Here is a 69,642-nt window from a genome sequence, read left to right as displayed (position 1 = left end):
AGGAGCGCTCTTCTACTCTGAGTGGGACCACCGATGTTGGCCATGATTCTTGACAGTGCTGCCGTCACCATGGCTGCCTTTCCGCATGCTTTTTTAATTACACCCATTACACCCAAATATCGTAGTGCCGCTTGTGTTGTGACGTTAAACCCATCAATGTTTAGTGTGGTCGTTTCTAACTTTTTTCTACTCGTAATGAGAACTGCTTCTGTTTTTTGCCCTGCTAGCTGTAGTTTAACCGCCGTTAGCCATTGTTTGACCTTCGTTGTGGCCTCGCTGCAGATACTCTGAATCTGAGGGATTGTTTTGGCAACTATGGTTAACGCAATGTCGTCTGCGTATCCTATTATTTGCACTTCCCTCGGCATTGGGAGTTGCAGTACCCCATCATATAGTACATTCCATAGGATCGGGCCCAGCACAGATCCCTGCGGTACTCCGCCCGTCACTGCATATCTCTTAGGGCCTTCATCTGTATTGTACAGAAGTACTCTTTCCGACAGGTAACTGTTTATAACCCGTACTAAGTATGCTGGGGTTTTTTTTCCTTCAAGGGCCTTTATAATATGTGGCCAGTATGCCGAGTTGAAGGCGTTCTTGACATCCAGAGTGACAACTGCACAGTATTCTTTATCGCCATGCATCCACCTGTCACCCTCAATAGCCTTACTTGCAATGTTTGTCACCCTCCTGACGGCATCGATGGTTGAACGACCTTTTCGGAAACCAAACTGATGTTCGGATAGTTCAGCCGGCGCTTTCTCCAGGTGCTGTTCCAGGCGTGTGCAGATTAGTTTCTCCAAGATTTTACCCATGGTATCTATCATGCAGAGTGGCCGATAAGAACTTGGGTCACCCGCTGGCTTATTTGGTTTCTGTAGTAGGACTAGTTGTTGTTTCTTCCATACTTTCGGAAACGTGCCTTCATTTATACACTTGGTGAAGTGTTCTGCAAATGGCTTTGTGTTGCGCCTGATAGCGATCTTCAGCGCCTTGTTCGGAATTCCGTCAGGTCCTGGAGCCTTAGCATTGCCGAAACTTTCCGTTGCCAAAATCACCTCTGCTTCACTGATTGTGACACTGTTTTCTGCTGCGTGGCACTGGGACCGGCTTGGTTGCATGTCTTGTTTTGGAAAGAGTGTCTGTACAATCTTTTCCAAAAGAATGGGGCAAGTTGGCGCCTGTCCTCTACCTCCTTTGACCTTGGCCATAACGAGTTTGTAGCCATCACCCCACGGGTTTTCGTCCACATTCTGGCACAGTTCTTTAAAGCTAGCTGCCTTGCTGCTTTTAATGGCTTTCTTTAATTGCTTCCGCTTCTTTTTATAGTTCTCGCGGAGCCTGTAGTGTTCTGCCAACCCATAGCTCCTTTGGGAAAGGCGCCTTGCTTTTTTGCATTCGCTTCTTAGGGTGCTGATCTCCTCGTTCCACCAGTATACAGGCTTTCTGGGAGCGCTCTGTATTTTCCTGCTCATAGCGGCATCGCAAGCTCTGCTAACATATTTTACTAGCAGTTCCGCCTGTAGTTCCACATCGTTGGTGCTAGTTGGGTTCTTTTCTAGCATGATTTGGAACATTTCTTCATCAAGTGTCTCCACCCTCCAACCCTTATTCTGTTTTTTCTGTACGGTTTCTTTTCCATGCGAAAAGTCCACCGTAATGGCAAGGTGGTCACTGCCTGTGTAAAAATCATTCACTTTCCAGCTTGCTGATCGTATTAGAGCCCTGCTGGCGTAGGTGATGTCGATTATTGATGCACGACCATTCACTTCGAAGGTGTTTTTTCCCCCAGTGTTTAGCAGAACCGCATCAAGCAGTGAGAATGCCTTAATCAAGGCATCTCCCCTTTTATTGGTATATCTGCTACCCCATTCCAGGGCCCACGCATTGAAATCACCCGCGATCACGTTTGGTGTGGTACCACGAGCGTTTTGCACAAGTTCATCCAGTAAGTTTTCGAACTCTGCTTGCGTCAGTTTCGGTGGCGCGTAGCAACTGTAGAAATATATGCCACGTATTTTTGCTCGGGTATAGTAATCACTGTGGGTGTGCGGTTTGTCCTGCAGGGTATTTCCTCCACAGGCCCAAATAGCAGCTTTACTTTTCCTGTCCGAGACCCACGTTCCGGCGTTTAGATTTTTATGCTGGTCACTGACTAGCACAACATCCACCTTATTTTCATATACCCTTTGCTTTAAGAGCTCTTGTGCAGCCTCGCAATGGTTTAGATTGATCTGCTCAATCCTCATTTTTTGGTTTTAATATACGCCGCTTGATACAGGGGGCATTTTCTGCTTCCAATCTGATGGCTTGTGTCTTCTCGTCCATTTCTTTTACAAGCTCCGCAGAAGGGCTTTTTCTCGCATACTTTCGCTTGGTGTCCCTTTTCTCCACATTTGAGACAGTTCTGGCTTCTGTCGTCTTCGTTTTTGCATGCCCTCGCTAGGTGTCCATACTCCAGGCATCTGTAGCATCTCCTCAAGTCAGGCTTTTCTCTTATTCGGCATACTGCCCAGCCGATTTTCAATTTTTGCTTCTCAAGCAGTCGCCTTGCGTCCAGTGCTGGTAGGCTTATCACTGCTGTTTGCGTGCCTGCATACGCCGTTCTAACGCTTTTTATTGCGTTTTCACTAAATAGGTTAAGCTCATTTACTTGCGTTCGTATAGCCTCACCTATGTCCTCTTTGGTTATGATTTCATCTAGGTCACGGATCTCAACCAACATCTCGTGGGTTAGGACCTTGATTTGCGCCTGGTCACCTAGCACCTTGCCAATCTTCTTCTGATATACTCCTGTATTGGCCATCTGCTCTTTTTTCAGTTGAAGCAGGATTTCGCCTTTGGCCGTCTTTCTGATGCGCGTAACGTTTTCGCCGAGTTCTTGCAGGGCATCATCTTTTTTAACCACCCTGAGAATGTCACTGTATGTCATTGTTCCGGCACGCGCAATGACAATCGCATCCGGCCTCGGGGGTGGTTTATTTGTCACTTTTTTCTTGGCTGGTTTGCGCTTGACACTAATCCAGCCATTTTCCACAACCCCGTTTGTCCTCTTAGCATTTCCCTCTCCTTTGCCTTTCTTGTCTGCACTTGCTGACGCTTTGTGTTCTTCTTCGCGTGTGGTTTTACTTTTCTTAGGTGGCGTTTTTCTGCCCGGCTGTTTATCGTCGCGTGGTCTTTTTGGTGTTCCTTCCGCCATTACACTTCCAAGAACGTTTCGCTTGGCTTCCCTGCTTTTTGCTTCTTCCTGAGCTTTCGAGTGCAGCTTGGTGATCGTTTCAAGGAGTTCCCTTATGTTGTTGTTAATTGAGCGTTGCGGTAGACGCATTGCTTCAGTCAGCTTCCCAATCATCTCACCAAGAAGCGTTAAGGTATCATTACCCGGTTGTGCTGCTTTTTCATTGCTTTCTTGCAACGCAGGTGGCGACGATTTTGCTCTCTCAGGCCTTTCTACACTGAGCGTCTTGATAGGACTCCGTCTCAGCTTTGGTGCGCGCTTAAACGGATCAGCCCCCGTGATTATACGGCCTTTGGGGGTCTTGTACTCCTCGGTTAGGTCCACTAGTAGATCACTCGATCCACTTGCTCCTGGTACCTTTCTGTTAGCCTCTTCCAGGCTTTCCTTTTCACTGCCCATAATGGCTCCATATATGTTACTGCTGTTGTTGGTTGTAATTATATTTCTCATTTTGTTTTCCATTCTTTTTTTTTTGTTTACCAGCGCATCGTGTGTAGGGGGGCGGGCCGAAATAAACAGGAACGGGTATACCCTTGGGGACAGTGCCCCTACCCCAGTTCCCTGAGGCCTGTTCTTCGCTTTACCGGTCCCGGAAAACACGGACGGACCGGAGCTCACCCGGGGCAACGCATACTACTACCTCTGCGTCCAATACACACTCCCTGACTAGGGCCCGAAGGGGCTGGTCACTGATACACCCCGCAGCTAACACCTCGGCAGAGCAAGCTCACATCACTCCCTTCACTTCAACAACAGAGATGGTTCTTGAAGTGATGAGAGACTCCCAGTGCGCCACGGCATATACCGGTCAGTTAGCAGCCGCACCTGACATGGTGAACAGACGCTGACCAGGAAGCCGTCCACTATGGAAACCGCTGCGCCTGGATTTTTTGTTTTGTTTTGCTCCCCATGGCCCAGGGCTCTTGGGGGAACTATTTCTCAGAGGCATTGATTTTCGGCCTCTGTCACCGGAAGCCTCATCGGATGGGCTGTCATTTAGCCACATCCTCCGCTTCTGGCCGCTCATTGTCGGGGATTGCTTATTCGCTTAAACTTATTTCGCAACTAACCTGCTACTACAGGCCTTCCGGCTATCCGCAACCTGCCGACCCCCACGGTAGCTTAGAGCCCAGCTTAGTCGTTCAACACGGTGGAGTGAACAACCAACACTCAGGTGGTGTCTACGTGTATGTATGTATGTATATGCGCATATGTACATATATAAATTCACGTATTTGTATTGGCATATGCCTTCTTATTGATTATTATTATTTTGATTTACTTGAAGAATTTCAAATAAAACCAAGTTTGTTGATAATACCTATTGTTTTAATGTTATTATTATTATTTTTATTATATCTGAAGGAAAAAATGTATGGTAATATTTACCATATCTATACTAATATTATAAAGAGGAAAACTTTGTTTGTTTGGTTAATATATAATGAATAGGTTCAAAAACTACTGGACCGATTTTAAAAATTCTTTCACCATTCGAAAGCTACATCACGAGTAACATGGATTATATTCTATTTTGGAAATAGGGCTCGAGATATAGGTCAAAACGTGGACCCGGGTAACCTTCGGATGTGTATGTACAATATGGGTATAAAATGAAAGCTGTTGATAAGTGCTTTAATACGGGGTAATTTTCATACCTATTGATGACTAGGGTCTGGAAATATATGCCAAAACGTGGACCCGCCGTGTCTTTGCACCGAATTAAACCAAACTTACACACATTGTTAAGTAGGTATTGAAGATGATTTCCGTATAGTTTGAATACCTATTGGTAGATAGGGTCTCGAGATATAGGTCAAAACGTTGACCCGGGTAACCTTCGGATGTGTATGTACAATATGGGTATCAAATGGAAGCTGTTGGTGAATGCTTTAGTTCAGAGTATTTCCATCCGCTCCGTGACTAGGGTCTCGAGATAGAGACCAAAACGTGGACCCTAGAATGTGTTTGTACAATATGGATATCAAATGAAAGCTGTTGATAAGTGCTTTAATACGGGGTAATTTTCATACCTATTGATGACTAGGGTCTGGAAATATATGCCAAAACGTGGACCCGCCGTGTCTTTGCACCGAATTAAACCAAACTTACACACATTGTTAAGTAGGTATTGAAGATGATTTCCGTATAGTTTGAATACCTATTGGTAGATAGGGTCTCGAGATATAGGTCAAAACGTTGACCCGGGTAACCTTCGGATGTGTATGTACGATATGGGTATCAAATGGAAGCTGTTGGTGAATGCTTTAGTTCAGAGTATTTCCATCCGCTCCCTGACTAGGATCTCGAGATAGAGACCAAAACGTGAACCCTAGAATGTGTTTGTACAATATGGATATCAAATGAAAGCTGTTGATAAGTGCTTTAATAGGGGGTAATTTTCATACCTATTGATGACTAGGGTCTGGAAATATATGCCAAAACGTGGACTCGCCGTGTCTTTGCACCGAATTAAACCAAACTTACACACATTGTTAAGGAGGTATTGAAGATGGTTTCCGTATTGTTTGGGTACATATTGGTAGATATGGTCTCGAGATATAGGTCAAAACGTGGACCCGGGTAACCTTCGGATGTGTATGTACAGTATGGGTATCAAATGGAAGCTGTTGGTGAATGCTTTAGTTCAGAGTATTTCCATCCGTTCGTGACTAGGGTCTCGAGATAGAGACCAAAACGTGGACCCTAGAATGTGTTTATACAATATGGATATCAAATGAAAGCTGTTGATAAGTGCTTTAATACGGGGTAATTTTCATACCTATTGATGACTAGGGTCTCGAAATATATGCCAAAACGTGGACCCGCCGTGTCTTTGAACCGAATTAAACCAAACTTACGCACATTGTTAAGTAGGTATTGAAGATGATTTCCGTATAGTTTGAATACCTATTGGTAGATAGGGTCTCGAGATATAGGTCAAAACGATGACCCGGGTAACCTTCGGATGTGTATGTACAATATGGGTATCAAATGGAAGCTGTTGGTGAATGCTTTAGTACAGAGTATTTTTCATGCCGCTCCGTGACTGGGGTCTCGAGATATAGGTCAAAACGTGGACCCGGGTAACCTTTGGTTGTGTATGTACAATATGGGTATCAAATGAAAGCTGTTGATAAGTGCTTTAATACGGGGTAATTTGTTATGTTATGTTATGTTATGTTATGTTATGTTATGTTATGTTATGTTATGTTATGTTATGTTATGTTATGTTATGTTATGTTATGTTATGTTATGTTATGTTATGTTATGTTATGTTATATTATGTTATGTTATGTTATGTTATGTTATGTTATGTTATGTTATGTTATGTTATGTTATGTTATGTTATGTTATGTTATGTTATGTTATGTTATGTTATGTTATGTTATGTTATGTTATGTTATGTTATGTTATGTTATGTTATGTTATGTTATGTTATGTTATGTTATGTTATGTTATGTTATGTTATGTTATGTTATGTTATGTTATGTTATGTTATGTTATGTTATGTTATGTTATGTTGTGTTGTGTTGTGTTGTGTTGTGTTGTGTTGTGTTGTGTTGTGTTGTGTTATGTCATGTTATGTTATGTTATGTTATGTTATGTTGAAGTATATGTTATGTTAATGTTAACTCATTCTCTATATCCATACAAAATATGTATCAAACAAATAAAATTAAAATTTTCTTTTGAAAAATGGAACCATTCAATCAGTATTTTCTTATGACGTTATCACGTTAAACTATCGTCAGTAAACCGACTTTGCAGACAACCTCTTTTTTTTAAGTTTCTTATTTAACTTCTTTTACATACAAAAATGAAAAAAAAAAAAAAATTATTTTTTTAATTATTGTATAATAATTAAAAAAAAAATTAAAAACGATTTTAAAACTTTTTAGCTTTTTTATTTAACTTCTTTAACATGCAAAAATGAAAAAAAATTTTTTTTAATTTTAATAATTTAAAAAATGGCGCTGAAGTTCACCCTGCCGAAAAATTGGGCCTGGACGGTGTTGTCCATTTTGGCTCTTCTATTTATGTGAAACACAAAAAGCAATAAAAATTTTAATCAGTATTACTGTAGCTATATCACGTACTAGAATAAAAAAAAATGACAAAATGGCGCGGTTTTGAATTGGACACTCTAAAAATCGGGGTTTTTTCAGTTTTTTAATAAAAAAAAACCAAATAATTGAAATAATAATATGATTCTAGTACGGGTGTTATTCATTGATGTTATGAACAATATATTAATGACAATCAACAATGCTCAGGACCACACATTTCAAGTCTGTGGATTGAATTTAAGAGACCAATGGAACCATTTGTCTCATGCTCAATCATACATTTCATGCGAAAAATCCACAGATTTCTACAAAATCGGCAAGCAAGAACTATTGTATCACCGCGAGCAGTGCAATAAGTTTTCGTTATTCAGTAATTTCATTCATTCATTCATATTCATTTTATTGCTTCCGTTAACTGACATTTACAATATTTGAAAACTTATTTTATATAATATATTATTCATTTATTACTTAAAAATAATATTAATTCAATCGCAACATAAATAAAAAAGGTAACATATGATTACATAGTATTAACTTGCGTGGATGCATTCAGTGATCCGACCGCCAACAAAAATGTAAAGTAATTCGAGCTGGGTTTTTCTGTTAAGCCTCTTATGATGACTATCTTCTCTCATTAGACATGATGCCAAAATTTGGGGGCAAGAATAATCTCTTTTATAGCAGGTAGCTGTGTCTTTTAATTATTTTTATTTACTTATTATTATTAATAACTATTCCATTTACGAAATAAGCACCGGCTGCCAGGGTCTATCTTAAACTAGAGTAATAATATACATAGATAAGTAACTACGCATGTAACTACGCAGGCGGCCGCCGTAGCCGAATTGGTTGGTGCGCGACTACCATTCGGAATTCACAGAGAGAACGCCGGTTCGAATCTCGGTGAAATACCAAAATTAAAAAAAGATTTTTCTAATAGCGGTCGCCCCTCAGCAGGCAATGGCAAAACACCGAGTGTATTTCTGCCATGAAAAAACTCCTCATAAAAATATCTGCCTTTCGGAGTCGGTTTGAAACTGTAGGTCCCTCCATTTGTGGAGCAACATCAAGACGCACGCCACAAATAAGAAGAGGAGCTCGGCCAAAACACCCAAAAAAGGGTGTACGCGCCAATTATATGTATATATAATATATAACTACGCAAGAGGATAGTTGATGAAGTGTTAGAATATAAGAGGGTAGTGTGAGTTTGAATGGAGTATAATTTTATATATACATATATAGTTTTCGCAAAGAGTTAAAGTTTTAATTTAGTTAGTTTAATAAATTTACAAATTAAGTTAATCATATTGTCATCTGTGTTGTTGAGTAGATTCGAAAGCTTATAATTAGGATGAATTGCATTTCTAGTGCATTCAAATCCTGGGCAGCTATCGAGGAGGTGTGTTGTCGTGTAGTCGTTTTAGTTGCAAAAATGACAGTCTCGTTTGACTGTGCCGTTTAGGATGTAAACATGGGTGGCTACAGTGTGGCCGATTCTTGAGATTCTAAGAAGACATGTGTTTGGGATATATGGGTTTGATGTCAATAGTATTTTACTTTTGTGGTGGTGTTGGTAATTAATCCATTGACTATTGATTGACTTTTGCACGTTTTCTGAGGAGATTTTAATATAATTTTCCGAATATCTTTGATAGTAAAATGTGCACTGAAGTGAAGGGGTTCTTGAGCGGCTTCTTTCGCTCTGGTATCAGCGCACTCGTTGCCTTATATTCCGGCATGACCAGGAATCCATGATATACAGTAGGTTCTGTTTTTATGCGGTAGATACGTTCCGCAAGAAACAGCATAAAAAACAGCTTAAAAAAAGCTACTAGTTCTATAGTAAAACTATAGATACGTTTCAAATGCTAAAACCGCATAAATCTGAAATAATGTAATAAAATCGCATAAAAAGGGCACTAGTCCCATATTATAACTATAGATACGTTCCATAGACCGCATGAATCTGAAATAATTAAATAAAATCGCATAAACAAAATATTGTATTTTTGAAAATTATATCTTTATTTAAGAAACGTCAGAATCGAAAAATAAATTTAAGTCAGAAATAGAATCAGGCAATACCCACATGTTGCGCGTTCGTTTAGGTTTTGGCGTAAAATCACTTTCGTCACTTTAGGAAATGTACACGTCTGATCTAGATAGTTATGCAGGCGGTTCCATACTTGTAGGGTTTGCATTTCTGTGATGAGTTTTTGCTTAGCTGGTTTAGAATCTTGTTTATCTGTACAATTCCCGATAGGTCGACATGCATTTTGTAATTTAAAAAAAACCGCACTATTTCAAAACCGCACAAAAAAAAGCCGCATAAAAACAGATCCTACTGTATTAGATAAAATAAGATATTATTTCGGGTTTCGGTGATTAAGGGATAAAAATCGATTTTTTTTTTGCATGTTATTGTAGTAAAACATTTCAAAAATACCGTGTTAAAATTTTAAGTCAATCCGAGCAAAACTTTTTAAGTTATAGAGCATAAAGCCGAGCCGCCTCAAACATCTGCCGAGACGCAGCAGTTGCGCGCGTAGTCCGTTACAAACTTTAAACGCGGTTTTCTCGAACCTTTTTTTTTTAAGTGCGTAGTCATTGGCATTTGAAAACTACTCAACCGATCCTTTTGAAATTTTGCACACATATTTTACATATAAAAAACCTCCCGCCAACGTTTTTTTTTCGCCATTTTTTTTATATTAAGGTGGTTTTACACCTACAAAATGGCGGCATATTTTCGTCAAAAATCACTTTTTACTTCAAACGACTACCAAATGGCTGAAAATGAAAATAAATCGTCAAAATAAACGTTGGGGGGAAGTTTAACTCATACTTTAACTAAATTATTCAATTTTTTTGATTTCAGATGATTCTACGCTGAGATATGCTGACTACTGCAAAATGTATTTTTGAAAAGACGTCTACGTAAATGTGCTCTCATTCGCTCATTTTGCAATATTTTTACATGAAAATTTTATCAAATATTCTTGAAATGTTACTTTATAATATGCAACAACTTTTAATAAACTGACTTGAACCGTTTCGCTACAATGAATTCATGAAAAAAGTGTTTTTTTTGTAGCGTTTAACCCTTACTGCCGGCGGCCGCCTTAACCGAATGAGCTCGTGCGTGACTACGATTCGGCGGAGCTTGATTTAGAAACCTGGAGAGCATGAAGCAACAAATGAAGTAAAACGTTTTTTTTCTAATAGCGGTTAGTAATACTTTTTTTCTAAATAGGGAGATCATTAAGTATTTCTGCCATGAAAAAGTTTCTTATAAAAAATCATAAAAATTATTATTAAAAATTTTGCAGTTTTGCTGAAAATTTGTCGATGTTTTACATACGAGTATATTGTACAAAGCTTGAAACTTGGATTATTATGATCCTTGTTAAAGAATGAACTATCTGTTTATAAAGGAAATTATTGAAATTAAAAAAATAGTTAAGTAAATAGTCAAAACTTGTCGATATGTGGTGCTTTTATAATAATTTGGGTGGCATATATGCATGCGATTATTCTTTTATTTAATTACAACCACTTTTTTTGGAAGCAATGCACTTCTGTATTGGGGCGCGCACACAGAGGGGCAGCCCCATTTTATTTATTTATTTATTTATTAGAAATATAATTATGAATGTAACATTTCGATAGGCAGTGCATAGTACCTAAGACTCTCGGCCGCTTTTAGAAAAACCTTTTCTAACATTTAATTTTGTATGACCAAAGGGAACATCGAACCAAGGGACAACTCAACGCTGAATATTAAGAAAATCACGCGGAATTTATTTTTATAATGTATTATTAAACCTATTTATTTATAGCTAATTTCACCATTAAGTAGGTAGTGGATAGATGTATTACTAAAATATTTGCATACATATTTACCACTCGTCGTCGCAAAATGGCTATACAAATCTTAGCAGACTATGGCCACACATATTCCCACATTTTATCGAAATTGAGAAATCATTCCCAAACACAGTATTTGACCTCATTTTCCAAATGTTATCGACTCATTATGTGCCATTGTAAACACTTTCTTCTTTCTACATGGCCACTCATCGATCAAAACGTGCAAACTGTAATGGTCACGTTCGGGACTATCTATGCTTGTTGCGCACTAAAAACCGAGGAAGTGCTGACATCAGTTCTGAATACTGAATAGTTTAACAAACAACTTAAATCATTTCACTTTTCAATGCGCACATTTTTAACATATTTTATTTTTCGTTAATCTCTTTGCTTGCTTTTGGGTTTTTTTTTTAATTTTTAATAAATAAACAAATAAATATTATAACTAACTAAATTAATTAATTGACTAATAATTAAAAGTTAATGGTATTTTTGGTCTCTTTTCAGCGTTCGTTGCGGACTATTCACTGAGGTAACAACGTCCATACTGTTCTCCATCTTAATTTTACCACTCCTTCTCAAGCCAAACGGGCTGTTGGGTGTGCGAATGCGAGTACACCACCGGCACGGGGGCTGGAGCGGTATAGGCAGCAGCATGCACTTGTGGAATGGCGCGAGAAAGCATCTGACCGATGGCCAAAATTAAAAGGATCACCTGAATTTGAAATATAAATTAAAGAGTGGAATAAGTAAATGGGTTATGAAGAGAGAGGGAAAGAGAGATAAAGGGCAAACATTTTTATGATGATTAAATGTGTATGTGTGTGTGTTATGTGTGTGTGTATGTACACGCAATATAAGATACTTACACCGACACCCAGACCCTTCATGGATACAACGGTGAGAGCGGCTAGCAGGGTGGTGATCACGCCAATCACAAAGGCGCCGGGAATGACAGCAAAACTCAGACGCTTCAGGAAGTGATGGCTGAATGTGCGGCCTTCTGCAAAACGGCATTGAAATGATATTACGGTTATTAGGTATTATAGGAATTAAAACAAAGTTAAGTAAATCTCTATTTAGAAATCGAATCCTTGCATTCAGCATGATTCTGAAATATTTTTAATGGGCGATGAAAGGGTTTGTTTCTTCATTTATGTAGAACTCATGAATGTAAGGCTTTGACGTGCCCACAATCATTTTAAATGTGTTTTATTGAACTATTATTACAATTTGGATTTTTTTATAGCGTTTCAATTTCCTTTTAAGTGGTTTCTTTAGCTGGCTTCTTTCTTCGATGCTTAGTTTTTACATTTTTAATTTTAAGTTCATCTCAACACACTTCAACACTTGAATACTTTTGAGTTTCATTTACAGACTATCACTTCTTAATATTTTTCACCAAAAACACTAACCAGCAACATCAGAAGCATTATCCTCAGCAACTTGCTGACACAAAGCCTCGCCCATCAAAGCGGCGAGCAGCAGAATAGCGAAAACGAATTCCTTGTTAGCGACCATCTTGTTGAAAAATCCTTGAATTTGTTTAAGATCCTCGGTAAGCGAAAAAAGAAGAATTTACAGGGTATAAATTGCACACGCACACACACTAGCAATGCAACGACGGCAGCGTTGAAAGAGTTGATGTACTGCTGAAAGTTCGTAAAGTATTGATTGTGGATTTGACTGCGGCAACCGCTTTAATAGTCAACGCTGTAGGGCACACGTCGGTAAGTAGAATTTCGCCAAATAACAAAAAACAAACAAAAATGTTGAACTAAAACAAAACCGTTTGTATATCCACGCAACGGAAGGCAGAATTGAAAAAGAAAAGTAACAAAATTGTCATGACCAACAACCAACTTACAAGCGACCATACAACGGTGAAGAACATATAAGCACATGCCTATACACATACATATGCACATGTTCACCTATATATACATTCATGTGTCAAATATGCATACGCAGTCGAAGTGCAAATGGCAATGCGCATTTCGTGTAATGCCTTTTACCGATTTTTGGCCAAGCAGGCAAAAAACTTGGAGTACGCCAGACTTTAACGGCAAACAGAGACTTTCGTTCGCATTGCCATGGCCAAAGTCATCAATGAGTGTTGAAATATTTGCCCGAAATACTAGGTGTACACATAGAAAGCTCTTAGCGACATAAGGCAAAAAAATGTTTGCTGCACGCAGTAGCTCACAAATATGGCTAATAACACGATCGAACACATTAAAATGTCTGCTGACGATTTAGTCATCAATTGCACTATTTACAAGAACTCAAACTACAAACTCACTTAGGTACTTAAATATGTATGTACACATGTATATCAGCTATTTCATGCATAACGATTTTGGAAGTCCTTTAAGCAAAGAGGGCCTGCTCATAACTGCTATGCCTAAGAACTCCATCTTCATTGCACTTATTTTGTAGAAACGATATCTGCTATGCGGCTTACAACCCAGCAAGCAAAAATTAAAAACTAAGTATCTTTAATTAATTAAGAAAAACATTCTTCTAATAGCGGTCGCCCCTCGGCAGGCAATGGCAAACCTCCGAGTGTATTTCTGCTATGAAAAAGCTCCTCATAAAAATATCTGCCGTTTGGAGTTGGCTTGAACTGTAGGTCCCTCCATTTGTGGAACAACATCAAGACGTACGCCGCAAATAGGAGGAAGAGCTCGGCCAAACACCCAAAAAGGGTGTACGCGCCGATTATATTATATATACTGGGTGGGCCAAATAAGGCCTACTAATGCTAAACACAAATAACTTTTGCAATAATCATTTATTTTGGTTAATTGTTTTTATACATAGAATTTATTTTATGGAAATTATGTATGAAAAATTACATCAAATGTGCACCATTTTTCTCGATACAAATATTGGCTCTTTTGAACGCGTTTTCCATTACACCACATAATGCTTCTGGTTGAAGGCTCAGTATTTCGTCTCGAATATTTTGCTTCAGCTGTGCAGAGACTATTGACTATTTATTAAGATACACTTTGTCTTTTAAATATCCCCATAAAAAGAAGTCGGGCTTAGTCAAATCTGGCGAACGAGGTGGCCAAGGGTAGTCTGAATTTTTGGAAATCAGACGTTCGTTAAAAATTTCACGCAGCAGGTCCATCGTTTGCCTAGCAGTATGCGCAGTTGCTCCATCTTGTTGAAACCACAAATTAGGATACTGCTCCGCCATTGGCCGCAAAAAGTTTTCAATCAATGTTCTGTAAGAAGCTCTTGAAATCGATTCCGGCGTTTCATCCTCATTTTCGAAGAAATATGGACCGATAACTCTAGTGGCCATAGCGCCGCACCAAACAGTACATTTAGATGGGTGCAACTGATGTTGGTGTGTTGCCCTTGGATTTTCAGAGCCCCAGAATCTACAGTGTGGTTTGTTGACATAACCATCTAAATGCAAATGCGCTTCATCCGACATACGCCGATATTTACGCTGCGTTAAAACAATCGATCGTTGACAAGAATAGAAAAACTCCATAATTTTAAAGCGTTGTGTTGTACTGTAGGGTTCCATAATAAATTTCCCACAATTCAATTATAACCTACAAAAAGAGAAAAATAAATATGTCAAAAATAAAAAAGTTATTTGTGCTTAACATTAGTAGGTCTTATTTGGCCTACCCTGTATATTAAGTATCTTTAATCTTAACCAGCGTAAGTGCGACATGAATTGATAGGTTGAAATAATTCAGTTTAAATGGAGCTTTATCACCTCCCTCTCTCTTTTTTTATACCTGCATGACTAATCTATGCACATACAAGCATATTCTGTTAAAAAGGTACCAGTAATTAGTCAATAAAGCACAAAATATTTTTTACGAGTATTAATTCTATCTGGTGGTTTTTTAGCTGCAGAGATAGCAGAGGATGGCAAGCTGTGACATTTCTGTTTAATAAGGGTCGGAAAGGCATCACAAATCATTTAACATCAGAACAATGCTTCCAAATTGCGGAAATTTACTTAGCAAAAAAAATAAATCTGTTCGCAAAGTTCACACAGCACTGGCGGCGTCATGGGCAATTATATCTTTCGAAGCGAGGAAGGCGCTGCCGTTATGGTGAATGGTGAGCGCTATCGAGCTATGCTAATGAAAGCCATCATTAAGCCACCATTGATGCCATACGTGCAAATTTATTTTGAAAAGTAGTCAAAAATTGGACTGATCGAATGGGCCCTTAACTCGTAGCCACGGGGGACATATGCCGGATATCATATTCAAAAATTGAATGCTATGAAATTATCTAGCAGATTCATTCCAACAATATTTCTGTCATTATAATTTTAAGTTCTATTATCATTTTAAGTTCTCAAGTTCTTCAAAAAACACCCGATACAATGTGGTGCAAAATGAATCATACAATTTTGTTTTTGAATAACTTTTTTACTAAATAGAAAAATTAATTTGGTGAAATGGAGTGATGGATATCTTTATATGAACTGAATTTGGTATTCATTATTTGCTTCTTTGTATACTGCAGCTGTCTAGTTCACAAGTGGGAAATATGACTGACGTAGAACGCCATTTGCAAAAATTATAAATTTTCCAATAGGGCGATTAATTTTGTGCCACCTCATATAACCCTCAAAGTAGGTCCTTTCCAAGATAATCCAATCTTCAAAACATTTTTCAAACGCAATTTCTTGAACCGACTTCAGTTCTCGCCACGAAATCTCGCCGCTATGTTTTCTAACGTTTAAACAAAGGAGTAAATTGAATTTTGCCGACTGAAAAAAGTCAGCTAGAGTCCGCATAAGCTGAATAAGGTGTTTGTGGAACTATGTAGTTTGAGTTTATGGCAAATGCATCGATCTGCCCTTCCCACAGAATTTGATGATGTATAATTTTATCAAAACTGTAAAGAGCTAAATCTTTTAATTTTAAAATTATACGAACTTTTATGAAAATACAGCTGTGTGAATACTTAAGTTCACCAGTGTAATTAATGTTCTATTCTATGATGTGCATTCATAAAAAGGGGCAAAGTGTCGCTGTTAGAAAAAATTAAAATGTGTGTTATCAATTTACATATGTAGATCTGCGCGTTGATCAATTTCACCAGGCCGTGGCGGATGAGTGCGTTCAATAGTAAAATTCAATCATGAAATTGTATATATCCTCAAAAAGTTGTATAATATTGTTGATTTTCTGTTATCAATTGAAGAAAAACGCTTCTCAAGCTCATCAAATGCTTATAGAAGCTTATGGTGGACATGCTCTAAGTAGAGCATAGTGTTTCAGATGGTTTGAAAAATTCCGAAGTGGTGATTTTCCCGTGGAGAACGAGGACCATGGCCGGCCACCGAAAAAGTTTGAGGACGCCGAATTGCAAGCATTGTTCGATGAAAATGATGGTCAAATGCAAGAAATGATGGCAGAGCAGTTGGGAGTGACCCAAAAAACCATTTCCAAACGTTTGAAAGACATGGGTATGATTTTAAAGGTCGGAAGATGGGTGCCGCATAAACTGACAATGTGACAATGCACCGCCACGTCGATCAAGAGCGACCCGGAAATTGGCGGAGACGTACGATTGGGAACCGCTGGTGCATGCGGCTTACTCATCAGACTTGGCGCCTTCCGATTATCATTTGTTTGCATCGATGGGCCACGCCCTTCCCGAGCAGCGCCTCAATTCTAACGAAGAAGCCAAAAATGGCTCGATGATGGGTTTGCGGCCAAAGACGGCCAATTTTTTTTGGCGCGGCATCCACAAATTGCCTGAGACATGGGAAAAATGTGTCGCTAGCGATGACTATTATTTTGAAGATTAAATTTGTAACCATTTCATAGGTATATACCTGGTAAATACCTATAAATAATTTTGTTTTATTTTTTCATTAAATAAAATTAAATTAAATAAAAAGTATATTTAATTTTTCTTACTGCAGAATACGTTTTTTTCCAGGAAAGTGGCGCTGATGTAGACTTAGTTTGAAATTTCTTATCCATATTTAGTTGATACTCAGCATTTAATTTTATATCGGAAGAATCATTTTTTGTAAAAACTGGACTGGAAAGATGAAGAGTCAATATACAGAAAAACGGTAAAAGTAGTTAAGGGGGAAGGTAAATAAAACATCATTTTAATGAATTTACTCAGATTTATATAAAATATAGCGTTCTTCTCTTCTCAATGTAAGAAAAATATATCTTTAGATATGGGTTGGTTAGAAGTCACTCAACAAGTGTTCTTAGCTTTATATAAAAAGGCGGCCGCCGTAGTCGAATGGGTTGGAGTGTGATTACCATTCGGAAGTCGGAGAGAACGTAGTTTCGAATCTCGGTGAAACACAAAAATGAGGAAACATATTTTTCTAATAGCGGTCGCCCCTCAGCAGGCAATGTCAAACCTCTGAGTGTCAAACCTTCTCATAAAAAATATCTGCCGTTCGGAGTCGGCTTGAAACTGTAGGTCTCTCCATTTGTGGAACAACATCAAGTCGCACACAACAAATAGGAGGAGGAACTCTCAAAAATCGCTCATTGCTCTGTGAAAATCGTATTCTAGGGATCAAAATAAGAAACTTTGCCGAAGGAACCATACCTCTAAAACGAATTCTGATGTCCCCCAATTTGGGTCGAACGAAAAATCCCACTTTGACCCATTTAGAGTGCTCCAATCGAGTCCAAATGTATGACCGACCCCCACTAACTTTGGACGGCCGATCCACCGATGCCAGTGGCACACCCCCTGGAACTCCCCAGGGGGGTTCCCCATACAATCATTTCAAAATATCACCATTTTTGGCTAATTTGTCTATTTTCAATGATTACTACATTTCAGCCTTCCAGAACAGATCTGAAGTTGATATAATTTAGACAGGCTTCTCTAAAGCGTTTGACAAAGTAGCGCACCGAATACTCTTGCCAAAGCTTGTGTCAATGGGTATTCACTCCACGTTTTTGTCGTGGATCAAATCATATTTGTGCAATAGGCTTTGCGTTGTAGCCGTTGATAATGCGATATCCCATATCTTCTGGTATCTCGCAGGAAAATATTCTAGGACCCCTCCTTCTTATTCTCTTTACTAACGATATTGGTTCATCCTTTTCATTTGCTGATCATTTGTTATAGCTGGTGATTTTGAAATATTTGCGGTGATTAACAGTGCTCGTGACACTGAAAAGTTGCAATCCTACTTACGCAACGTCCGGAACTGCTTTCACCTAAAATTTGCTAAATCAATCAATAGTTTGCATAGTTCGTATAGTATTGCTGGCTCGCCTCTGCAATCCGTTGAAGAAATTCAAGGCGTTATTTTCAACTCTAGCCACTTTAACCAAGTCATAAGATGGTCATATTCGATGCTGGCATTCGTAAGCCGAAAGTGTTTTGCATTTACTAACCCACACACTCTCGAAACATTGTATTGTTAGATCGAGATTATCATATGCCGTTGTTATTTGGAGGCAGCACTAACCGGATTGAGAGAGTGCAGAAAGTTTTTCTTCGTTTTTCGCTCCGATCTTTAAACTCTTCTGAAGCTTTACCGCTCACGATGTTTATTTATTGGTTTAAAAGCACTTGATGGCAGACGATCTATTCAATCGTGCTCATTCATTATTCGTACTTTTCTCTTCTTAATTGGCGCGATAACCGCTTACGTGATTTTGGCCGAGCTTAACAAAGCGCGCCAGTCGTTTCTTTCTCGTGCTAACCGGCGCCAATTGGACACACCAAGTGAAGCCAAGTCCTTCTCCACCTGATCTTTCCAACGCAGAGGAGGCCGCCCTCTTCCTCTGCTACCACCAGCTGGTACCGCATCGAATACTTTCAAAGCCGGAGCGTTTGTATCCATTCGGACGAAGCCGCTGGATCTTTATTCGCTGCACTATGTCTATGTCGTCGTAAAGCTCATACAGCTCATCGTTCCATCGTCTGCGATATTCGCCGTTGCCAACGTGCAAAGGTCCAAAATCTTACGCAGAATCTTTCTCTCGAACACTCCAAGAGTCGCTTCATCGGATGTTGTCATCGTCCAAGCTTCTGCGCCATACGTTAGGACGGGCATGATGAGAGTCTTGTAAAGTGTTAGTTTTGTTCATCGAGAGAGGACTTTACTGCTCAGTTGCCTACTTAGTTCAAAGTAGCACTTGTTGGCAAGAGAGATTCTACGTTGGATTTCAAGACTGACATTGTTATCGGTGTTAATGCTGGTTCCTAAATAAACGAAGTCTTTTACAACCTCGAAATTATAACTGTCTACAGTGACGTGGGTGCCGTTAGCGAGTGCGCCGACTGTTTCTTTGACCTTTATTGTAACTATATTTGTCCTTCTCTTTAAGTAAAATTCAGCTTCATATTCCTAATAAGAAACTTTAACAGTACGAAACCTTTAAAATTGGCTTCTCGAGAACCAATTACGGGTGAATGATCGATTTTTAGTGCGTGTGCAGATTTTAAGTTTATTTTTCAATTCTTCTGGTGCTGATTTTACATGGCCTATGGCATCTTAGTCAACCATCTTAAATCGTTTTTTTTTAGTAATTACTAAAATATTGCACGTTAGCTTAGCATAGTCTGTAAGAATGTATCCATTCAAAGATAAATACGCAAATAAATAAATAAATAACCACTGTAGAGTATTTTAAGCTGAACTTACAACTATAAAAAGGGCCCTTATTTGGCTCAACGCAATGTAATCTTTTTCTTGACTAATATAATTCATTTTGGACTATCAAACAGCCACTAAATCTTTTCAATCAAATACCATTAAGTCAAAGGTAGTAATTTAGTATAGGACTATCTTGAACGAACTGGCGACGATATATACCATGAGCATTGTATGGGGTCCAGATCCCAATGGCATGCCCTCGAAGTGCAACACCGATAAGCTGGCAAGGAAAGATATCGGACTACTCTTGGCTAACTCGCCCTAGTTTTCCTGCATATACCGGCATTGGCTGATTTTAGTTAAAAGAGTAAATGATTGATGGGTTTAGCAATTCACTTGGGAGGTCAGCGGACAAATTTGCCTATGAAAAAGCCAAAGTTGTCAATCCATCTTGTTCGAATTTCATTATAATTAGTGGTTGAAATAATCACCGGACATTGTTTAGTGGAGATCTGCGGAAAGAATATGGCATCACATGAAGCAGCGACATTCTGTAGGCGTATTCAGAGTTTAATTTTACAGAAAGGCGAGGAGAGATTGTAGAGTGTTATCGCAATGAGACTGCGCAGACGGCCGAAGTCTGCTTGTCCACACTTTCTGTAGGGGCAGCTAAAAAAGTCAATTTATTTTGCGAGTATAGATAAAAAATAGTATTTCTTTTTAGAGGGGTAATTCAATACTAATTGAAGTAACATTTGTTTTCTTATAAATCTCATGCAAAATGGAGGCCACCGAGGCAATCTGCAAAATTGATTTATTTTTTACTTTTTCCTTGGTAGTTAAATTTCTTGTAAAGTATAACACCTGGTACAATTAGTTAAAATTTGACAAGCTTGTGTACTATATATGTTTTGCGCGACCAACATTCGCTAGGGTTCGGGTTCGTAACCCATTATGGGAAATATGAAACACTTAATGATATAAAGTTTTTCTACAAGTGGTCGCTCCTTGGCAGGTAATGACAAACTTCCGCGTGATTTCTCATAAAAAACCATCTGTCGATCGGAGGGAGCATAAAACTGAAGGTCTCTCCATTTCATTATTTTTGTATAAAAGTATAGTTCATTATTTTACCATAGCTTACATAACTCTTGTTGAGTTACATACATATATGAACCATATACCAGTAAAAAATAAAGCACACGATTTTTGTTTTTTCATATTTCAAAAGGATATTGGTTTTGTTTTTTTGTTTGACTTACGGAGTCTTTGTACACAGATTTTGTCCGAATAAATAAATGGCAAATAATTTTCTTAGAACATTTTAATCCTCTAACGACTTGCAAAACTTCATTTCATTTGAACTTTCTAAAAAAGAGGCCAAAACGACGCTTTCGTGAGAGAGCTAATGGGCTAAAGTGTTTTATAAAATTATTTCTTGTAAAATTTTACTATATACATACATTTTACCAACATATTTCTCTCTGACATATATCTTAACTCTTTTGTCATTTATTCTAAAAAACACTTAGGCGAAATTTGACCAAAGAATGAAAGATGATTTCGAGGTTTTACTATATGGGTCTAGGTTTTACATCAAGAGTTGGAATCGTTCCGCACTCCGACAATTAGCGTAAAATTCTTGCACGGTGCAATCAACGGGGTGTTTTAGAAACTTCAAACTTTTGTATTAAAATTTAATAAGCTATTAGACTGCATACCAAAAGTATTTCCAGAAATTATTTTCAAAAAACTTAGAATTGGCTTAATAGTTTATGGGGTTTCCCTCATTTTCTTATAAAGTTTTACAATGTAATTTTTTTGTTTTTGTTACAAAATTAATTATATTTTCATACAAAAATGGTCGAAATTGGTCACAATATTGATGTGCCACCATTTGTCGCAGACTGTAAGTGTAACGCGATTTCTTTCGCTTCAATTTTGACTTGGTGAGGTTTCCCATTTCCCGGATTGAGTTTTCGATCACACAGCTTTATCAATATTGGTTAAATTGTAAACTTGTAAGTATTCAACCAACAAACATTTTCAAAAATTATAGGCGGCTCGGGCATTTAAACCTAATTAATTGACTGCATTGATTTAAAGCATGAATTTTGGGTATATAGCCGATAGTATACTAATAAAGCTACGTGTTCAGAAATACCTTCGTGTATAAAATTTATATATATAGTTGTATTGGGTGGCACGTAGATACGCGTTTTCAAGCTCTCACGTACTTACATTTTATGGCGGCGCATAGGGCTAACAAACATATTCTTTCCTATACATACATACACGACATTTTCATTAGTTGAAAAAAAAAAAACGGTATGCCAACAACAAATGTAAGTATGCATTTTTGGATACTTCAGGCTTTCGTTTTTACTTTTTAAATGTTTTACTGTTTTATAGTTATTTGTATATAAAATAATATGCAAAAAAATATGTATAGGTATATACAAATAATGAATTTATAATTATAATGTACTTGTTTGCATACGAAGCAGTCTTATGTCTATGCACATATGTAAATTTGTTTATTACTCTGGGTGGTTCAAAAAGTGTTATGAAAAAGAAATGTTTCTTCGGAATCAGTAGGACATTAAGGCGAAAAAGGGGAATAAAAGGACCAGTCTACCAACGACTAGTTGAAAAAGGTGATTTTAAATATCTAAAAAATTAGTAGTAATTTATTTACCTGCTACTCCCCGTTAAACCATTCTATTTTAAGTGCAAATCTATTAATCTCGCTGACATGGAACACCAAATGATAGAACAAGTTTTTTCTAATAGCGGTCGCCCCTTGGAAGAAGATGTCTGACAAACTCTTCCTCCTCCTCATTCTTTCTGGAACTGGGGTACGTAAAATCTACCCTATGATCAAAGCAACTAACATATATACATTTTTTCTTGACCGATTAAGTAGCGCCTTTGAGCGGCTGACGTCTAATTTTGGCCACATTTTTTTAGCGTTACATGTCAGACTATCAACCAAAATGGTATTGGCTGATGTTACAATGCTAATTATATCAGTCAGTTTGTAGGTAGAGAGGGGTATACTTACATTCTTCATACCCTCTTTCGCTGATTTATCTAAGTTGGCTTTTGCGTCTATTCTAAGAAATCAAAATCAGACACATACGTTGGTTGTGGATCGAGTTTTTGTGCAAATGGTGATGAACGATGCATGGAGTGTAAAAAAACCCATTGTCTGTGCAAAATCCAAGAATTGTCTCGAAACAAGTCTAGCCTGTTGTGCGCGTATATTTTCACACAAAGGACATCCAATATAAGAACGAGAGGATTCTGGCGTTATTCCGAAGATATAAATATATTCCTGCCATTTTGTATGAAACGGCACATCACAGCAAACAAATGGCTGCCTCGCCTTTGATGGTAGTAATTCCATCGGACGGGAAAATTGTTAATGTCTCAGACCAATAGCATCTCGAATGCAGGACTCGAGCTTGTTCAAAGTGGTTGCTTTATTCGCGTAGACTTTGTTTGGAGGACTTTGCGTGGCCCCAGGGAAAGTAATTAAGAAGTGTAAAGTTCCATGATTGAAACAACCCAACATTTCCAACGCCCAATTAATGAACTCGCTCCGTTATCTATGACTGTCCGGCTTCTATTCCTGTGTCAAAACAATCTTATACGGATGAAGGTCCAAATCTAACCATAAAATAAGTCGAGCAAACCTATGGCTATGCCCAATTCAGCTGATCAGCACAGTGCTATAAAAATAATGTTTTTTGTTAACCAGAAAAAATTGTACTATACATCCGCGTGAAACTTTACCTACATAGAATTTACTATATAGTAATACTAGGCTGTTTCAATTTTCCCATCATTTTAATTTTTTAAAAGACTACAAATTTTCAAAAGACGAATTTTAATTCTCTCAGGCTTCCCTAATTTTTATTCAAAATACGACTCTTAACAATTATATGTGAAAAATGATATCAATTAAATGTCCACCTTGAGCACGTTTACAGGCTGTATACGACAATGAAAATTTTCAAGGACTTTTGAGGCACTTTTTAATTTAAAGGCACTTTGAGTTCAGCAATCTCGATCCGAATGCTGTGTTTCAGTTCTGGAATCGTTGTTGGCTTACTTATGCACATATACTTTACTTTTCAAAAAACCTCAATCTAGTCTGCCTGTCCTTTTTCTAACCACGACAGAACCAGTTTCTTGAATTTTTTTCACCAACCTCTGAACTATCGATCCATTTGGACGATTATTCCACCAAAAATTATGAATTTTTCGATATGTTGATCTTAAAGATCGACGACATCTGTCTACTTGACAAATGTCAAAGATGCCGTGAAGGAATTATCCATTACTGGCATCTTGTCGTCACTTTTGAAATACCCTTTACTTATATTCACTTTATGATATTAATACGGACACAAAGGGAAAGACGTTATAAACAGCCAATATTTTTTACGTTTCACCAAGATAAATATAGATTTTGTATGGGTATATTTTATTTTATTGGAGGAAGGTTCAACTAATTTTTTATGTAGAAGTTTAAGGTTTTCTTTCTCAAGAAGAGCAAAGTTGATATGCATATTAATAACATAGAGTTCATATAAACGTAAGTATTTAAAACAATTTTTTGGAAATTTAATCTTTTCAAACTTTAAAGCCCATTAAATAATTTATGAGAAAATTAAAAAAAAGTAACACCAAACCGCCTGTTTACTTTGGAACAAATCTTATGGAATAAAACATACTCAAGTATCTAGTATATAAAAGCTTCAATTAGCCAGAATTAGCCAGTCTTTATTTTTTTAGTACGAGGGTCATTTTAAAAGTCCGTGCAAAAGTAAAAACTACTTAATTATTTTGGGTAAACCGTTTTTATTTTTCGACATAGCTTCCTTTTAGATTTATAAACTTCCTCCAATGCTGTTCTAGTTTGTTGATCCCTTCCGCATAATAGGACATCTCTGAGTTTGTAAAACAGCCATTTCTTTAAATTGGGGAACAAAGAATCCGAGGAAGCCAATGCTGGAGAATAGGGGAATGTAAAATAACTTATTTCCCTATTTCCATCAATTTTTGCGACCATAACTGCAGAGGCGTGAGCTGGTGCGTTGTCGCGATGCAAAAGAAAAACCACTCGACTTCCTCGAATACCCAACACAAAGAAATATACCGATTTGGCTGAAACTTGGTGTGTGTTCTTCTTTAACTAAACATAACCTCGATACGTGCCAGTAGTGCTATCTCCCTGACTCTGCATGGAGCTTTCAAACGACCCTCGTATTGCAAATCGTATATTCTTTTTATGGACTATTGCATGCAGTCACAAATAAATTTTCCTTTCATTGGCATATGTGCGTGTATTTAATTAAAAAATAGTATTATTTCGTGGTAAAAAATGTGTGTATGTATGTATTTATTGGTTAGAAAGGCGGCGCATGCTTTACTAAATTTGTTTCAACATACATACATATGTACATAATATTTTTTTTACATATATGTTTGTGTTTGCGCAGGTATGACCATTTAAGTCCACAACCGTCAAGCGGATGTGTACACACATATCTAAGCCGTACGTCAAAATGTTTTAGTAGTGAAAACCATAATTGATGCGGTACAGTTAACTTTTATAGCTTTTACTCTGCATTTTCCGGCAACACTTGTTGCCTATCAATGACTGCCAGAGTGTTAGCTACGGGCTATATATATTTTTTATGCAAATCGCATATAGCAAATTGATATAGCCATTAACACATCATGGATTTAATTGCTTTCAAATTGGTTTAGTCAGGGTTGCGAAATTATTTCCAAGAAACAAAAACAGCAATAAAACGAAGTGTTTCGCTTAGGATTTTTAAATGTTTATACCCAACGCCTAGCCGCATAAGGCTACTGTAATATTTTCTGCCCAGGAGGATCTGAGTGGGAGAGAGTTCAAATAAGCAAATCTAAATCAACACTGGAACTAGGTAAATTTTACACATTTATAGTTTGAAAGTATGTACATACTATAAATGCCAGAAGTCGGTTTTAGAAATTTGGTGAAATGGTCAAACCCAACCAAATTTTATATGTTCGGTTGGGGAATAAGTTCGTATCGTTTTTACGGAATTTGATTTTAACAGAAAACAATAATTATATCAATAAGTTAATCAATTATATATTCGCCATTGCTGTTTACAACCTTATCCCACCTCTCAACCAATTTGTTGATGCTGTTCCACCAAAAAAAAAGAAGAAGTTGGTTTTTAAAGACCTCTTTGTTATCGAATTTGACGCCCTTCATATGGGTAACAGGGAGCATAAAAGATGATATGGCGGATACTGAACGACCTCCCATTTGAACTCTTGGAATGCGGCTTTGACGAATTGTGCAACACGGGGCCTGGAGTTGTCGTGAAGGGGTATGGTTTGACCATGCCGATGAGATCTTTTCAATCGAATGGTCTTATGCAAGCGGTGTTGCCGGGCAACGTAAGGCTCCTTATTGACCGTGGCATTCTTTTCGAGCATTTCCCAGTGCACCATGCCCTGCCAGTCCAAAAAAACCCATTTCATGATTTTCTTTGGATAGATTCGGCTTGACTCTCAGTTTTGGCGTATCCCCTGGATCCACATACTCCTTTCTCTGTTTCATAGTGATGTATAGGCCCCATTTCTCATCTCCCGTGACGATTCGGAACAAAAAGCGCTGTTTATGACCGCGTGTTGCTCGATGGCGGACGAGATGCATTTGAAGGCGACTTTCTTTGCTTCTTTCGTTGAGCTCGTGAGACACCCATGCTCCCAATTTTTCGGTACAAACCATTGAATGAAGTTGATTGAGCATCGTTCACGATTTTTTTGAGACGTTGTTCATCGAATTCAGAAGGTCTTCCGCTGCGAGAAGTGTCATCGACGTCAAAGTCGTCATTTGTGAACTTAGCAAACCATTACCGCGCTGTAAACTCGCCTATGACACCTTCTCCATACACGTTGCAAATGTTCTGGACTGCTTTGGCAGTTTTTTGACCACGATGAAAAGCAAAGAAGAGCAGGTGTGGAAAATGTTGATTTTTGCCTCCTGGGTATTCCATTTCTAAGCCTCAAAACTAATAAATATAATAAATATAACTAATAAATAAAATAACTAAAATAGTTTTGTAGAGCAAAAAGAGTTCTACCGAATGAATACTTACCCTTTGCCAAACAGCAAACAAATCGTTGTAAAATAAAAAATAAAAAAATAGAAAAACGTTATGAACTTATTCCCGTTCGCAATATTTTGGACAATGAAGGTCCAGAATCCGATCCAGGGGAACGAAATTCTGAGAGTGAGGATGCATCTCAGGCCCAGTTAGCTGAAATCTCTTATACCGATGACGACTACAAAAACAAACAGCAGCAACCGAGGAAGCCCAGGGAAGTATCCTATACGAAATATCTGCACGAATCAGCATATATATATATATATATGGGGCATTCTTTCTCAACGGGAGACCCCTATCCATCCATAAATGTTTTTGACTTAGAGAGTTCTAATAGGGCTTAAAATTTAGCTCTTTTTATCTACTTTTCAATGCAGAGTGGCCAAAAACGAAATTCAAGATGGCTCATTTAATATGGCTAAAAATGTAATCAAAATTCATTAAATTCATTCTAATAACCTATGCCAAAAAAATTCATTTCAACGGAAAGAGTTGTACGAGATCTCAAAATTTAGCTAATAAAGTTTACTTTAAAACACAAAAGGAAAAATTTAAAAATCCAAGATTGCGGCCACAACATGGCGGTTAATTTTTTAAAACTACTCAAATCCACTTAAAATTTATTACTCGGGTATTAGTTGAGTAGTTTTAAAAAATTAGGCCCCATGTTGTGGCCGCCATCTTGGATTTTTAAATTTTTCATTTTGTATTTTAAAGTAAACTTTTTTAGCTAAATTTTGAGACCTCGTACAACTCTTCCCGTTGAAATGAATTTTTTTGGCATAGGTTATTAAAATGAATTTAATGAATTTTGATTACATTTTTAGCCATATTAAATGAGCCATCTTGAATTTCGTTTTTGGCCACTCTGCATTGAAAAGTAGATAAAAAGAGCTAAATTTTAAGCCCTAGTACAACTCTCTAGGTTAAAAACATTTTTGGATGGATAGGGGTCTCCCGTTGAGAAAGAATGTCCCATATATATATATATATAATCAGCGCGTACACTCTTTTTGGGTGTTTGGCCGAGCTCCTCCTCCTATTTGTGGTGTGTGTCTTGATGTTGTTCCCCAAATGCATATGTGCATATATGCGTATCTAAATATGTTAAGCGAAACATTCCCGTGCTTGGCTCCAATGCTGGCTTGAAACCGAAGTAAGAAATAAGAATAATATCGACTGGAGTGTAAAGCTAGATAATCTATATGCGTTTCTAGCAATTCCATATGGACATAGTAGTATGGAGCCCAATGGAGTGGACGTTCACCAGCTGTGATCAAACGAGTGAAGTATTGCACTTTGTAAGGATGCAGGAGTCGAAACATATTCCTGGAGATTTTCAGACACTTGAGATTCGATATTCGTGAATAGATTAGCAAATGAAAAACTTGCACTACTTTCTGAAATCTGGAAATAATAAACCGCAACAATCGATACGAGTGTTGTCCTTTATATTCTGCACCCAATAATAAAAAAATGGTAAAATATTCATGAAAATGGCTTTATTGTTTCTCAAAATATACTCCTTGGAAGTCCTCCAAAGCGAGCTGTTTAAATGCTTCAACAGCTTCCTTAGGCGTTGAAAATCGTTGACTTCGTATTTTATGTTTGATGTTCTGGAACAAAAAGAAATAATTATGTGTCAAATCAGGATCCTATGGTGGATGATTCATGAATATGATATTTTGAGTGCTCAAATAGTTCGGCATGTCGTAGACGTACTTTGAGCCATCACCGCAAAGATTCTTTAATCTTTCTCTATACCAATCGACACGAGTCCGGTCTTGGGCAATTGCCAAATTATCCGTATCCAACGAGAACAATCTTCTTCAGGGCCAAATGTAAAGTAATATTGAATGCATGCTGGTACCACTAATCCCCACAGACGCCTTTATCTTGCGATGTGTCACATGGCGATCTTGCGTTATCTATTGACGCATCGTACACCATAAATTGTTTTTAACACAACAACCAATTTTGGATGACCTTCACGAAATTCATCCTGCATGGTTCGACGCCCTAGTCGGAACTCGTAGGATTCCAGCGCTTCACAATAGCTAAGTGTGGTGCTTCAATGGCAAAAATCTAAGTACACTGATTAATGTTCTTCGGTCTCGATAATCCAGGTCGAAAATCGTAATAAATTGTCTCACCAAAATTTTCACGAGCTAATTCCATCTTTTGGGTGCGAAGAATTTTCCGGCTCACTGAAAAAAGAACAAACAAAGCGCATACGTGAAACGCTATTGAAAATTGGCCTACGTCAATCATATTTGGCACTTGTGAACTAAACAGTTTCGGTATACAAACACATAAGAAATTGATTGCGTAAAGGTCAAAATAAAGGTCATTTGAATTTGGTCATAAAGAATTTGTTACAATGTTCCAGCCTCATACCCAGCATTCTTTTTATACTGAAAACACTTATAGATGGCGCTGGTTATGAGTTTATGTTCTTATATTGTCGCACAATAATAACATTACCGCATTACTGCCTTAACTTCGCTTTACTGAAAATTTCAGCTTCTGAGATGCAGTCATCTTCCTCCTGCTTCACAATGTTCACTTCCATGCCTGTGGTAATAAAAAAAATTTCATATACCTTTGTTGATGTGACAATTTTGTTTTTTTTTTTTTCTGGGGGTATTGCGCATTTTCTGCTTAAACAATTGCCCGATATTTGTTTTTATATGGAAAAAACGCGAAAGTTAACGAGAATTTTGAGCCTACTATACCAAAATTTAATGTGTATCGTCTTTTTTTATTGCCGATAAAAAAGTATAAAATTTTGATGAACATTTTTGGAACTTGTCGAATTTTTATAAATCTTATATAAAGTTTGAAACTTATTTGCTTTTTCTAATAACGGTCGCCGCTCGGCAGTCATTTGGCCGCATTGGTCTTTTTACTGTTAAATAATATGCCCGAAGATTCAAACCCGGGCACTTCCCAATAATAATCATGCACTAATCACGCGTACGGTGGTCGCATAAACTATACCCTACTTTAAAATAACCCTTAATTACACATTAAAATTCTCAAGTGCCTTGCAAAGATAAATATATTATATTAGTCAGAAACTATGGTAATGCTGAAATAAAAAATAATAGTTTGTTTAGTTATTTTGAAAACTGGTACACCGTTGAGTAAAATCAATTGCTTTTTATTTACATCGTTTTTTAGCCAAGCTTTATGCAGCGAAACAGTGGCATGCGATGAGTGGAATGGTGTCTACAACCTCCACCACGCTTCCAAAAGGATCTACCCAGCCCTGTTAGAACTGGGTTCAATGTCCTGTTAGAACTGCAAGGGGGCAATGCCTATATACTCCTTACTTATTGCCTAAACATCGTTTTCTCCACTAACCTCTAACTATAGAGTTCACTTTATTATCGTTCCGCAATTTTTGGATACTTCTTATGCGGTACACCTTGCACAAGCAAGCTTTGCTTCAGTGTGTATATAAATTTAGCCCTACTATGCTTTGGGAGCGAAATTCGCTCTAGCCAAACTAAGGCATCCTTATTTTTCTTTTTAAACTATTTCAACGGGTTAAATGCTTATTTTTCCACACACACGGATGCGCCCGATGACTTTCTTGCTCTTGTTGATTATCATTAAGATCAAAACAACGATGCCTGTGTCAGTAGTAAATACGAGAATAAAGACCTACTTTTTGCACATGCATGTGCACTGATCGGTTTCAGTTATCACTAACTGGTCACCGCAGTTCTGAGGCGGCACTTTTTTTCCCAACAGGCTGTCTAGTGGTATGGAAAGCAAAGCATACCAAATAGAAAGTGGAATAATTAGTGCAAAAGCAGTAATACTTACTGCTTGTTTTCTTTGCTGCAGATGAAATTCTTCAGGCTGAGAACCTAGTTAGAATGAAAGTATTTTTGCGGTCAGCTTGTTGGCCGCCAACAAGCGGTTTTGCATCAAGTGACACTTTGCCATTGTTTCTTGTATCGTTATGTATAGTGAGTAAGCAATCTTCATGCAGCTACCTTGCTTCTTTCAATCTTCAATTCTTCATTGGCTGAGCTTATTAAATTCTTGGTAAACATTGACTGGAAATTCTAGAATCACCAGTTGCGTATCACTATTGGGGTGAACGTGTTGGCTCCTGCTTTTCCATGATTTTCAGTGGATTCAGCATGCGTTCGAAGCTGTTGAATGCGAGTTAATAAAATGCACACCACTACAGCGGCCAGCACATTTCTACGCTGATGTCTGGAGTGAAAAGACGTTAAGTAGCTGGCATCCGTTGGTATAGTAAGGCGGCAAACGGCTACGCGCTGAAAATTATAACAAAATAAAAAAAACAATGTTTGCCAATTTTCGTATACTACTGACGCTGTTAGTGCTTGTGAATGTGTATGTGCAAAAATTGAGCGCCAACGAAACTGAAGAATCGATCAGGAATACAAATCTTACTCTTCCACTTGAATTTGAAAATGAAGAAGTTGAAACGAAAACCACAACTGATGAGGCAATAACAACAATGCCATGGGGGGCTGAAGTTTCAAAGGCGCGGAGCATTGCTGACAATAATGAAAACGATGTGCACAAATTCGTACAAAAACAGTTGGCAGACATGAGTACGGCGCATTCTAAGGAATCTGTAAAACCGCTAAAAAATGTCTTTAGGGGCATTTACAAAAGCTACAAGAGCACATACATGGGCAATGGCACCTCAGCTGAGTACAAGAAAAAATTAATTCAACGTTTAAGTTCTTCCGCTAACACTTCCAACCCCATGACGTCCAACAACGAGGAAGTAACCTTAGAAAACGAAAGAGCTAAGCAGCAAACTTCATTGACTGCCATCATTGAACCAGCACCTATTCCGCCACCCGCTCTCGAAAGTCAAGCACTCAAAGTGAAATTAAAAGAAAAGCTACGTAAGCGAAAACGTAAATATCATCGCTCGAACTCAAGTGCCAAGCGTGCAAAAACAAATAATCACTTGAACAATTCAAATATAGGTGCTGATAAGACAAATGAGGGCAATAACACTCACAACAACAGCAATAACTGCGACGACAGGCACTCTGATATTCTACTTAGTAGCGCGCACTCCACACTCGACGAGCTAAGCGATAAACATTATCGCTACACAATTGGACCAGGTGTCAATATGAGTTTTGACATGTTGAACGATATTGTGAATGTCAATTTGGATGGCGATAATCTGCGTGAAATAATGCGCGGGCGCTGGCTAAGCGATAATACGGAAGAAGGTAAGCCACGGAATTGATTAACACTTCTTTCATATGTGTATATTTGTAGATAAATATGTACATATATATGTATGCACATGTGAATGAACTTTTGATTACATGTGTATATACATAATTAAATATAGTTTTTGCTCGTTCTATGCATAGGTCGCGGCAAGAAGTACGATATGGTCACTAAAGTGTTGCCACTTTTCGTTTTGCCATTCCTCATACAATCTGCCATTGTGCCATTTCTGGTCACTAAGCTGAAATTGTTGTTGGTGAAATCTATACTTATTGGAAAGTTGGCGATATTCCTACTCATCTTATCAGCGATAAAGAATAGCAATAAAATGGTGCAATCATACGAGGTAGCACCGTCGTATTGGGCTGGTGAACCGAGTAGGCGATCAGAATTGGCGGCGGCCGCCTCGTCGACAGGTTATAATGGTTACCGGGTGGAGGGAAAACCAGCGGCTTGGATTAATTGATAATGACTTACCTAAGAATTATGTTTTAAATATTGTTGTTAATGAAATGGGAATGAAAAGAAAAATTTGCGTGATGTGATTAGTTGGATGTCTTTAAAATTATATAGGTAAGTATGCTTTTTTTAATGCCCACCTGTATTATTTTGATTAAATTCTCCAGATTCTATAGGATTATGGGATTTAGGTTCACTGAACTATGTATATGAATGGTGTCATAAAACTGAAGTAGGAAGAAATTACTTATCGGTTGTTAACAAGGTTCAATATTCAGGGGCATACATAATTGGCGTTTACATCCTCTTTGGGTGGTAGGCTGAGCTCCTCTACGGGTAAAAATCTACATTTAATTGTGTTGGAGTAGATAGTTTATGAGATAGTTAATATTCACAGGCTAATAGCAAGCTTCCTCTATAGTTCATCAGATGGTTAGTATTTCTAATTTGTTTCATGCGCTACTTGTCTTTTGTTCGGCTGTTTATCGAGGTCTATCGTATGTTGTTGGAGGTTTGTACTCATATGGGTAGGTATGATGATTTCATGTAATATTTTTAGCCAAACATTTACGCAAGGGGGCTATCATACTATAAATTCACCATAAAGCTACTGTTTTTGAGTTTGGGCCTCCCGTCTGACCAAAGAGTTTGTGCGACCACATGACCTGCAAGAGACTTTATGGGATTTTTTATGTTTTTATATTTTTTTCTACTCATCTATAATTTAATAATTTGAAAATTATAGAAATCCAAGCGATTTCGAACCGTTATCATTATAAACGGATAGTGTACAAACAGACAATTAACGGCATTCCTCGGGAGACTCTTACTACCTTCTTAAGCTCCCGACTCCCGAATGCCGTCATCGGAGTCCAACCACCACCCACAACAGACGAAGGGCTCTAACTTCCCCGAGAGTCCTGGCTAACCTGGGCACATTTACGTTCTGGATATTGTAGCAGTTTTAACTCTTACCTCTCCAGAATCGACCCCGGCATACTAAAAATATGTCCGGAATGTGAAAGCACACCGCACGACACTAGCCATCTTTTCACATGCCCCGTCAAACCCACTGATCTAACACCCCTCTCCCTCCCTCTGGAGCCAGCTTGCCGAGGCAGCCACGCGTCTCATGCCCAATTGATGGTGAAAAATGTTGCGAATTGATTCGTCAGACACGCTAAGGTCACGAGCTACCTTCCTCAAACTTAAATGATGGTTTTCCAGCACCATTTCCTTGACTTTGTCGACGTTTTCATCCATTGAAGACGTTGATGGGCGCCCTGATCGGGGCAAATCTTTCACGACTTCTCGGCCCTCTGCAAAAGGCTTATACCACTCGTAGACCCATCTCGAGAAAGCACACTCGCCATAGGCTTTCTGCAACATTTTCAACGATTCGGCACACGAAATCCCATTCGAAATACAACATTTAAGACAAATTCTTTCGATATTTTTATTCACAGTGAAAATCGCAGTGCAGACTTGCGGTTGGCTGATATAATTAAATGCCAAAAAACAAGCTAATGGACAGATCACGTTCAAACTCTGTGACACTGTAGAGGACAGTTGTATGAACATTCCGGCAAAAAAAATTTAGACATATGGGTAACGCTCGCTTTTTAAATGAACAGTTCATAATATTTTTTGACGTGATAACGTCTTATAATTCGATTTAACAGGCTGCACGCACGAAAAAATGTGTCGTTACCTTGCTCATTACTGTTCATATGTAGTTACCTTGCTCATTGCCGTTACCTTGCTCATATTAGTGTTACCTTGCTCATTACTGTTTTTATGTAGTTACCTTGCTCATATTAGTGTTACCTTGCTCATTAGTGTTACCTTGCTCATATTAGTGTTACCTTGCTCATTGCCGTTACCTTGCTCATTGCATTGAATGAACTGCAAGCGAAAGGGCGGAACGAACGACAAAGCAAACAAAGCAAACGAACGGCAACGTTCGATATCTTGCTCTCTCCTACTTAAGTGAGCGTATATATGTATGTATGTATATGCGCAAATGTACATATATAAATTCACGTATTTGTATTTGCATATGCCTTCTTATTGATTATTATTAATTTGATTCACTTGAAGAATTTAAAATAAAACCAAGTTTGTTAATAATACCTGTTGTTTTAATGTTATAATTATTAATTTTTTTATTATATATGAAGGAAAAAATGTATGGTAATATTTACCATATACCTTATAAGATATGTTGTCTATACTAATATAATATTATAAAGAGGAAAACTTTGTTTGTTTGTAATGAATAGGCTCAAAACTACTGGACCGATTTTAAAAATTCTTTCACCATTCGAAAGCTACATCATCCACGAGTAACATGGATTATATTTTATTTTGGAAATAGGGCTCGAGATATAGGTCAAAACGTGGACCCGGGTAACCTTCGGATGTGTATGTACAATATGGGTATCAAATGGAAGCTGTTGGTGAATGCTTTAGTCCAGAGTATGCTTCATGCTGCTCCGTGACTAGGGTCTCGAGATAGAGACCAAAACGTGGACCCTAGAATGTGTTTGTACAATATGGATATCAAATTGAAGCTGTTGGTGAATGCTTTAGTACAGAGTATTTTTCATGCCGCTCCGTGACTGGGGTCTTGAGATATAGGTCAAAACGTGGACCCGGGTAACCTTTGGTTGTGTATGTACAATATGGGTATCAAATGAAAGCTGTTGATAAGTGCTTTAATACGGGGTAGTTTTCATACCTATTGATGACTAGGGTCTCGAAATATATGCCAAAACGTGGACCCGCCGTGTCTTTGAACCGAATTAAACCAAACTTACACACATTGTTAAGTAGGTATTGAAGATGATTTCCGTATAGTTTGAATACCTATTGGTAGATAGGGTCTCAAGATATAGGTGAAAACGTGGATCCGGGTAACCTTCGGACGTGCATGTACAATATGGGTATCAAATGAAAGCTGTTGGTGAATGCTTTAGTACAGAGTATTTTTCATGCCGCTCCGTGACTGGGGTCTCGAGATATAGGTCAAAACGTGGACCCAGGTAACCTTTGGTTGTGTATGTACAATATGGGTATCAAATGAAAGCTGTTGATATCAAATGAAAGCTGTTGATAAGTGCTTTAATACGGGGTAATTTGTTATGTTATGTTATGTAATGTAATGTAATGTAATGTAATGTTATGTTATGTTATGTTATGTTATGTTATGTTATGTTATGTTATGTTATGTTATGTTATGTTATGTTATGTTATGTTATGTTATGTTATGTTATGTTATGTTATGTTATGTTATGTTATGTTATGTTATGTTATGTTATGTTATGTTATGTTATGTTATGTTATGTTATGTTATGTTATGTTATGTTATGTTATGTTATGTTATGTTATGTTATGTTATGTTATGTTATGTTATGTTATGTTATGTTATGTTATGTTATGTTATGTTATGTTATGTTATGTTATGTTATGTTATGTTATGTTATGTTATGTTATGTTATGTTATGTTATGTTATGTTATGTTATGTTATGTTATGTTATGTTATGTTATGTTATGTTATGTTATGTTATGTTATGTTATGTTATGTTATGTTATGTTATGTTATGTTATGTTATGTTATGTTATGTTATGTTATGTTATGTTATGTTATGTTATGTTATGTTATGTTATGTTATGTTATGTTATGTTATGTTATGTTATGTTATGTTATGTTATGTTATGTTATGTTATGTTATTTTATGTTATGTTATGTTATGTTATGTTATGTTATGTTATGTTATGTTATGTTGTGTTGTGTTATGTTATGTTATGTTATGTTATGTTATGTTATGTTAAAGTATATTATATTATGTTATGTTAATGTTAACTCATTCTCTATATCCATACAAAATATCTATCAAACAAATAAAATTAAAATTTTCTTTTGAAAATGCAACCATTCAATCAGTATTTTCTTATGACGTTATCACGTTAAGCTATCGTCAGTAAACCGACTTTACAGACAACCTCTTTTTTTTGACAGAATGTAGTTCACATTTATGCTGCTTTGAAATATGCTTTTTTAGTTCGTTTTTGATTGTGGTTGGCAGGTTACTTCACTCTTTCCATTGGCTCAGTTTCTCTTCCTGGATAGCTTTTTTTCTGATTATTTTGCCATTAGTGTTAGCGATAGATTATATTTTGAGATCTCACAGAGTAGGTCAGTGGCGTGCTCATTATCGTTTATTAGCTTATGATTTCTCTCACGATAGACCTCTTCTTGTACTTCCTCTAAAAATTTGTTGGAAGACAATCGCCTTCAAGAAGAAATTCTAATTCAGGTTCCCTTAGGTCCTTCACGGCTTTAATAGACTCCATATCGAAAGGATCGTCAGCACTTTCCTCCAAATCATTACAAGCGTATAATTCCTCAGTCGAACTATGAAGGCAGGGTCGCCTCCATTTTTTGCGATGTTAAAAGTTTCTTAAAATCATTCGACTGGCGGGCACATTTTCTGAGGTTATAAGCTATTTGGAGTTTTTGCGCACAAGTTTTGTGAAATGTGTTTGGAAATTATCATTAGCCGATGCCTGTAGCTGATAATGATATTACTGCTAAACTTGTTAGGGATCGGTTAATATCTTCTTAGGAGGGACAAAATATCACATTTGTGCTTGTTGACACACGAACACACGAAGAAAGGAGCTCTTAACATCGGATACAGTGCCACCGAGTTTTTCTGTTAAAATCTGACTCATCTGCTACGAGGGACCGAATCGATGGTAAGAGAACGCCAGCCTATGGACAACTTTTAAGGGCTGTGATATTCATGACAGCATTTTTGTAGAACACATTAGTTTCATGCTGAGCCTCTTTGAGTCATAGATTCATAGGCAGTAGCATTGAAAAAGTTCTCAATGCTCAGACCGGCATGAAAGGGACTCTTTGTAAACTTGTAGGTTCTTTCTTATGATGTTTATAAGTATTATTTTAATAAATATCAATAAATATTCTAAACAGAAGAGGGGATTTGGCAATAGTCCTATTACAGTCAAGCCTGATTTTACAGAGGTCAGCTTGTTGATATCAAGCTCACTTACCGCCTATATCAATGGAAAACGAAAGTTATCATTTTTCTGATCGAAACTAGAGAAATTGATATTGATAGGATCTGATTTTAATGGGAAGGGGCTGCGCTGTTTATAATATACGAGCCGATTTACTTTGAATCATACTCGTAAATTAGGTTAAATTGGGTGGTGGCCATTTAAATTATTTTATACGCAAAACTTAAATGTATCGATTGCACATTTGAACTCCCTCAAGAATTGGCGTATTTTGCATTTATAATGATAAAAGTGAAAAAATATCCAACATGTTGTATGATTTGGAGGCAAGCAATACAAATGTTAGCAAATATGGCCAAAATTACTTTTAATAAAAATTAATTTTTTAACAAAAATTAAAGAAAAATGTTTAACATGCATTAATTTTTTTACGAGCGAAAACTCTTCCTATACCATACATATAATATATGAAACAAGATTGCGGCTCACTTCGCAGTAGCGCTTTCTTTTAACCCAGTTGGCGATGGTTTCTGGCCCTACCTTACGAATAACTTGTTCAACATTTGCCATAAGTGCCTGAACCATTAATGGATTGTTTGCACGAATTGATATAGCATCTAACATGACTCGCGATATGAGTTCTTGTCTGCAATTTTCGGCCACAAAAATTCATTTGTTAAGCATCTCTAGTGTTCCTTTTTGATCGAAAGGGCGTTTCCAGCAGAAGTTTCGAAGAAAAATAGGGCAATGATGCCATCGTTTTAAACCCGCAGCAAACTATAACTCTTTGAGAATGCATTGGCTTCTCCACGATCACGTGTGGCTTTTCAGATCTTCAGATGCGAAAGTTTTGCAAGTTCACGTAGCCACCGAGATGAAGATGAACTTCGTCAGAGAAGATGATTTTAACTTATTTTCAATAAAAGCAATGTTTGGGCAACACAACATTAATTTTGGAATTAAGTTTGAATAATCGTGCAAGCTTAAAGCGGTTGGTTTCGTTCCGCGGATAAATTATACTGAAATGACTCTGGCAAAATAATATAGGTATGATGGACCATACTGCTCATGTATAGATGCAATAGACACATATGCCTCTTGATGTTCTTCTATGAGTTCTATGACAATCTTTTTTATAGCAGAAATCATTTGATGTTTCATATCTAGAGTGGGTATCGAAACTAGGAAGTACCGAATGGAAATCGCGCACAAGACCACTCGGAAACTACGGCCGCACAACGAAGCCAACATTGGTTATCAGTATCTCGTTTATTAACAATGTTGCCTAAATCTCTTTAGAATGAAATTAGCTTACCAACTATAAAGAGTATAAATGTTCACGTACTTACATATGTATTTATGTCAAATTTTATTTATGCAAATAAATTAATAAATATCTACACTATCAAAATCGATTTACTGTACATATAAATGGAAGATTAGATTAGGAAATCTCCATAATGGCGATTGTAGAATTGGCAAACCACATAAATCCGTCTTACTTGAATAATTGCAGTTGGGACGTTCGCGTTTGCAGATCAACGTCGTCCGCTAGTATAATCTTAAAGCCAAATGATTATAACCGCAAAAATAGTGGCGATATGTTTGGGTTTGGCCCTTACCGCCTTTACGGTATCCACGATTGTGTTGGCTGTGCAGAAGGCAAATTTGACGGATGAACTGAATGATGCACTTGAAAAGTTAGATGAACTGAGCAAAACTTCCACCACAATTACTACCACCACTTCTGCCATCACTACCACTACCTCAACTACTGCCGCCGGTACTACACCTACAACTACTGTATCAACAACCACTGGAGTACCAGAGACTACAACCACAGCACCGGAAGTTGTGAGTCATACGAAGCGATACATTCCTACTATTTTATACTGAGTGTTTCGAAATTTTCTTTTTTCATTGGTGCATTTCTATTCATGAATGTGTAGATCAATTATAGACTTCCCGACAGCATTTACCCAATTAACTATGATCTTTATCTACATCCTGATATCGATACGGGTAACTTCACTGGTCAAATGGTAATCCGTGTGAACACCACGAGTGCTATAAACCAAATTGTGCTGCATTCCAACAATTTATCGATCAATAATGTTTATCTAAAGAATACTAATAGTCAAACGGTATATGTAAAGAATTTTTACTTCGACACGGTGCGTGAGTTTTTGGTGGTGGAGTTGAGTGAAGAGCTGCCAGCTGCGCGTACCTTCGATATCGGCATATTGTTCGAGGGTAATATGTCCGGGAAAATTGTTGGGCTTTACAGCTCTTCATATACAAAGGAGGATAGTAGCAAGAAGTAAGTACCGTTTAAATAAAATGCATACAATGTGGGAGAGCAACCTGGCTTTATGCCATCTCCGAATGGCAGACGATTATTATAAGCAGCAGAAATGCACTCTGTTTGCCATTGCTTGCCGAGATGCGATCGCTCCAGCGATTAGCTACAACAGCTGGCAATAAATTTTTAACGTTCTTAGCATATTCGGACTCTACATAAAACTATAAGAAAATGAGTCCAATTTTGAGGTCCCAAATGTTAAAAGAAGCTGGCTTTAATTAATACGAAAATATAAAGGAAGTTGTGGCTATGAAGATGGAAAGTATGAAAAACACCTTTTATTTAAAGTAAAATGGATCTTAAGCCAAAATAATTTTAAATAAGTTGTTAATTGTAAACAAAAAAAACAAAATTATTTAATTTTTTTTTAAATATTTTTTGCAAGATTTAGTTTGATTTACATGTACAAAAATGCAAGCAGTCACTTTTCGTATTACAATATTTAAAAAGTTACACATAATTTGCTTTGTGGAGCTCTTTTGTGATTCTTTAAATAAGAAGGAGCTGTCGAAAAAAAATCCTCGTACCAAAAAATCTCAAAGTACAAGTTTGTATTAAAAAAGGCTAAAATAACATTTACAGTAAATACATATTAATAATTTTATTAAGTTTATATTAAATAAAAATTAAAATTTAGGGATCTCGAAGTTAATTTTAGTGCTACGCTTTATTGGACCTTTCTTCTTATAATTTCACGTAGAATCCGAACCGGCTAGAAACAGTGTCGAAAAGTTCTACTTACACATACATATATTATAAATTACCTGCTTGTAGAAAGCGTTTTGGGCTTGTGCGTTGGTCCCCAAAAATGATCAGGAAATGAATTGCCAATATTCGTTGTGAGTATAGAAGAAGTTTGACAACTGAGTTTTGGTAGCAAAAAGAATTTTAATCCAGCGTACGGTGCCGTTGTGATGCACTTTTAACATAAATTCAATAATACTAGAAAATTTCGAAAATTATTGTACTTTCTTTCCTTTTATTCATCAAAATTTTTTTTCATAGAAAGAATGGCTAATTGTCTTAAAAATATTAAAAACAAACCAAATCGCAAAGGTTGAAACTTTTTCAGTCATTTGGTCCGAATGGTAATCACGCACCAACGCATTTGAAAAAATGATGGTTTTCAATAATTGTTTTTTGCTAGTCAGTTGCTTTATTTTACAAAAATAAAAACATAGCAATAACACATCATGTTTTGACTTGATTTTAGCAAAATTTGTGTGGAGCCCGTTTTTCCAGAGGTCCCTTGCGGTGATCATCACAAGTCCTTGGAGATTCTTCTAAAATCCCTCGGACTAGAAAAATTAGTTTTATTAATAGATCATCTTGTGGCAGATCGAAGCTTTGTTTTTTTTTCAAAATTAATAATATGGCGGCCTCAGGAAATATTTTTCAGATTTTCGAAAAAAACCGAGAATTAATTGTTTAAAAAAATCGAAATTTCTGAAGAAAAAAGTGCTTCGATCAAGCACGAGTTTTTTATATTTTTCAAAAGCAGTACACATTTTAGTGAAATCTAACAAGCGGATTTTAAGTTATCACTGTAACTCCAGTTCAAAAAACATAATTTTCAGAAAAACGCATTTAGAGTTTTGCTATCGATTTATGTATAGTTATACAAATCATTTAATTACTTACACATTGTCATCTATTCCTTGGCCATATAATAGTACTTCAGTTGTCATAGCAGCTTCCAAAATATCGATTTGCTGTTGCCTACGTAGCATTCTACCTTATCGAGTGTTATCGTTAGCGCGCTTATCTGCCACTTTCATAAGTGCAGCATCCATTTTTTCAGAATACCGATGAGAATTAGGCCCACAATTAAGTCCCAGTGTATTTATTATAACCAATAATGAATTTATACCTTCATAGGGTATATATAGGGAATATATATGTTTAGGTATACTTATAAATAAATACATCAAACCCGAAAAGTAGGTTGCTTACAGCTTAATGGAGTAGATTAAATTTATTGATCTATATAACGCACCAATGCTAGTTAAACTGATTTTATTGGTCAATATAACAGTGAATACTGAATCGATATACAAGTAAATAATTTCCTGGAGCGTGACAGCCACAAAACTGACTCAGCTAAAGCGTATTGGGGTAGATTAAATTTATTGACCTATATAACTATAAATACTGAATTGATATATATACGTATGTAAGTACTTGGAAAATTCTGTAATCTCTTTTCAGGGTTATTGCTACCTCTAAATTTGAACCAACTTATGCGCGTCAAGCTTTCCCTTGTTTCGATGAACCGGCCATGAAAGCAACTTTCGAAATCACGCTGGTATATCCCAAAGGGGGTGACTACCATGCACTTTCCAATATGGACATTTTGGTAGGTGGATAATTAATTTATGTTATTTCGAAGTTCAGAATTTTTTTATCGTAATTAGTAACATTTTGTTCACATAACGATTAAGAATTTAAAACCGCATAACGCATTCGAGATCGATAAAGTCATGTAACACATGGGCTGAAAAGTCCCGGGACTAACAAAGAAAAGACGTTTTGTTTTCGTTCCCAATTAGTTTTGTTCATCAACGTAATTTCTATCAAGAACAACGCAGTTATTCCAGCGCCGCTATAACATCTCAGTACCACTTTTTTAAACGATTTATCTTTTGCCTCAAAATAAGCCTCAGTTTCAGCGATATCTTCTTCATTCGAGCGAAATGTCTTACCGGCGAGCATTTTTTTAGGTCTGCGGACTGCTAGTAGTCCCTGTGAGACAAATCTGGCGAATACGGTGGATGTGCTAGCAATTCGAAGTTCAATTCATCTAATTTTGCCATTGCTTTGACTGACTTGTGACACGGTGCGTTGTCTTGATGAAACAAAACAGTGATCAATCGTGGCACCCATCTTCAAGAGAGCTTTCTCATAGCCAAAGGCTCATGCAATATAAAGCCAACAATATAAAGCTTTTGATATCTCTACGATGTCAGCTAATTTACGCAACTTCACTTTTCAATCATTCAGAACGATTATGTGGACTTTTTACTTTTTCTGGTGTTAACGCCATATTTTAACGTCCACTGAGTTGTGCATCATCGGTGTCTGTACGACCACGTTTGAAGTCAGCAAACCATCGTTTTATTATTGTTTCTCTTTACATGACACTTTTCATGCCATTGCTTCGCTTGAACAGTATTTGCGCCCATCAAGAAACAGTGTAAAATTAAAACACGAAATTCCTTTTGGTCCACTGTTTTGAAAATAACAAACGTAACGTCCCCCTCAAAAGTCAGCGCAAAAGTTAAAATATCGTATGTGATAAAGCTAAAAAATTTTATTTCCAATTTCAAAATCATGCTTCGGTTAAATTAAATTCGGTTGCGCCCGAACTTTGATACCTCCTTGTAAGGTTTTTTTTTTACATTTTTACTCTCTCAGCAAGAATCCGATCAGGGTAATTATGTGGAGGTCTACTTCAACAAGAGTGTACCGATGAGCACCTATTTGGCCTGCTTCATTGTTTCGGACTTTACAAGCAAATCAGTTGAAATCGACACAAATGGCATTGGTTCACCTTTTACGCTGCGTGCGTTTGCCACGCCTGAACAAATCGAAAAAGTCAATTTTGCATTGGAAGTGGGCAAAGGAGTATTGGAATATTACATACAATATTTCCAAATTGAATATCCCTTGCCGAAAATGGGTGAGTCTTTAACCCATAAACTAGTTTTTCAGTTATTTATTAAGCATTTCTTTGGCTACCCTTCCATAGATATGGCAGCAATACCGGACTTTGTCTCTGGCGCCATGGAACATTGGGGCCTTGTAACATACCGAGAGACCGCCTTGCTCTACGATGAAGCTGAGAGTTCGACAGCGAATAAACAAAGTGTGGCATTGGTTATTGCTCACGAATTCGCCCATATGTGGTTCGGAAATTTAGGTAAGTGTATAGTATGTTAAAAAAAAAATAAGTAAAAATAAAAAAATTAATAAACAGACGATAGGCAATAAAGATATGGACGCACATACTCAATATTGCCGAAATCGGTAGGTAAATTTATTTTTAATACGTTCACTTATGTACTTCACATAATATAATACAGAAAAAATCAAGTACCATATAGATATCAAATGCACATATATCAAATATCAAAATTAGATTTATTTATCACCTTTTATGTATGTTGCTAACTACTTCTAGTTACAATGGAGTGGTGGAACGATTTATGGCTTAATGAAGGTTTTGCTAGGTACATTGAAAACAAAGGTTTGAATGCTGTATATCCAGAGTGGAAAATGGTTAGTGCAAGTGACAGAGACAAGCTATAAAACTGTAATATTTATTAACTGCTACACCTAAATTCTCATTTCACTACTTACTTCACAGCTCGATCAATTCATTTCCTATCGTCTACATGCCGTGCTTACGCTTGATGCCACACTAGGCTCACATCCGATTATACAAACTGTGGAGAGTCCCGCTGAGATTACAGAAATATTTGACACAATCACTTACGGCAAGGGTGGCTCCTTAATACGTATGTTGGAAGATTTCATTGGTGCTGATAATTTCCAAACGGCTGTTACGAATTATTTGAATAAGTTTAAATATAAAAATGCCGTGACCGATGACCTTTTAACCGAGATCGAAAACTTGAATTTGGGCATTGATGTAAAATCGATTATGAACACGTGGACAGTGCAAATGGGTTTCCCCGTAGTTACAGTTGAGCAGGTAACAACGAATACGTATCGTTTAACGCAAAAACGATTTTTCTCGAATCCAGACAATTACGATACTGTTTATGAAGATTCGCCGTACAAGTGAGTGCTTATTGATATACTTATATTATATTTAAATGTTTGCACCACCTGGACAAAATAGAGCACCTAAACATTTTGACCAGTCTTGACTATTTTCCTTTTTTAGTTTTTTTTAAGTATAGTTCACTGGACGAGACTTCAAAGTTTATAAGAAAAATAGGATTTTACAATTTTTTTTTAATTTTAAAATCTGTTCAAAATTTTTAATTTAAAATACTTTTTTATAAAAATGTAGTTCATTCTATAATAAAGACCATATTAATCTAAGTCTCAAACTTTGTACAAAATATATGAAAATTCGAAAAATTTTCGTCAAAATTTTGAATCAAAATTATAAAAAAAAGCTAGGTAGCAGTTTAAAATTAAATTTTAGTATAATAAAGTGCAAACCTGATGTCGTTTGAAAATTTAGTTAATTTTTTATAATTTATTTCCTGGGCGGCGTTGAACACTTTCTGCGTATAACAGGATCAATAATTTTTTTTATGCGGCGAAAATATTCAACAGCGTCAGTGGAAAAAATTATAAAAAACCGACTAGATTTTAGAGCCACTTGAAACTGCACTTCATTATACCAAAATTTATTGAAATTTGCGGACCCATTTTGTTTTTAATATCATTACAAAATTTAACGTAAATTTTTCGATTTTTTATAAATTTTACACAAAGTTAGAAACTTGGATTAATATGGTCTTTATTATATATTGGCGCGTAAAACCTTTTTGGGTGTTTTGCCGAGCTCCCCCTCCTATTTGTGGTATGCGTCTTGATGTTGTTCCACAAATGGAGGGACCTACAGTTTCAAGCCGACTCCAAAAGGCAGATATTTTTATGAGGAGCTTTTTCCTGGCAGAAATACATTCGGAGGTTTGCCATTGCCTGCCGAGGGGCGACCGCTGTTAGAAAAAACGTTTTATTAATTTTGGTGTTTCACCGAGATTCGAACCTACTTTCTCTCTTTCCGAATGGCAGTCGCGCATCAACCCATTCGGCTACGGCGGCCGCCTTTATTGTATAATGAACTATATTTTTAAATAAAACTAATTTAAATTAAAAATTAAATAAATAATCAAAACTTGTCAAAATGCGCAAAGGTGCCATTTTTTTTACTGGCTGTATATATTTAGTTCCGTTATTTTATTTATATGACATATGGGTAAGCTTATTTAGATCACCGTACGTTTTATGTACAAGGTAGGGTCCTAACTTAGCTGAAACGTATAAAATGGTTTCCTGTGAAAGCTTGGGTATGGACTTACTTTCAGAAAGGCGAGAGCTTCAATTTAGTCACTTGTCTGTCTGTCTGGCCCGGGAGTGCACATTGAGATATCTCAACGAAGCTCGGTGTTAATTTTTCTATTGGTGGGAGACATTTTCGAAACTGCAGAAAATGCATTACCTCAATAGTAAGACTGTAGACAGGAGCGGTAAATGTTGATTCCGGATTTTTTTTTGAATTCCTAAAAAGTAATTTAAAACAACAGGAACAAGAAAGCCAGTAAAATAATATTTAAGTAAAAAAAAATCTCTTAACAAATTGTAATCTTTTTTTAATTGCTCTTTTTGATGAAAACATGATTAAGCGTTTAAAAAATCAGAAACTTAAAGTTTGTGAATGACGATGACTGAATGACTGAGTTACGGTTGTGTTAAATTCTTCATGCGGCCGACGAAGTTCAGCAGTTAGCTAGTATCAAGGCCTGCTATATCACCAGACGTAGCAAAGAAATGAGTGCCCAGATGCTTAAATATTGGCCCTGCGAAAGCAGGATAGATAAAGAGCACGTGCTGAAATGATATCACTTCATCTTCCATACAGCTGATGCAAAAGGGCTCGAAGTGATGCCGATTCTCACAGCATGCATGTCTCGCGCACAGTGCCTGTTAAAGATGCCTCGATATTCGAGAGCTGAGACTTTGTTAATCTTAGACGATCCTTCTAGCGCCTCCGATCTTGCTAGTGCTCGCTGAGTTAACGCAGACCACAGTTAGACAGGCGGATTCCAATCCTCTCGTTTCGCAAGGAAATAAATTACTTCACAGCTTCCTTGCTTAGACAGCTCATCCGCCTCGCAGTTTCCTGCCATACCACTGCGACCAGGTTTTATCACGGTACTTTATATCAAAGAATTCGGATACGACTGAAAATGAGGTCAGGCATTCCCCGACTACTTTCGAGTGCACCATCATTGAGCCCAAGATCCTGATTACCGCTTGGCTGTCGGTGCAGATGTTTACTTGCGTGACAGCTATTACACAAGTGAGCAGCTACCTCTCCTCATTACATTCCGTTGATTTTTTATAATTTTTTTGTTTATAATTTTCTCTTTTATAAAGAATGCACGACGCTTTTTTATATGGAGGAAATCACAAAACCATCTGGGAAAATATGACTTTCGAAAAATTAAAAAAATTTGCTTAGCACCGCAGCAAATCCCCCACGGCTGGTACAAGAAATACTTATTTCAATCCGTCCCTTCGCAATAGCACGAGTAATAATTTAGATATTTTAAAGAAGTGGGGTCTGTACATATGGTATATATTTTCGAAATCGCAAGATGTGTTTTATTTCTGCACTCAGTAGGAAAAACTGCTCAAATTTTATGTAAAAAATAAAGTTAAGAAATTTTTTGAAAGGTAACTTAAAGTTGAACACAAGCTGGGCATATGAAATGCGGTTGCGTCAGAACTTAGACACTTTTGTACTTACTCATCTGAGCCATGTTGCTTTAGAGGTGCCTCTATTTGTTATTTAATGTAAACATTTTTTCATAAATGCCTGCTTATGGAAATACGCGTACATTAGATGAAAAAAGGGTTTGGCTACGCGCGGAAATGAATAAATTGATAGATACACATATCAGGGGATGTTTCAGAAAGTATTTTTTGTTTAACTTGGAAGGCAATCTTCACTAAATAAGGACATAGGTAATCGCATAAGTGGTATAAAAGTAAAAGAACAGTTGAACTGAAAATTCAATCTGCTGTCTTGTTGTTATGTAATTTCATAAGTGTTAGCCCATAGCGTTATTTTAGCTTATCGGTACTATTTCTATAATCCGTTGATCAAAACAGCAGGGACAATTTATCAATTATATTATTATTATCATCAAAATTTACAAGAACTCTTAACTGTCATTTTGTTATCGCGCTGATTTATGTTTTTATAATTCCATCAGTTACACCTGGTCTATTCCAATCACTTTTAAAACAAATGTGACCGCGGATGTTCAACGAGCATGGTTCTTATATGATCAGGAGGAGCGTAAGTATTATTGTATATCTTATTTATGGTAAGAGTGAAAGATTATTACGAGTACCTTTACAATTAGATGAGGCTGGCACTTCCACCTCATGGTTCTTTGTGCCCTCTACTAATTTCAGTACCTAATCCAAGCACAGTTCTTATATTGAACTTAAGAGCTGGGTTGGTTTTAAAATTAGAGCGCAATCTTTACGAAATCATATAGAATACAGACAATAGTAAAAGCTATATATAAGAATAAAAACTAAAATAAAAATGAACAGCTTCTGCTGACCATGGAATTATGAGGAAAAACAAATAATAGATAAAATAGAAAAAAATAAATATATCAAGGATTAGGCAAACAAAATTTTTATTGCCTTAAGGTTTTATTTTAAAAGAATGGTAAAATAATATATAATATATTTTATTCAAAGTATTTTCCTTCGGAAACTACAACTTTTTGATACCTTCCAATTGAAGTGAAGCGTATTCCGGTCAATGCATTTTGCCAAGTAAGAAAGAACCTCTAAAAACTCATTATTTTGATTCCGTTGATAAAATGAAAAAAAAGAAACAAATTTACGCAGAGCACCTGGAGGACTTGGCTAAAATGTCTTAGGCGATTACTGTACCAATGAAGAAAAAGAATAAGTATGAATATGAGGTTTTTTCAAAGTGTATTGAATTGGAATTCAATCATTTACGGATTTCACTGACTAATCCAGTCAAATCCATGTCGAGGAAGTAATACAAATAGTCGACACAGAATTTTATGTCTCCTAAGTACTGAATTGTTTGGTTTTAAAGTAAAATTTTACGTTAACGATTTCTAAAAAGTGACCTAGGTGTTAGTAGTGAATAATTCCTAGACGGTGCCCCTTTTTATGGCATTTTTGACATTTGTCAGTTGCACAATTTTACACGTTAGAAAAGCGCGTTAAAGTGGACATAATCATCCGATTGAGTCGACAATTCAAAGGTTGGTGAAAAAATTTGAAGAAAGTGATTCTGTTGAGGATACGTAAAAAAATGGCCAACCAAAAACTGGACGTTCGGTTGAGAATATACCTGCTGAAGCGCAAAGTGTTGCCGAACAACCTTTAATATCGATATCTCGACGTTCTCAACAATTAGGCATTTATGAGTCGACTGTTTGTTGGATTTTACATAAGGATTCGCATTTGCGTCCTTACAAAATTTAACTAACAAAAGAATTGAAGCCAACAAGTTATTATCTATGAAGAAATTTCCTTGAAACTTTTAATTCTCGTATGACAGTCTGTAGGCTGGCGTACTTTTATATATATTACAATACTTTAAAACAAAATTTAGATTCGTCTTTGAAAAACTCTTTATTAGCCACTTATGGCTTTGACATTAATTTTAATAAATATTTCTTACATAAATTAAATTTACTATATAAATTAAAACCTGCTAGTGTCAGATGAGTTGTCTTGCTGTGACGTTCTTTTCACTACTTTATTAGTTAACAAGCAATGCAGTCTGCAGTGAAATTACTTGATCTTTCTGAATAAAATTGTAATCGCTTTTTTTATTTATTAGTAAAACGATTTCCTGTGAAAGCATAAAGGAATAGAGACAGTTATGAGCTTACTTTCAGAAAGACGAGAGCTTCAATTTAGTCACTTGTCTGTCTGTCTGGCCCGGGATATCTCAACGAAGGTTAGGTTAGGTTGAAGCGGTTGTCCTATGGGACACACTCAGGCTCATAGCCCATTGTGATGCCGCGTGGGCAGCTTGCCCCTATCACTCCTAAAACTGTGTGCTTTTCATAAATTTTTAAATATCTTTGATTTCTGTAGAACTGAGATCTTCCAACTCATCAAAAAATTGCTCACCCAGAATAGTAAACCTGGAGGACAGTGGCACAGCAGGTGCGAGATTGTCTCTTCCTCGTCCTCATCTAGACAACTTCTACAGAAGTCATGTGCTTGCACACCCATCCTTTGGGCGTGTCTACCTATTAGGCAGTGCCCCGTTATGACTGAGATCAATGTGCTAAGACTGTGTTTATTTTGGCTTAGCAGAGATTCTGTGCGTTTAAAATTTAGGGTCGGTCACAGTTGACGGGCGATTTTGCAGGTGGCTTCATTACGCCATCTTTCGTTTGCTTTCTTTACAATTTCTTCAAGGATAAGTAGCTTACATGTCTGCAAGGGTATCCCTATGTCATTATCTGTGTACTCATCAGTCAATTTAGTGCCGAGTGTCGCTAATTCATCGGCTCTACAGTTACCCTCAATGTCGCGATGGCCAGGAACCCATGTTACCTTTAGGTGAAATGACTCAGCCGTCTCGTTAAGAGATGTGCGGCATTTCATGGCTACCTTGGAGGTTGTCGACTGTTTTGTGAGGGATTTTATCGCCGCTTGGCTATCAGTGAAAATGTAGATATCTCAACGAAGCTCGGTGTTAATTTTTCTACTGGTGGGAGACATTTTCAAAACTGGAGAAAATTCATTACTTCCATAGTAGCACTGCTAAGAGCGTAATTGCTGGTTCCGGACTTTTTTTTTAGTTGGTAAAAAATTAATAAACATGTTTTTGTACAAACTGTAAGCATTTAACACTTCATGTTTAGATTATAAATTAATTTGGTTAAAAAGTAGCTTACAACAACAGAAACAAGAAAGCGATAAAAATAATACAAAATTTAAGTAAAAAATTCTCTTAAAAAATTTTAACTTTGATCATAATCTTTTTTAATAAAATTTTATTCGTTTTTTTTTATTTATTAGTGATTATTGAATTGGATAGCCCTGTAAAATGGATCATGTTCAATTACGATCAGATTGGATTATATCGTGTAACTTATACCGATGAATTGCGGCAGAGTTTGGTTGATGAGTTAATAGAAGATCCTCAGGTAAGTTTTAAGAAACTTATTCAAAGCTTAAAATGTGTGGAATAGGAGAGAAAGTTGATTGTTATCAAGATTTTTCTAGCGCTGGAAAAAAATACAGTGGCAGTCAAAATAGTAGCAGCGCGCCACATTGCACAAGTTTTGACTCTTTCTTAAATTTTATTTAATTTTTTTATTTTAAAAATTTAACAAATATTCAACAACATTTCAAACTTTTTAGCCAGTTCTGTAGGCCACTCAATTTTTAATATTATGCAAGTTTCATATGGCTTAAAATTTGAGTTTTTAGATTTATTTTTGTTGACGGTGGTTTGCCTTTTCTTCCTTATAACGAGTGCTGGACCTTTTTTTAAGAAACCTTTTAGTTATTCGAAGTTCAGTATTTATTATTTGTCTTTTACAAGTACTTATTTGTAATTACCACGTTGCGTTTTCTTTCTAGACGTTTACTGTTGGTGATCGTGCTGGCTTACTGAATGATGCCTTCTCATTGGCCGATGCCACCCAACTTTCCTATGACACAGCGCTCGATATGACTTCGTATTTGACGAAAGAGCAGGATTATGTGCCCTGGAGTGTGGCAGCAACAAAATTGACCACACTTAAGCGCGCTTTGATGTTCACTGACATTTATGTGAATTATAAGCAATATGCGCTTGCGTTAATAGAGCCGATTTATGAGGTCGTCACCTGGGATGTGGGCACAGATCATCTGGAGAAGTAAATAGGTTTTGAACTGTTTTTCGAAATTTCTTCAAACCACGTAATGCTATCACATTGTTTTTCCCCCTTCTTTTAACAGCCGCCTGCGGCAAACCATACTCAGCAGCGCCTGTTCACTTGGACTCGGATCGTGTCTACAAAATGCAGCAGCTCTCTTACAAGCTTATCTAGCGGAGCCCACTAATCGCCCGCATCCGGATATACGTGAAACAGTATACTATTATGGCATGTCAGCAATTGGCAATGAAACAACCTGGCAAGCTATGTGGTCGCTGTTTATTGCCGAGTCGGATGCAAATGAAAAATCTAAATTGATGTATGGCCTAGCCGCCGTACAAGTGCCATGGATTCTAAGCAAGTTAGTTAATGAAATATTATATTGTACGAGTATATGTACACTATAAATGCATTGACGTTTTTTTTGATTTTCTCCTCTTTTAACCTTCTTTCAGTTATGTCAATCTCGCTTGGTCGGAAGACAATGTGCGCAGCCAAGATTATTTCACTTGTCTGCAGTATATTGCGGCCAATCCCGTAGGTGAATCTATCGTCTGGGATTATGTGCGTGAGCAATGGCCGAAGTTGGTTGAGCGCTTCGGTATAAACGAGCGCACTTTGGGCAATTTGATACCTGCAATCACAGCAAATTTCGATAAGCAAACCAAGTTGGAGGAAATGGAACGATTCTTTGCCAAGTATCCAGAAGCCGGTGCTGGTGCAGCGGCACGTGTGCGCGCTTTGGAGACGGTGAAAAACAATATAGTGTGGTTGGCGAATAATAAGAACAAGATTGGCGCATGGCTGGAAAATTACCTAGTTTGAATAGCAAAATAGTAGTAATTTTAATTTGCATGCATTTACACATAAAGCAAAACTGGATATGTACATATATATGTGAATAGATTTAAAAGTAATTATGAAAAACACCTCGATTTTCTTATAAGTATATCATAATTAGTTTTTGGACAATACTATGGGATCCTTCTGATTGTTTTGTAAATGAATTCAGCTAATTAAATTAGATTTGGACATTAGAAATTCTCAATTTTTTACATAGCCTTCTTTTGACATTAAAATTCCCTGGATAGGCAAATTTCGAATTAAATAAATTTACACAGCTTTGACTATTTATTTGCATTTAGTTTTTTTTTAGTTTTAAAAAAGTATATTGCAAACAAAAAGCTACAAATTCATAAGCAATTTAACAAGTTAAAAAAATTATTTACATCAAAATTTTCAACTTTGTTTTCAAAACTTTAAAAAAAACTGCGGGCGTGTAGTTTTATAACCGTTTCAATATCGGTGCAACAAGTTCCAAGTAGCTAAACATTCTAGTTAAATTTTGATAATTTTTCGCACTGATGTGTTGAGCATTTTCTTCTCTATTCAAAACTTCCGAACTTTATATGGAAGACAATTCTCAGTATTATTAAATTTTTGTGAATTTTTTACAAGGCTTTGAGCTTTTAGCTATATATAGGTAGTTTTATGCTAAAATAAACCATAATTAAATTAGTTAGCTTGATAATTCGTCACCCTACTATTATTTTGACCACTCGTGTATGTAAGCCTGTTGCCTTTCAAAATCTCTGGAGTAAAAGCTTCAAATTGATGTGGGATGTGAGCACATAAATATCAGTATAACAACTAAAAGGCTATTTTCCAATAAAGAGGTATAGTCTAATTGATTCTAAAGTGAAACCTATGAACAGAATATATGTTTCGAATTGCTTCCCTCTGAATAGGCAATTTGATTTCTTTTTCTTTATTTATTACATCCATAAAGACTTGAGTCTCTTAATATGAATCCAAATGTGGAAAATTGCAATAAATATACCCCCAACCCCCTCTTATAAGGAAATTATTTTTACTTTCTTTTGAGTTCTACTGAACACTTTCATCGGGATCGGAGTGGAAACCGTCATATTACACTTCTGGCCGTTATATGCCAGGTAGTGCCCCAGCTTTTTTTTATGTAGCGCTGATGCCTATATACATATAACGCATATATTTAGCCCTCTTGAGATATATCCTCAACCATTCTCTTTTCACACCCCATATCCTGTCCAATAGGCAACGAAATCGCAAAATTTTCCCTTCGAAAGAGCAAAACCTGCTGTGGTCTGGAAACATCAATTGGTAGGAAAGTTTTTTGTAACAGCGGTCGCTCCTCGGAGAGCCTCTGAGAGCATATCTGCTATGAGAAAGCTTCTCATAAAAATCCATCTACCGTTCGGAGGCGGCATAAAACTAGAGGTACCCATTTATGGAAAAACATAAAAACACACATCACAAATAATAGGAGAAGCTCGGCCAAATTCGCAAAAAAGAGTGTAGGCGCTAATTATTTATAATACAATATATGTATACATATACATATATAGGGATCATATGAAACAAAAAACCGGAGCTTTGATAAGTTGGATCATTAATGCGATTTTTCTAAATACCTCAACTCCAGCGGCACATAATGGATTGAAACAAATCTGAATTAAATTTTTCGGACCATTAGAACGATTTTTCGGAATATCTTGATTACAGCGCCACCTGTCAGGTATAATTCTTTTACAAAACATTAATTTTGAGTTCACTGAGAACAAAATAGCGCTTCGCGGTTGACGCCATCTTCTCTATACCCTCCGCCGTGGAAAGAGCTGCAATTTACTAGTTCTCGCAAGCAATTATCATCTATCGCTGCGCAAGCTATAATTTTATGCTCTAATACGACCAGAGCAACAAAAGCATTTAGCAATTTTAATAGAAATTTTTCTAGAAGAATGGAAACCTTTGTTTTAACTTTGCAAAAGTCGAAAACTGTCTCAGTCCATAGCCGAGATTGTGCTACCATGTAAAGACGGATAAGTCGAGAAAAGAGGCAAAAAGGCAAGAAACGGTATGTAGGAGTGCTTTAGTAGGTTAGGTTAGGTTGGTATGGTTGCCCAAGGAGGAGCACACTTGGACGAAGAATAATGGATTCGTCCTTTATGGTACCATTATGAAGGAGGTAAGGATAAAGAGAAGGAGCGATGGGATACAGGGAGAGGGCGGGGAGAGGTAGTGTTGGGATGGTTAGGAGCGTGTGGATTTACGAACGATGACTATGCTGCGTTTGCGTCAACCGCTTTGTGTCAGCGCCAGCTATATCAATAAGCGCAGCAAAGAAGTAAGAGCCAAAATGCCTGGATCTTAGCCCCGCCAGAGCAGAGCAGCTAAGGAGAAGGTGCTGATATGATTCCACCTCATTCTCCATACATGCAGCGCAAAAAGGACTCGAGGTGATTCCAAGTCTCACAGCATGCATTCCTCGCGCATAGTGGCCTGCGAGAAAACCCACAAAATTCCAGAGCTGATATTTTGTCAACCTCAGAAGCTCGCCCGAACGCCCCCGGCTCACACGTGGCCAGAAGGATTTCGCGACCTTACAAGCTTGTGTACTTGCCCAACGCTCGTTGAGTTGGCGCGATGCCCATCTTTCCAGGAGCAGACCGCAGGTAGTCAGGTAATCCCAATTTTCTCCCTACGCGGGGAAATCACCTCAAATGTCCTTTGTCTGACCAGCTCATCCGCCTCACGGTTTCCCGCAATGTCGCTCTGACCAGGAACCCAGATGCGGCTTTTGTGCAAGAATTCGGACGCAGTCGTGACGTCAAGTATTCCTTGACCAGTTTCGAATGCACCGTTACTTATTGCCGCGTGGCTGTCGGAGTAAATATTTACTTTCTTGACTGTTAGTACGCATGTGAGCAACTAATCAGCTGCGTCCGTAATTGCGGCTACCTCTGTCTGGAACACACTGCAGTGGTCCGGTAACTTAAATTTGAGTCTAATGGGGAGCTCCTCGCAAAAGACTCCTCCGCCAACCTTTCCTTCCAACTACGATCCATCCGTGAACAAGTTCACCAGGCCCTGCTCCCAAGTGTAGCCCCCCGTTCACTCTTCCCTTGACGGAATATGAGTGGAGAAGGTTCCGGTTAGACTAAACGAGGGTATACACTGATCCATTGCCAGAGGGATGAAGTCGAATTTTCTAAGGATGCTTGAGTGCCCATAAGTAAGGTTGAGCTTATAGCCCGAGCCTCTCAGTCTGATTGCGATACGTGTAGCGGCATGTCTGCCTGCGATGTCTACGGTTACCACATTTAACATTGTTTGACTGTGACTGTAAAGTCAATATTGTGTAAAAAATGAGTAGCGTCAAATTAAGTTTACTAATGAGCAAATTTAAAAAACTCCTGACTTTTGTAACACAGTAGTTGTAGCGGGCGAGTTCGAGTTCTGAGCTACAGTGAAGCATGGCGGTGGCAGCGTGATAGTTTGGGCCTGCATGTATGCAGTCAGCTTACGAAGTTTGCCATTCTTTGGAGGAATATTGGACAAAATGATGCAATTCCACATACTCAGTAACAACTTGCTTCAAAGTGCTGAAAGAAAAGGTTTCCGCTAAGAATTCCGAAGAATTTTATCCATGCATCGATCCAAAACACGAGTTAGGAATCGTACAATCTTGGCTCATATGGAACTGTTCCTACTTGCGTACCTCATCGGATATGAATATCATTGAAAATCTATGGACTGTGTTGGTCACAAACATTCGTGAACGGGAAATCGCCAAAAAAGATGAGTTGCAGAAGGCGTTATTGGAGGAATGCTCAGAGGAGGAGGATTGCAGTCTTATTTAGCAAGACTGAATATTTGTCAAGTGCACAGAATTTGTTTGAAAGATGCCCTTGTCACAATATATGTAGGAAGATAGCAGGCTATAGGCATATAATGAATTTAAAAGGAACAAATTCAGAGCATATTCTCGAAGAAGTCTAATATGGCGCATTTCGAGCGTTGTAAGTGTATGTAAATAAACAAAATTGCCACATTTGGCGAGATGAGAATATAAGAGGTGTCCTTCAACGTCCAGCACATTCACTATAATCTGGTAGGCTCCGTCGTTTGACGGAGTTAGTGCCAATCACCGATTAGGTAGCTTCATTCTTCGTGAATGCGTTGGGTAAAGCGGTAGCCTTCAATAAATTGGCTTTGACGTGTTCATCTTATTTTTACACACTTTTGAAATGATATGAAGGTATGAATTGTACTTAAATGAAGTGTATGTATGTATGTACATACATACATGTAAGAGTAGTTGCGATTAGATTAACAAGCTATTTGATAATGAAAATCGTGCGCTGATAACGCTAGAGGCAATTAAGCATCCGTTATTGGCCTCACTTCGGCATATATTGTATGAAAAATAATTGTGGCTAAGAAGCCGCGAGAGAAGGTGGTGCTTCGATTTGCTCTTAATTCAAGTGATTTTTATTTCACAGGGGTACGAAAGAATAAATAATTTTTTATAAAATGATTATTACCGCGAAAGTAGTGGCGATATGTTTGGGTTTGGCCCTTACCGCCTTTACGGTCTCCACGATTGTGTTGGCTGTGCAGAAGGCAAATTTGACGGATGAACTGAATGATGCACTTAAAAAGTTAGATGACCTGAGCACAACTACCACCACAATTACTACCACCACTTCTGCCATCACTACCACTACCTCAACTACTGCTGCCGGTACTACACCTACAACAACTGTATCAACAACCACTGGAGTACCAGAGACTACAACCACAGCACCGGAAGTTGTGAGTCATACGAAGCGATACATTCCTATTATTTTATACTGAGTGTTTCGAAATTTTCTTTTTTTCATTGGTGCATTTCTATTCGTGAATGTGTAGATCAATTATAGACTTCCCGACAGCATTTACCCAATTAACTATGATCTTTATCTACATCCTGATATCGATACGGGTAACTTCACTGGTCAAATGGTAATCCGTGTAAACACCACGAGTGCTATCAACCAAATTGTGCTGCATTCCAACAATTTATCGATCAATAATGTTTATCTAAAGAATACTAATAGTCAAACGGTATATGTAAAGAATTTTTACTTCGACACGGTGCGTGAGTTTTTGGTGGTGGAGTTGAGTGAAGAGCTGCCAGCTGCGCGTACCTTCGATATCGGCATATTGTTCGAGGGGAATATGTCGGGAAAAATTGTTGGACTTTACAGCTCTTCATATACAAAGGAGGATAGTAGCAAGAAGTAAGTACTGTTTAAATAAAATGCAAACAATGTGGGAGAGCAACCTGGCTTTATGCCATCTCCGAATGGCAGACGATTATTATGAGAAGCAGAAATGCACTCTGATGTTTACTATTGCGTGCCGAGGCGGGATCACTATTAGAAAAAAATTTTTACCATTTGATTTTCCACGATTGATCCTGGGATCAAAGGAGCCTAGGCTCAAGACGGTCGGCAATACAGAGGTTTACTTACATTAGAATTATATTTTTTCAATTCGTTCCTGGCATATTTTACATTCTCTACATAAAATTATAGAAAATAAGTCCATTAAAGCATTGATCTAAATCAGTTTTGAGCTATAAAATGTTAAAAGTGGGTGCTTTTAAATTAATACCAAAATAGAGAGGAAGTTATGACTAAGAAGGTAGCATAGCCTATGGAATTAATTAAAATAGTTTTCTTTAAAATTTGGGGGGCTTCAAATTGACTTAGCCGCTCTTTTGAACTTTATTCTTTTAAATTTACGCAGAAGCCGAATCTGCTAGGAATGATGTCGAAAAAAATTTACCCGCCCTAATATGCGTATACACATATTACCGTTTATCTGCTTGTGACAAGCTTTTTAAACTATGTTCTAGGTTTCCAAAAATGGTTAGGAAATGAATTTTCAATATTTCTGGTGAGTAAAGTAAAAGTATGGAAACAACTTTGGCAAATAATTTTTGGTAGTAAAAAGAATATTAATCGAGTCTTGATGCACTTTTAACATACCATAAATGGAAAAATACTAGAAATTTTCAAAAAAACATTTCCTTTCTTTTTATTCATCAAATATTTTTCTTCATGAAACGTTGTTTCCAGTTTCTAATTGTCTTAAAAAAAACGTAGTGACAATTGGACATTTTTTTAATATAACTGTTTTATAGAATACATTTTGCTGAGCTTTTATTAAGTATTTTTAATAAGGAGTTTTTCATTTATTGGAGTCTAATAAAGCACAATAAAAAGTGCTAATGATTATCTGTCCGTTTATTTAGTAGAATAAAGTGATTTTATTGGTCTATATAACAGTAAATAACGAACTGATATGCCAGTAGGTATAATAACACTGTGGAACAAATTCAGGTGAGCAAAAATTAGGTCCATTCTGAGAGTGGCGGGTGAAAATAGAGACGAAATTAGAAGACCCGTATCGCGCCGTTTTTTTATGTTACTTCGAATTTTTTTTTAATCGGCCTTCGAAGTTCGAAATCGGAACCGAACAATATACCGTTTCATAAGTACCACAAAAATTTTCGAAATCAATTTTTTCAAAAATTGTAATTGTTGCACAGGTCTCTAGCAATAATTTGGCTTTTACAGATTGAAAAAATATCAATTAGTCGACGAGTTATAGCCAAAAAACCATATAAACAATTTTGCTCCGATTTCGAACTTCGAAGGCCGATTAAAAAAAAATTCGAACTAACATAAAAAAACGGCGCGATACGGGTCTTCTAATTTCGCCTCTATTTTCAACCGCCACTCTCAGAATGGACCTAATTTTTGCTAACCTGAATTTGTTCCACAGTGTAATGCTAGAAGTGTGATAACACAAAACTAACTGCACTAAAGCGTCTTGAAATAAATTAATAAAAATCCAAAAATTAAAATTTAATTCCATAAAAAAATAATGGTATAATGAAATTGAATTCATTGGTGATCAATGGATGTACTTAGTCTTGCCATAAATTCTGATTCCTGATAAATTCTCTATATCCACTTTTTAGGGTTATTGCTACATCAAAGTTTGAGCCAACTTATGCGCGTCTCGCTTTCCCTTGCTTCGATGAACCGGCCATGAAAGCGACATTCGAAATTACGCTGGTATATCCGAAAGAGGGTAACTACCATGCGCTTTCCAATATGGATATTTTGGTAGGTGGAGAGTTAAATTTTCTTTTTTTATACTGATTTCTTTTATATAATGTATTTTTTCTCCCCTATCCCCAGCAAGAATCCAATCAGGGTAATTATGTGGAGGTCTTCTTCAACAAGAGTGTACCGATGAGCACCTATTTGACCTGCTTCATTGTTTCTGATTTTGCTAACAAATCAGCTGAAATTGATACAAATGGCATTGGTTCACCATTTACCCTGCGTGCTTTTGCCACTCCTGAACAAATTGAAAAAGTCGACTTTGCTTTGGATGTAGGCAAAACGGTGATCGAGTACTACATACAGTACTTCCAAGTCGAATATCCATTGCCAAAGTTGGGTGAGCACACAATCTATTTATTTGTTTAATCAAACTTTGTTTTGAATATAAAAAATATTAATTACCACGTAATCGCTTTCGTAGACATGGCTGCCATACCAGACTTTGTCTCTGGCGCTATGGAACACTGGGGTTTGGTGACATATCGTGAAACCGCATTGCTTTACACAGAAGGTGTCAGCTCGACGGCAAATAAGCAGAGTATTGCGAACGTTATTGCTCATGAATTCGCCCATATGTGGTTCGGGAACTTAGGTAACTCAACTTAAGATTTTACTGATTACTTAGATATTGTGGTATTGATAATTTCTTTGTTCCTTTAAGTCGTAAATATTGTGGTTTTATAATCGTTAATCGAATAGTTGGTGTTTTAAATGCTTATAATTTATGAACTAAATAGCTTTGTGGGATGTATGGGTGTAGGGTATCCAATAGTATGATTACGATTTGAATTTAAGCAAAACTTGCGAATTATGAATTTATATATATAGTATGTACTTTTCATAGTCACTATGGCCTGGTGGAACGATTTATGGCTCAATGAGGGGTTTGCGAGCTATATTGAATACAAGGGCGTGGATATGAAATTCCCTGAATGGAAAATGGTAAGTTTGCAAAAATGCCATGTTAAAGGTACTATTAAAAGTGTTAGACTAAAAACTAGAGCAAAAAAGTGAGTTACCTACGTTCGGGAGTAACCGAGCAAATATATGCCCGACTGCTGTTATAATTATTCATTAAGAAATTATTTTCAAAGGACTCAACACGTACATTTTTGCTTTAAATAAAAACTTACTTTTTTAATTTAATAAAAAAGTTCTAAAGAAATTCACTTAAAAATGAATAGAACACTTTTTTGAAGAACTCTTTCGTAGCAAAAATACACTCGCAGGTTTGCCATTGCTTGGCGAGGGGCGACCATAAAGACGCACATAATATGTATAGACCTAATGGCAGCTTGTCTGTAAGAGTATATAATGATCGGTTGTGGTACCCCGGGCTATTCTCTGACTCTCAAAGAGGCTAATTTTATGGCTATTAGTTCAGCTTGAAAGCCATTGCAGTGGGCAGGTAGCCGCAGGCTTGGGTTTACTACAGCACTTCTGAGTGAAAGTATTTAGCGACCTAGCTTGGAGCCATCAGTAAGGATAGCGACTGACTCTTGGACAAAGGCTTAACGTTATAGAACTAAAATCTTTCTGTGAATTTTATAGATAACTAATTTGCAAAACAGGATTGTGGAGTAGCATAGACAGTGCTCCTTGGCACCACAAGATCTACTCAGATTTCTTCGGAGGACGGGTAGTTTTAAAGAAAATTAAAAGGGGATCCGAGTGCAGTACAATGAACTTACTGAGTGCTGTAGTTGCTAGTTGTCCCGACCAAAAAAAACAAAAAAAGCATAGACGGTACCCCAAATGCTTCTGTGATTTCCTTTTTTCAAATGCACATCGTCGACAAAAACGTTTCCACTTTTAACAGCCATTATTTTTCCTGTTTATCTTCTCCCAATTAATCTGAGGTTACTTGGAAAAAGAGTTAGGAATTTAATTACAGCACAAAACACAGTTTTCTCTTAAGTATACTTTTTTCCACCATTACTGTGTTCAGTAAATGTATCTCAAATGTTATTGAACAGGTTTGAGTAGTATTAGCAGTTCCATTACATCTCCAAATAGTAGGTGAAAATAACATTTTTCACTTTTTTTCCACACATTTTTTTTCTTCGCTCATATAAGACAAAATGTTTCCTTCGAACATTGTATTGTAGAATAAGCCAAAATTTACGGCAGCGCAGAGCATGTCTGTAAAGCTTCTTAATAGAAAAACTATTAGATGTTTATACAAAAATTTATTTCTATCTATTTTAATGCAATTTATCTACTTTCTCAACTTTCAATTGTAGATGGATCAATTTGTTACTGGTACTCTGCATAGCGTCCTTACATTGGATGCCACACTTGGTGCTCATCCCATCATTCAGACTGTAGAGAACCCCGATCAAATTACGGAAATTTTCGATACCATCACCTACTCGAAGGGTGCTTCAATCATACGCATGTTGGAAGATTTCATTGGATCTGATAACTTCCGAACGGCCGTCACAAATTACTTAAATAAGTATAAATATGGAAACGCTGTGACTGATAACTTTTTAACCGAAATCGAAGAATTGAACTTGGGTATTAATGTAAAATCGATTATGAACACTTGGACGGAACAGATGGGCTTGCCGGTGGTAATGGTGGAACAAGTAAGCGACACACAATTCAAACTCACACAGAAACGTTTCTTCTCCAATCCCGACGATTACGATGGCACCTATGACGACTCACCTTTCAAGTTCGTAGCTATGAAAGAGAAATTTAATTTCAGTGTAACGTTTTGTTTTTACTTTTTTAGTTATACCTGGTCGATTCCAATCACATATAAGACAAATGCTGCAAGTGATGCTGAGAGAGCTTGGTTCTACTACAATCAATCTGAATGTATGACGCATATATATCTACATGTGTGCGATTTCGTCTAATTAATTTTTTTTGTTATAGTAATAATTGATTTGGCAGCTGCACCCCAATGGATTAAATTCAATTATGATCAGATTGGTTACTATCGAGTTAATTATCCTGCTGCTTTGTGGGAAAAATTGGCGAATCAACTCATAGAAGGACCAAATGTAAGTTTGTTCTTAATATTAAATATTTTTGGGCATATTTATATTTTCTTTATACAACTGTTGCTTGTAATTATTGCCGAGAGATCAGAGATAAGAGAAATTTTGATCACCATTTTTATGTCTGTTTGAATTGGGATGAGACCCTACTAAATTAAGAAATATTTGGTGGATTGTGTTCACTTCAATAACGGCAATTTTATTCATTGACATATTCGCCAAAAAATTGGTCACGTCAGAAGAAGTGATTTTTCGGCCAAAATATGCGTCACTGGTTAGGGAAACTGCTTGGCCATGGATTACCGTCATACCGATATTTGTCGGTTTTCTTCGATACTAGCCGCTACAGCGGCTATATTTTCTTCACTTCGCTACAATCTCTATCCGGTTGGTGACTTAAGGTACAAACGACTGTACTCAGGTACCCATAGAAGCCATAATGACGACCGACCTAAGGATGAAATTCATGTGGCGTATTTTCAACTGAGTCGGGGTTTCGATAATCATTTTTACTAATTTCCATACATTCGGCAAGCGTGAAACGATGTATGATGCCTTACTAAAGGCCTTGGTAAATTTTACGGCTGCTGATATATAAGAATTTGAAAAACTGTAAATGCTAACTGGTCATTCTTTATACGGCCAAAATCTCAACAAAGACGGTTTGAAATGGAATAAAACTAGCTGAGACACTAGTGAAATTCCTTTTATGAATGACCTGATCATATGGTCATTATGTAAGGAATGCAATAACTTACCTTGTGTATCAGCTGAGGTTTGAAGCTATACTTTCACCTATAGCCGTGGAGCAAAATGAGGCAATGAAGCATTCCTGGATTACTTCAGAGCAGCTTGACATGCATCTTTATTCGAGCGTTTTGGCAAGGGCAGCAACAATTCGGTCATTTAGATATTTACACCAAATCTCACGCCAAAATAGTCGATAGATTACTTATTCGTAACAAGCCGCTGTTTTATACTACATTTTAAAGGCCTATCTAGGGTGCGATAAATCTAAAGCTTATGACATTGAATGCTTGTAGAAGGGAATAATCCTCTGCTCATAATAATAGCAGCGCGACAATTTGATTATTTATTTTTTTATTTAATTCTTTATTTTTTTATGCTACTAAAAATGCAATACATTTTCATAGAAATTTTTAAATTAAAATTTTTTGTTTGACGCATTTTTTCATATATTTTTTATGTACACATATAGTTAAAATAGGAATATACGAAAGTTTTTTAAATTAATAACAGATATTTAATTGTATGTGGTTTTTATTTCATAGATTAATATAACAAATATAAATAATAATTCCAGAGTCTTTTAAAACTTCAACTAGTGAAAATAGCAACAAAAAGGAGTTATTAGCGTGGTCATGGAAATAAATACGATACACCTTAATGACTTTATTAAAAATGTTCTTTAAATTATCGTAGTTCAGTTAATAACCATTATGTCTACCAAGATTGCTAATGACTTTTTGTATTCGATTTGCCATAGCATTGATAATCCTTCGGCAGGTTTCGGTGGGAGTGGAATACTATATTTCTCTGATTTTTTTGCCATAAATCCTTTTTACTTTCAAATGTTTTCTTACCTATTCGCCTCTTCAAATATTCCCAAAGGTATTCAATGTGGTTTAAGCCGGGTGACTGGCTTGGCCAATCCATAACTTTAAAATCTTGTATAAAAAGCCACGGCAGTGGCATATTCTCAACAAATGGTATGACTTCGAAAATAAACTGGTCCATTTTATTAGTTATGAGGTGAATAGGCCCTACTCCGTGCCAAGAGAAGCATCCTCAAATCATTAGGACGTCTAACATTTCCCCTAGCCTCATTTCCAAACAAATTTAAGTTTGCTTCATAGTTCCAATGTATTGTAATTTTAGGAACTGTATAAGCGGGCGGCCGCCGTAGCCGAATGGGTTGGTGCGTTGACTACCATTCGGATTTCACAGAGAGAACGTAGGTTCGAATCTCAGTGAAACACCAAATTAAGAAAAACATTTTTCTAATAGCGGTCACCCCTCAGCAGGCAATGTCAAACCTCTGAGTGAATTTCTGCCATGAAAAAGTTCCTCATAAAAGTATCTGCACTTCGGAGTCGGCTTGAAACTGTTGGTCCCTCCATTTGTGGAACAACATCAAGACGCACACCACAAATAGGAGGAGGAGCTCGGCCAAACACCCAAAAAGGGTGTACGCGCCAATTATAAAGGGTCCGCCATATAACTTTACGGAATTAAAAATGCTATAGAAAAGAAACAACTCAATATTTTTCCGAACTGTTTCTTTTTATTTTGAAGTAAAATCTTTCCGGTTAATGATGGAACACAACTTCATTCATATGGCTGCCTCGGCTAGCCATGCACCATCCCATACGATCGGTCCAATTTTTCAACACATTTTCGATTGTATGCGGCTGTATTTCAGCTATGACATCGCGTATGTTGGTCTTCAGTGCATCAATTGTTACTGGTTTGTTGGCATAACACTGGTCTTTGACCGCACCCCAAAGATAATAATCCAACGGCGTCAAATCGCAGCTCCGAGTCGGCTAAACGATATCAGAATTTCGGCTGATAATGCGATCTTCAATCGGTGCTTTTCTCTTCCCATTGCCGTACGTAATTTTCGTACACATTCTGCAACATTTGCCATGATTTTCAAAGTAATGTCGCAATATTTCCCAGCGTTCTTTGAGCGTATACAAAACCATTTTCGTTCAGCGGAAGAATAAAACTAATTTTCTGTCAAATCAGATGACAGCTAGGTAGGTAGGGTGGTTGTCATAGAGACACACTTATGATGACAGCTAAGTGTTACCATTCTTCAAATAATACCTAGTTCAAATCCGTAAAGATAGATGGCAGGCCCTATATATATAATATATGTATAAGCTATTCTGCCTGGTAGGTTCATGTTGTACAAGGGTATTTACAACAAAAGTTTTGGATTGTTCAAGTGACTGAGCGATTTTTTGTTTTGTTTTGAAGATTGACAACAGGTCTTCGTTCCTCATCAATACAATGCAATGTGCAATACAACTGTGCGCACGACCCATCTTCAAAAAAGAAATTCATATAAATAACTTGTTATTACATGAATTATCTAACTCGCTACATATAATACATTCAATATTTTTCACTTAATTAATTAAACTGCAAGAGTTATCCGCAAAGTACCTATTTTAGTGGCTACCCAAAATTACACTTGATCAAAATAACCGAATCTGTGCAACCAATAACGCAACTTAAAATAAGGTGGATTTTAAATATGATTTGAAAGGTAATTCAATTCTCTTAAAGAACTTTAATGGGCTAAAATTTAATGGGCTATAAAACTGCATAATCGAAATTTTTCTTAAAACTCTGATTAACAAGTTACAAACTTTGTTACACATTTGTTGAATTTGTTTGTTTTGTACATAATTTAGAACTTTGGGGTATATAGTTTCTACTATAGTTTAAACTACCATATATTTTTATAAAAAAATAAATAAATAGTCAAAGCATTACAATATGTTGCGCTGCTATTATTGTGAACACAGGTGTATGCTACAAAAATATCAGCTTCCCGTAATGGTCGCCCTGTCCTTGTGATACTGATTTTTTACCACTTCAATGGAATTTTATACCAATGGAGATTTATACACATTAATATGATATTAGGGCCAACGCAAAATGTACAGAACCTCTACTAAGCCATAAGCATACTCTTAGCACATTGATTTCCGTTATAACGGGGTACTGCCTAATAGGCAGACACGCCCAGAGGATGTAGGTGAAAACCCATGACTACTGCAGAATCTATCTAAATGAGGAAGAGGAAGAGACGATCGTGCACCTTCTGTGCCATCGTTCTGCTCCATCCAGAAGTATTTTACTGATTTGGAAGATATTAGTAGTGTGAGATCTTCTAGAATTTTTGAAAAGTTCACACTGGTTTTAGGAGAGATAAAGATAAGTTCCCTACGCTGCATCACAATGGACTATCAGCTTAAGTAACCTCTGCGACCTAACCTTACCTAACGGGGAGATGAGAAGAATGCATATATTTCCGTTAGATCTGCCTTAACCTAAACGCATTTCAAAATTATATTTTACTAATCATTAATGTTTAGTTGTATTGAGTTATATTTCCAGAAAACAAATGATTTCAAGTTCTTTTAATATTCCTTCAGAGTTTTTCGGTTAGCGATCGTGCTGGTCTATTAAACGATGCCTTCTCCCTCGCCGATGCGACGCAACTATCTTACGACACCGCACTCAACATGACAGAGTACTTGGCAAAGGAAACCGAATATGTGCCCTGGTATGTGGCAGCATCAAAACTCACCTCTCTTAAGCGCTTACTTATGTTCACCGAAATTTATGTCAATTACAAAAAGTATGCAAGCGAATTGATTAAACCAATATACCAAAATGTCACATGGACAGTGGGCGATGATCACTTACAGAAGTATTTGCTTTTAATACAAGCATAGAAATGTTCTTACTTAAATAAATTTACAATTTTTTTTAGTCGTTTGCGTGTCACAGTTTTGTCAGCAGCCTGCTCTCTCGGTGTAGAAGATTGCCTAACAGAAGCGACTACGCTCTTCACTAACTGGCTAAGTACGCCAACTGAGCGTCCACATCCAGACATTCGTGAAACTGTCTACTACTACGGTGTATTTGCAGCTGATGAAGAGTCGTGGCAAAAAATGTGGGAGCTCTTTGTCAACGAAACTGATGCCACTGAGAAAGTAAAATTGATGTATGGACTGTCGGCTGTGCAAGTGCCTTGGATACTGAGCAAGTAAGTTCCAAGTATTTATAATACTCTGATTACTATTTATAATTTTGTGTTTTGATCTCTTCAGCTATATCAACCTCGCCTGGGACGAGAACAATGTGCGCAGTCAAGATTACTTCACTTGTCTGCAATACATAGCCGCCAATCCAGTTGGTGAGCCACTCGTGTGGGATTATGTGCGTGAACATTGGCCCGATTTAGTAAACCGTTTCGGCTTGAATGAACGCTATTTAGGTAATATGATTCCATCAATTACGTCACGCTTCGATAAGGAAACCAAATTAGAGGAAATGGAACAATTCTTCGCTAAGTATCCAGAAGCAGGAGCTGGTGCAGCTGCACGTGTCCGTGCTTTGGAGACGGTAAAGAATAACATAGCATGGTTGGCGAACAACAAGGACAATATCGGCGAGTGGCTGAACAAACAATCTTAGTAATGGGCAAAATTTGATATGTGTATTTTTACATACACTGCAAATCTGCTTAAAACTAAATGTAATATTATTAATAATTTAATAAATTCAATAAGGAATAAGAAGTTCTTCAGTTCATAACAGATTTTCCAATACTGATGCCTTTCTTTCAATAGTGGACCGGAAAAATTTCAACATACTTCGGTATAGAAATCTGTTGATTATGAGTGTATTGCCAGGTGCATTTTGATCTTCTTGAGTGCTTTCCCATACATCCGTGATATTTTCAATTGCATGGCTGGGCAGGATGTCCGAGTGGACCTCCTGGCCTAGGGATTAATACATACTGAAATAGAATAAAAGAATATGTCAAAGAGTTAAGCTGATCCAAAGGGTTATATGAAGAGAAGATTGTGGGAAAATCAATAACCTCCCTTTAGAAAGCACTCTCAAAGGATCATACTAACAGTATTTGCACTTTTAAAAAGCGGATGACAGCTCTACATAACGTTCGGAAAAATGTGCAGGCTTTTGCTTGAGAGGCTTTTCCCGAGCTTTTCGGCAGTCTATAATAGACGTCATGGGGTGACGCAACACCTACTTTACGCAGAGAACAAAGCCACATCTAAGCTCACCATATGAGAGCGAGTGCTCGGTCGTATTCTGCATCGACCTACTAAAGAGCTTAATCTAAAAGAATGACCTCTGTGCATGAAACAGTTTGTCCCTTGATAGGGCTAACTCACAGAGACTGCAATACATAGTCGTACAAAAAAATTAAAAAAGATCTGAAGCGTGAAAATAGAGCCCTGCATGTTTCGGTTGCTTTCGAGAATAAGTCGTATCCAGCAGTGCAACAGGCGATGCTGAGCAGCCGCATAAATTCAATGTTTAGTCGCTGGGTGCTATCTATTCACAAGCCAAGAAAAACAAGCATGGAACTAGGAGAAACATACAAATTAATACTGACCACCACAGGAAGCACTCAGGATAATAATATATCATCTTTTACACATGTTGAATGACCAAGGGATTAATACACAAGGTATTGAGGATAATATGCATCTCAGGGAAACATGAATACCCCATGTGTGGTATTTGACAATAGTGAGCTTTCCATAAACCCAAAAAAAAAAAACACAATTTTCGCACCATTCACCAAAGAAAGGAAACTCTCCGCAATAGATGCTGATTTAGGGAAAATATACCAGGTTCACGTTGTCTAAGGAAATCTTGGTATGCTGCTTGACAGAACCCTCACCTGGAATTCTTACTGCAATGTCGTTAGCAACATGGCGACGCCTGCAAACGTGCTTTTGTTAAAATACGAGATCTATCCCCCAAAATGACTTAATGGTTATTTATTATACTTTCGAAACTATAGTCACTTACACTTCCTTGCCATGGCGACCTAAAACTAAGCAAAAAAGTTCAAAAACTAAATGAGGTTAATTGTTGTAACTGGTGTGCATCGGCATAACTGGGGCGACGAGAACCTGCCCCACACTCAGTGCAGGTTATTGCAATACATACTTCGCTTCACTATCAAGATAGGAAAGGAAGCTAGTGTAGCACTAAGACTAAAGAATATTTCTAACAATGGATCGGAACTTTCAAATGCGGTGTAGAAGTCGTAACGAAATTATAGATGCCATACGATGTGAAATTGTTCCTGCCGAAA

The 69,642-nt window shown here is 37.1% G+C and overlaps 3 protein-coding genes across 3 annotated transcripts; 2 read left to right on the top strand and 1 right to left on the bottom strand.

The window, feature by feature from the left end:
* Positions 1-11,746: 11,746 nt before the first annotated feature.
* LOC129244564 (protein apnoia) lies at positions 11,747-12,705 on the bottom strand. The gene is made up of 3 exons (XM_054882266.1): positions 12,600-12,705; positions 12,054-12,187; positions 11,747-11,899 (listed from the first exon to the last, which is right to left on the bottom strand). The coding sequence occupies exons 1-3, from the start codon at positions 12,703-12,705 to the stop codon at positions 11,750-11,752; spliced, it is 390 nt and encodes a 129-aa protein (XP_054738241.1). The 3' UTR covers positions 11,747-11,749.
* Positions 12,706-31,282: 18,577 nt separating this feature from the next.
* On the top strand, positions 31,283-32,668 carry LOC129236258 (5'-AMP-activated serine/threonine-protein kinase catalytic subunit alpha). The gene is made up of 2 exons (XM_054870533.1): positions 31,283-32,198; positions 32,346-32,668. The coding sequence occupies exons 1-2, from the start codon at positions 31,283-31,285 to the stop codon at positions 32,666-32,668; spliced, it is 1,239 nt and encodes a 412-aa protein (XP_054726508.1).
* A 6,573-nt stretch (positions 32,669-39,241) lies between these two features.
* On the top strand, positions 39,242-68,116 carry LOC129236252 (uncharacterized). Its single transcript, XM_054870520.1, has 24 exons — positions 39,242-39,562; positions 39,658-40,028; positions 42,279-42,426; positions 43,485-43,749; positions 43,819-43,989; positions 44,251-44,348; positions 44,437-44,873; positions 48,053-48,138; positions 50,880-51,007; positions 51,447-51,724; positions 51,807-52,085; positions 52,180-52,543; positions 57,074-57,361; positions 57,458-57,828; positions 59,580-59,727; positions 59,803-60,067; positions 60,152-60,322; positions 60,575-60,672; positions 61,974-62,410; positions 62,471-62,556; positions 62,617-62,744; positions 66,935-67,212; positions 67,276-67,551; positions 67,616-68,116. The coding sequence occupies exons 1-24, from the start codon at positions 39,281-39,283 to the stop codon at positions 67,980-67,982; spliced, it is 5,820 nt and encodes a 1,939-aa protein (XP_054726495.1). The 5' UTR covers positions 39,242-39,280; the 3' UTR covers positions 67,983-68,116.
* Positions 68,117-69,642: the final 1,526 nt, after the last annotated feature.

The sequence above is a fragment of the Anastrepha obliqua genome, chromosome 1 (assembly GCF_027943255.1).
Source record: "Anastrepha obliqua isolate idAnaObli1 chromosome 1, idAnaObli1_1.0, whole genome shotgun sequence".
Classification (NCBI taxonomy): domain Eukaryota; kingdom Metazoa; phylum Arthropoda; class Insecta; order Diptera; family Tephritidae; genus Anastrepha; species Anastrepha obliqua.
The sequence above is the reverse complement of the archived record's forward strand: the minus strand, read 5'-3'. Positions and strand labels throughout refer to the sequence as shown.

Excerpts from the sequence above, each read along its gene's own strand:
- LOC129236252 (XM_054870520.1), top strand. The coding sequence starts at position 39,281 with ATGATTATAACCGCAAAAATAGTGGCGATATGTTTGGGTTTGGCCCTT. Across the intron at positions 39,563-39,657 it reads CAACCACAGCACCGGAAGTT|ATCAATTATAGACTTCCCGA; the intron begins GTGAGTCATACG and ends ATGAATGTGTAG. Across the intron at positions 62,411-62,470 it reads TATGACGACTCACCTTTCAA|TTATACCTGGTCGATTCCAA; the intron begins GTTCGTAGCTAT and ends TTACTTTTTTAG.
- LOC129244564 (XM_054882266.1), bottom strand. The coding sequence starts at position 12,705 with ATGGTCGCTAACAAGGAATTCGTTTTCGCTATTCTGCTGCTCGCCGCT. Across the intron at positions 12,188-12,599 it reads TAATGCTTCTGATGTTGCTG|AAGGCCGCACATTCAGCCAT; the intron begins GTTAGTGTTTTT and ends GCCGTTTTGCAG. Across the intron at positions 11,900-12,053 it reads TGAAGGGTCTGGGTGTCGGT|GTGATCCTTTTAATTTTGGC; the intron begins GTAAGTATCTTA and ends TTTCAAATTCAG.
- LOC129236258 (XM_054870533.1), top strand. The coding sequence starts at position 31,283 with ATGTTTGCCAATTTTCGTATACTACTGACGCTGTTAGTGCTTGTGAAT. Across the intron at positions 32,199-32,345 it reads AAGCGATAATACGGAAGAAG|GTCGCGGCAAGAAGTACGAT; the intron begins GTAAGCCACGGA and ends TTCTATGCATAG.